We start from the raw sequence: 72,089 nt of genomic DNA, 5'->3' as shown, positions 1-72,089 counted from the left end.
GATGCGCCGTTGTCAGATCGAGGCGCCTCGAGGTGGGGGGGTTGGCTCCTCCCCCCAGCTCGGGTTTGTATTGTGCTTTTTACCCAACTACTTTGTGTGATTCCGTTGGTTTTGATTAGTCTATTTTATTTTTGTAGGATCTAGTTGTGACAACGGCGGTTAAAAATCGATGAGCTGCCCAACTGGCCGAAATGAAGCGTTTGGAGGCTGCTTTGGAGCAGCGGGAAGGCGACTTTTCCCGGCTCAAAGAAGAGAGGGATGATGCTTTAGGGAATATTGCTTCTTGGGAGCGTCGATTTGAGCGCGAGGTCTCCAGTGGGAAGAAATTTTTATCCTCGCCCTCCGGTGTTGCTTTTATTGCTAAGACTCAAGAGGAGGCGGTTTCGAAATTTCAGGAATCGGAGGAGTTCGAGACAATCTTAACTGATCGGGCAGCTCCAATTTATGACGACGCTATTCGAAAGTGCCGTCGAGTCCTTCGTCGGACCCTTCGCGAGAAAGGCCGAATTGTTGAGGAGGACATTGGACTCCTCGATCCCGAGGTGTCGGAGGGTAAAGAGGAGGTGATGGAAGTTGCCGACGGTTGAGCCCCCAAGTCTAGAAGTTTCGTAGTTTTTCATGTGTTTTCTAGGATTTATTATCGGCATGTGAGTGGATTTATTATTTAGTCTTTGACATCCGGCTTGTAATCGACTTTGATTCGTGATTGTAGTAGTTTACGTAATCGGCTTTTATTTTGTTTGCCTTGTACATTTCTTGGACGAGTTTGCCTTCTCTTACGCAAAGTATTTTGATTGGGTGTTGCCTCGAGGGATGGTTTTGCTCGAGTCCCAGAGTTAGATTTCTGCCAACTTCATTTATGGGGGGCAAAATTTTCCGGGGACAACATCGCTGGAGGGTGATCTTTGATGGACTTCTGTTTAGGGGTCCCTGGGCAAGTAATGCCTCAAGGGGGCCTCATGAAGATCCATAGTCCCCTTGTCGAAAAGATTAACTAGGGCAGGAAAATTAACTTTATTACTCGAGCACGAATTACAAGGGTTTCGCAAGGGGTCAGAGAAAAACGTTACACTTCTACTTCGTCCTGTATTACAAATTGTTCAAAAAGTAACTCTATCTACTCAAACAACTTAACAGTAATACTTCTTCAGATTTTTTATGTTCCATGTGCGAGGGATGTTCTTCCCATCGAGCTGTTACAACTTGTAAGCCCCCGCACTCACCACATCTACAACTTTGTAGGGGCCTTCCTATTTGGGGTCCAGTTTCCCAATGGGGCCCAAGGCCTCGGCTTTTCGCATCACCAGGTCTCCTACTTGAAAGTTTCTGGGCTTGACTCTCGCATTGTATACTTTTGCCATTTTAGTTCTGTACACAGCAGCCTGGATTGCGGCTTTCTCTCTGACTTCTTCGACAAAGTCTAAGTTCATTCTCAATCTTTGCTCGTTGCAGTCTGGGTTGTAATATTTCACTCGGCAACTAAGTTCTCCTATCTTTGCAGGGACTACGGCGTCTATCCCATAGGTTAGGTTGAAAGGCGATTCTCCTGTTGGAGTCCTCGGCGTCGTTTGATACCCCATAAGACACTGGGAAGCTCATCCACCCATGGCCCCTTTGCATTTTCCAGACGTGTCTTCAAGTGTTGAAGTATCGTCCGATTGGTGACTTCTGTCTGCCCATTCGCTTGGGCATTACTAACTAAGGTGAAGACTTGTTTTATCGCCAGTCCCTTGCACCAGTCCTTAAGTTTATTTCCCGAAAACTGAGTCCCATTGTCAGAAATTATGGCGCGGGGGATGCCAAAGCGGCATATGATGTTCTTCCATAAAAACTTAATCACTTCCTTCTCTGATATTTTGGCTAACGGCTCGGCCTCAACCCACTTAGTAAAATAGTCCACTGCAATGATTAGGAACTTTCTTTGCCCCGCGGCTTGCGGAAATGGCCCCACTAGGTGCATGCCCCACTAATCAAAAGGGCAGGGGCTTTCCAGGGGATGCATCAACGCTGCCGGCTAGTGACTAATGTTTGCATGTTCTTGGCACGCCCGGCATCGCCTTACCAACCTATGCGCATCGAAGAGCATCGTTGGCCAAAAGAAACCCTGCCTGAGGGCTTTTCCCGCTAAGGCTTTTCCTCCGAGGTGGTTTCCGCAAATTCCCTCGTGTGTCTCTCGTAAGACATAATTTTCCTCTTCGGGGGTTAGGCATTTTAAGAGAGACAGTGAGAAACCGCGTTTGTACAATTCTCCATCCATTATGACAAAGCGGGACGCTTTTCCTCTCAAGGCCTTCGCCTCTTTTTGGTTCCCTGGTACGGCTCCACTACTTAGGAATTTGACGATCTCTTCCTTCCAGCTCGGAGGTATTGGGTCAGCACACATGATCTCCTCTTTCTCTCTATCGCGGCTCTTTCTGAAAAGAGAAAAGTGATTCTCCTGCTTCGGATGGCTGCCATCGAGCTTGCCAGTTTAGCTAGTTGGTCAGCCACAGCGTTTTCCGTCCTCGACACCTGGATAGCAGAGGCTTCTTCAAACTTTTCAAGTAGATTTTTTTGCTTTCAATGAATACTTAGCCATTTTTTCATCTCCGTTCTCGAATGAGCCTTGGATCTGGTTAACCACCAACTGTGAGTTGCTATAAATGATAATCTTCCTTGCCCCTACGGCTAGAGCTAACTCACCTCCTGCTAAGAATGCCTCGTATTCCGCTTCATTGTTCGACGAAGGGTATTCCAGCTTTATAGCATACTCGAATTGGTCACCTTCAGGGTTCTCTAGAACTATTCCGACCCCATTTCCCGTCATCGTTGACGATCCATCGACGTGTAGAGTCCAGGAAGACGTAGAAATACTTGCTTCATCATGTGCCAGCTCTACGATGAAGTCAGCTAGCACTTGTGCTTTAATGGCTGGCCTGGGGTGAAATTCAACGCCGAATTCACTCAACTCTATAGCCCACTTGACCATTCTTCTGGAGAGCTCTAGACTCGACAATACTTGTTTCAAGGGGTGATTCGTCAACACCACCACTTGGTGTGACTGAAAATACAGCCTCAACTTTCTGGCTGCGGTGATTAAAGAGAGGGCTAGTTTTTCAATTTGGGAGTACCTGGATTCGGCCCCCTGCAGCATCCTACTAATATAGTACACCGGGCGGTGTTCTCTATTTTCCTTTCGTACTAAAACTGAGCTGACAGCATCAACAGAAATCGCCAAGTAAAGGTAGAAGGTTTCTCCCATTTTTGATTTTGTCAATAGAGGCGGTGAAGACAAGTACCTATTCAGCTCGTCGAATGCTTCTTGGCTAGATCTGTTCCATTCAAACTTTGCCGCGCCACGAAGTATCTTGAAGAAATGACGGCCTTTATCCGCGACCGCGAAATGAATCTATTCAGGGAATCCAATTTTCTCGCAAGCTTTTGTACCTCTTTGATCGATTTGGGTGGGGGCATGTGCATGATAGCGCTGATTTTTTCGGGGTTTGCTTCTATCCCTCTTTCGGAGATCATGTAACCGAGAAATTTTCCCCCCCGTACCCCAAAGGTACACTTAGCAGGATTCAACTTCATGCCAAAAGCTTTTAGGATTTGGAGGCATTCGTCTAGATCCTTGACATGATCCTGTTCTTTAACACTTTTAACCCACATGTCGTCTATATATACTTCCATGTTTCGACCAATTTGGTTTTTGAACATGTCGTTGACCAGCCGTTGGTATGTTGCCCCTACATTTTTCAGGCTGAACGACATGACATTGTAACATAAGATCCCCTGGTTTGTGACAAAACTTGGTTTCTCTTGATCTTCAGGGGCAACAGAATTTGATTGTATCCTTGATACGCGTAAAAAAAACTCAACATTTCACATCCGGAGGTGGAGTCAACCAACAGGTCGATACGTGGGAGGGGGAAGGGATCCTTTGGACACACCTTGTTCAAATTTGTGAAGTCGATGCTGAGGCGCCATTTTCCGTTTGGCTTCGGAACCAAGACGACGTTAGCCATCCACTCTGGATATTGCACCGGGCGTATGTGCTTGGCTTCTAGCAGCTTATCCACCTCCATTTTTATTGCCTGATTTCTCTCCGGCTCGAATACCCTTCTCTTTTGTTTCACTGGTTTTGCCTCGGGATTTACGTTGAGTTGGTGAGTGATGACGCCGGGAGGGATCCCATAGAAATCCATCATGCTCCAAGCAAACACTTCCTCATTTTCAGTTAAAAATCGGGTCAAACTCTCTTCGGTGGACTAACACATCGCCGTGCCTATCTTTAATGTCTTTTCGCCATCTACAGAGAGATGGATCACCTTCAGCTCTTCCACGGCTTCAACTCTTTCTTCCCCACTGGGTGCTCCTACGTACTCTTCCGGGGGATCTGTTGCCTCTCGTCTCCCATCAGTTATTTTTCTCTTCATTTTTTCATCGGTCGCTTCATCCATCTTCTCGCGAGATCATTTAAATGTATTTATGTAGCATTCCCTCGCCATTCTCTCATCCCCTATTGCTTCCCCCACACCGTCAGGAGTGGGGAATTTCAGCTTCAAGTGGAAAGTAGATGCTATCGCTCAGAAGAGGTTTAGGCTTGGTCTCCCCAAGATGACATTGTAAGCGGATGGGGCTTTCACCACGAGGAACTTCACTAATTTCGTGGATCTCTTTGGATAAGAACCGAGGGATAACAGCAGCGTCACCTCCCCCACTGGTTGGATCATGTCTCCGCTAAAACCCGTGAGAGGGGTGTTCACCTTCCGAAGTTATGCGTTATCAATCCCTAACTAGACATATGCATCATGGAATATAATATCAACAGAACTTCCACTATCCACCAAAATTTTCTTGACCCAGAAGTTAGATATCGTGGCGGAGATGACCAGGGCGTCATTGTTTTGATTCCTCGTTGGGTCAAAGTCTTGCTAGCCGAATGAAATCTCGTCCTCTTGCTGCGATCTAATGTTATGAACTTGGATAGGGGTTTGCGCATGACTCCCCCTAGCTGCTCGGGTGAGGGCCCTTCTCGCATTGGCCGAGTCACCCCCAGCGGGGCCACCCGAAATCACGGCGATGACCCCTGTCGTGGGGAGGTTGTCGCCGTTCCCAGCTTGTTTGGAGGTTGAGTCCCGGGGTTGGGGCTTCGATCCCTGATTGACATATTCTTTTAAATATCCTCTTTGGATCAACTTTTCTATCTCATTTTTCAAATGGTGGCACTCCTCCATTGTGTGCCCTCTGTCTCGGTGGAAATGACAGTATTTGTCGGATTGAGCCTCTTAGGATTGTCTTTCATTTTTCTCGGCCATTGATTTATCAGTCTCTGCTGCTCAGCTACAACTAGTATCTCCTCTCTGGGAGCATTCAAAGGGGTATAGTGGGCGAAACCAGCTGGAGGTACATGTTTGCATTCTTCCTTCTTCTTTGGCGCTTTCTCTTCTTCCCGACCCTTCCTTTTGTTATTGAAGGAAGGATCCATCGCGTTCGACTCCTCAATGCGGATGTACTTTTGTGAGCACACAGGTAAATCCTCCATAGTGCTAGGGGGTTTGCCGGCTATAGACTCCTTGAATCTTTCCGGTTGTAAATTCTGTTGGACAATACTGGCTAACAACTCTTGATTGACATGGGGAACCTCATGCACTACATCTACGAACCTTTGCATGAAGTCTCTCAGGGTCTCGCCTTCTTTTTGGCGAATAGTTAACAGGTATGCCGCTGTTTTCGAGACCTTTTTGTTCATGAAGAAGTGGTGCAAAAAATGCTGAACCAACTGCTCAAGGCTGGAAATAGTTCCAGTGGGCAGTTGGTTAAACCAGACCAACGCGCGTTTTGAGAGTGTAGTGTGGAAAACTTTACAGTACGCAGCGTCACTCAGATCATACCAATCAATCTTGGCATAGAATTTGTCTAGGTGTTCCTGTGGATCTCCTGTCCCGTCACATTCTGATAGATTCGAAACCTTGAGACCAGCTGGGAGCGCCTCGGCCAGAATATTGGAGGCAAATGAGCTTCGTCTTGGAGGTGCCACAGCCAACGACAATTAGGAGTCCTCGGCTCCCCGAGTTGGTGGGGGGGGGGGGCAGAAGATTCTTGGTTATGGAGATTCCGATCTTGAGTTTGTACAACTTGGGGTCTAGAGATATGACTGTTTACTTCTTCTCGCCTCTGCTCCTCTTCCTCGGGAGCCGACGATAGTTCTCGACTTCTGCGAGGGGAAGGAGGGGGCGGGTTCACTGGTTGTTGCGCCACAAATTGGGCCATGGCTTGAGCTGCAGCTCGAGTAGACGCGTCTCATATCAAGGCTAGCAAGGGCTCCTGTGTCAGCTGAATCATTGGTTCTTGGGGTGGAGCATCCGAGGGGAGTACTCCGGTTAGGGACACGGGCAGAGATTGTTGATGTGACGAGGGACTCCCCCATTGAGGGATGCCTGCTCATGCGTCAGGGGGGTTACCTCCTGAGGAACTGGTTGTTCTCCAGCCGGGCTCTGTTCCATTCCGTTTGCTTGGGCTTCTCGGATTACATCTAGATCGTGTACGTCACGGGCTCGAGACCTGGTCATGCTCAACGTTGATGTAAATTTTTCCCACAGACGACGCCAATGATGTGGTCGAGGTTTTTTTACTAAAGGATAAAATTAGGATTTTTACCACGACGCAATTGCACACCAGGTGAAATGCAATTTTCGAAAAGTGGGTGCTGATTTCAAGAGAATCAATGAATAGTAACTTAGATTAAAAAATTAGTATTTTGGTATTTAAAGTGGTATTGGTAATTATACGGTGTGATGGGTTGTATTTGCTTATGGTGTGTCTCCTACATATCTAATTACTTTATTACCCTTACAATTTTATATGTATTTTTCACTAATGTATATCAGTCTACACACTATTGCAATTGAGTTGGCCAAAATAATTTTTTGGTCTCATGAAATAATTTTTTGGTCTCATAAAATTTATTTTGGTACCACAACTTTGATAGGTATCGCTTTTAGTCCCATAAAATTCATAATTACATACTTTTAATTCCAAAAGGTCACGTACATTATGGTTTTTGGGACAAAAAATGCGTTGTTTAATACTAAAAAGACGTAATTTTAGGACTAGAAAAAGACCCAAAATCACATTTTTTTTTTAACTAAAAAGATATTATTTTGAGTTTTATGTGGCTAAAAGCGTCATCTGCCATAGTTGTGGTACAAAAAAAAGTATGTCCTTATTTTATGGGACTAAAAAGATATTTTGCCCCAATTAAATACAACATTACTTTTAGGTTAATTTATGGACAAAATGCATAAAAACTCCCTGTGTTTTAAAGAATTTACCAAAAAAACGCTACTATTATGAGAATAGGCTAAAAGCTCCCATGTGTTTTGTAAAACTCAACTCAATCGCCCCATCTCCGTTAAATCCAACTAACAGTGTTAATTTTTTAGAAAATGACCGTTGTACCCTTACTTAATATATATTATTTATTATTTTATTGATCGTTGGATCTTTTTTTATTAAATATTGATCGTTAGATCTAATCAATTAGTTTCAACCGTTAGATTTTAAAAAAACAAAAGGTTTAGATTCAACAAATTATTTAACTTATATTATATATAAATAATTTAAAATTTTAAAAATATATTATTATTATATATTTAAGAAAAACAAAAAACTACCCTTATTGAAGAGACAAGTCTGATGGTGGTGGTATGAGATAGAGATTCGACGGGACGGAGACGAATCAACGACAAACATGTTCGACGATCGTGGCTCGAGTCTACTCTCTTTGATTGACGAAAACTCAAATTGAAAATATAAAAATGTTCGTCTTCAAGAGAGGATTCGAATGGTACCATTGGACGTCGGAAATTCATTCGGACGGCCCCGAAAACTTAGAAACAAGTTAAGTTTCCAGCGAAAAAAGGGGCGAAATCGCAGTTTTTCTTTTTTTAATTTTTAATTAATTTTAGTTATATTAATTAAAATGTGTTTTAGTTAATTAAGAATATTTTAAATAATTTTAATAATTAAATATTTTGACTAATTAATAATAATTATTATTGTAATTAAATATATTTAATTAATTAAAATAATTTTAGATTTGATAATTAACATTTATCAAATTATTTGAATTTAAATATAATTTAATTTAATATTTAATATTAAATAAATTAAATATAATTTAAATTTAATATGACAAAATTTAATACTTATTTTTTAGGGTGAGAAATAGCAAAAGGAAGATACAAAATAAGTCAAAAAATCCTTTGTATGTTATATAGACCCATAGAGGGGTATTTTAGTCCAAAGTGTCACTAAATATGAACTGAAACCGCAGAAAATGACTACCAAACGCAGCTGACGCGCGTCTCCTCCACTTCTCGTTAGTTGCTAATAAAATAAGGGTTTTCTGCTGATCAAAACAAAATAGAGGGGGTTTTTAGCTTATTCTGAAAACAGAGGGGTATTTTTTGCATACTTTTTAAAATATAGGGGATTTTATAAAAAAATATAAAATTGATGAAAAAATATATTACAAATGTCAATATATAATTAGCAAAATTTTGACGAATTTCTGACAATGCACTCAATATCCTTAACAATTCATTGGAAACTAAATAACCGTAAAAAGTTACGCGAAATTTTAAGGGAAAATATGCAATTTTAGTCCTATAATTGGGGATAATAATTTTTATCATGTTCAAATTACAATTTACAATTTGATTCTATAACTTTCAGAATTGTAGTAATTTTAGTCATTTTCGGCAAATTTAGTAGAAAAATTCTATGTGATTAGCCATGCCAACACCAAAATTGTGGCTTCCGACGGAATTGATGGCATGACAATTCAAAATATTTTATTTGCATATATATTGAGCTTTTACATATTTTTTTGTATTATATTATAATATCAAAAATTGCACACCCACATTCTGTTGTGAGATATAAAATTTATATTGTCATTAACTTAAAACATAGAATTATTGTGTATTATATAGTTACGAATATAATTGCGTGTTCCTCATGTGCGGATATTTAATTTTTCTTTATTCTTTTCTTTTACCCTTTTCTTTTTGTTATTCGAATTCCACCTCTTTCTTTTGCTTTAATTTTGGTTTCTTTTCCATCTGCTTCCTCTTCTAAACCTTGGCCATCATCATAGTTAGATGGATGGCCCCTCTTACCCTTATCCAATCACCTTTGGTTAAAGGAGGAAATTATTTTGACAAACTTATTAATATAATATTACCAAACAATATTTGATATAATTAATTTCAGAGTGAGAAATGGCGACTTTTAATTCTATTTTCAATGGACAAATCACAAACATTAATCAATTCTATGTCATTTCATATATATGCGCATACCTTGACTATAAAATCTGTCTCTAATTTCATTTAATAAAATTTAGATTTTAAAATTGAAAAGGTATGGTGCCCAATATAGCAAAAACTAAAGTGCAGAAGAAGGAAGACAAATAAAATAAGATTGTGATGATTAGCATGCTTTAACTTTTGGATGATAGATACATAGGTACTTGGCAGACAAGGAAACAATTGGATTCTTGCATGAAGCCATATGGAACACCTATAAATACGTCCATTGTCTTATCATTTTTGTCAACCCAAAATTACAATAACTACTTTCTTGCATTCTATATATAACCAGCTTAGCTAGTACGTACCTACTGTCTGAAATGGAGAAGAACAACAGCCTCTCAGTCCTCCACAGTCCAGCAGCATATGAGGATCAGTTTAACGAATATCTCAACTCCAAAGTCCGCAACCACAACAGCAACATCAGTCGCCATGATTTCCCTTCAAATTTTATCTTTGGATCTGCGACAGCTGCTTATCAGGTTTAATACTCAATATTAATCCAAATTGCTAATGATCATATGTATATATATATAATCACAAGATTTTAATTATCATGGATGATCTTTTTGTGTTTCAAATTTAATATGTTGAATTAATTCAGTTTGAAGGTGGTGCTGCAAAAGGTGGGAGGGGGCCTAGTATCTGGGACACGTTTGCCCTCAAGACTCCTGGTCTCTCTCTCTCTCTCTCTCTCATTCTCTCTGTGTATATACATATATATATATATATACATTTATATATAATGTGACTGCTATGCAAATTAGTTTAATTGCAAAATCAGCTGATAAATACATGGATTGATTCTGAGTGACAGGAAGAGTCATTGATGGATCCAATGGAAATGTGGCTACTGATTTGTATGCCAGATTCGAGGTCATCTTTTTTAACTCTCTTTAGAATTTAATGGGAATGTATAAAATTTTTATATACTTACATTTAATTAATTTATTTGCAGGAAGATATTACATTGATGAAGAAAATGGGGTTTGATGCCTATAGATTTTCAATTTCATGGTCAAGAATTTTGCCCGGTAAGATATACAATAAAATTTAATTACAATTTAATAAATTAATTATTTTTTTATCTTTGAACTTGGAGTCATGAAAAATAAAACTTCCTATATTTTTTCACATATATATATATATTAAGTGTTATTAACTGTGTTCTACTCGTTTCATTATTAGGTGGAAGGTGTTGTGCTGGAATCAACAAAGAAGGAATTGACTACTACAACACCGTTATCAATACTGTTATCAAACATGGTTGGAATCATAATATGCAACAACTCATTTCTTGTGCAGTCTTTTCGTAAATTACATATTAATATGCACACAACACTGCATACACCTTCAAATAAGTAACTGCATATGGTTATGTCATTATAATTAACATGCATATATGTCGTCCCTGTAATGCAGGCCTTGAACCATATGTGACTCTTTTTCATTTTGATTTACCTCAAGCACTACAAGAAGAGTATGGTGGGTTCTTAAGCAAACAAATAGTGTAAGTGGACTTATTAAACTATATATTCATATATGTCTCCAAAATCTGTTGTATTATTCGTACATAGAAAGGATGGATGTAACATTTAATTTTCATTTTTTGGGTTTTGCAACAGGAAAGATTTTCGTGAATATGTTGAGTTATGCTTCTGGGAATTTGGTGATCGGGTGAAATATTGGATCACAGTGAATGAGCCGACAACCTATTGTGTTAATGGATATGCTTCATGCACTTTTCCACCTAGTCAAGCTATTTCTTCAGCTTATGTTTCAGCTTTAGCTCCACAATCAAAAGATTTTGTTTCTGATTCACCTCCAGCGGACGTCGATTTGACTTCTACTCCACCATACGTCCGCTCAGCTTTTACCTCACTTTTACGATCATCATCAACCGCTTTTAGAAATGGAACTAATATTCCTCCTCACAGAGGTCTTCATCATGACCCAAAGCATCTCTTATCCACATTTCAAAGCAGTAATATTAATAACCGTAATCTCTATGGTTCCGGTCCAAACACATATGATCCTAAGAATGTGTATACTGCTGCAAGAAATATGCTCCTTGCTCATTCCGAAGCTGTGCACAGTTACAGAACCAAATTTCAGGTTAATTTAGGCATTTTTAATGCATGTTTTGTTTATATAATTATTTAATTAGTTATGATGCAATTTATAATGCCTCCATGTATAAAGTTTTGGCTTATTGGAAAATCGTATATAATAATTATAGGGACATCAAGGAGGGAAGATCGGTATAACACTTTGTTGCGTCTGGTACGAACCTCTATGTGAACAAGATAAAGATGATATTGCCGCTCAAAAAAGAGCCCTCGATTTTTCATTGGGATGGTAAGCAAACTTGTTGTAATCCTCATAGCATGATACTAATTGCAGTGCATGCATGTATGTTCTGTTTCACTTAATTGTACTTAGGATGAAAAAGGTTTCTTAATATAGATTGATGAATCATGGCAGGTTTTTGGAACCTATAGTTACGGGAAACTATCCTCAAAATATGATTGATTATGTTCCTCCTGAAAATCTGGCTCCATTTTCATCAAGTGAATCCCAAAGGCTTAAAGGATCCTACGATTTTCTGGGATTGAACTACTATACAGCCATCTATGCTGCTAATGATCCTGATCCCCAATGTGAAGATGGCTACTTCAAAGATCAACATGTTAAATATCAGGGTATATATGTTGCAGACAATCTTATGTAGCAAAATCTTAGTTGTTTTTTTTTTTCTTTTTCCTTTTTATTTTAGAATTATAAGTCATATGATAATTTTTTTTTCTACAGACAATCGAGGAGGGATACTAATCGGCCCCGTGGTAAGATCCTCATTTTTAATTTTTCAAATAATGTTTTTTTGACTCTTGTTTTGTTTTTTTCTGGTGAAGTAACTAGTTGGCTAGCTATCACGTGCTAATATATGAAGCACGCACACACACACACACACACACACACATATATATATATAATATAAGTGCACGCATGCATTTTTTTATGTTTGTTTAAATTTATAAAATAATTGATCTATTCGTTAATGAATAAACTTGTTTTTTGCTTGGATTTTAGGCTGGTTCATCATGGTTACACATAGTCCCGTGGGGAATTAAAAAACTTTTGACGTATACAAAAGCGACATATGATAGCATACCGCCTATATACATCACAGAGAATGGTAACGTGCTAATTACTTTTTTATAATGCAAGTTGTTTCTAAATAGTTTTTTTATAAATGACATTTAGCAGTAAATTTTTGCAATTATTTTTTTCAGGTGTGGATGAAAAGAGTGATTGCAAGCTCACTGCTTGTGATGCTTGTGTTGATCCTGTGAGGGTGAAATACCACCAAGACCATCTTGCATATATTCTACAAGCAATGCATGAGTGAGTCTTTTAAGACAAACTACTACATCTAGACTCCAAAATATTACTAAAATTAATTTATGCTCTTATCTAGATTGAAAAGATTATAATTTTAGTCTAATATCTTAAGAAGTGGAATTTTTTGCTGTGTATGAATTAATTTTTATAATAGTTCTTTTAAGTCAAGTTGGATAAAAAAATTAGTTTCCAAAGTTACAGGACTAGATTGCAATTTAATTAGATCATGTGCAAGTTATGTGCAATTTTTCAGCCAAATTGGCCAGGACAGGACTAAATTGACAAAATCTTAAAGGTACAACACTAAACTGCGAAATTCAGTTTGGGTAGGGTTAAAAATGCTATCCCTAAATTACAGAACCAAATTTATATTTTTCCCCAACAATATTGCTATCGAATCTTCATTTCTTCATTGTGGAATCTGATGTTCCAAATCATCCAATATCAATATATATACAATTCATTTTTTAATATTGCTCATAAAATTGATCATATTCCAATTGCAGCGAAGACACCCCCGTGGATGTAAGGGGTTACTTTGTATGGTCATGGTCTGACAACTATGAATGGACAGAAGGATACACAGTCAGATTCGGACTCATATATGTGGACTTCATGAATAATCTTACACGATATCCGAAACAGTCCGCAATTTGGTTCACAAATTTCTTAACAAGGAATGAGCCTTTGGGTGGCCTAAAAAAGAGGGAAATTACTGATACCGCGGAAAGTGAGATTGAGAAGAAGCTGAAAGCTGTGGAAAAAGTAAATGAATGATCTTACTATATACAATTAATGAATCCCAAACTATAAGTTGAACTATGTATCTCGCGTGTACGTGTGCTCTTTTCTTTTATCTTTTTCTTTGGTTTTGGTTTGTGTGGTTTGATCAATACGAATAACTGGTTGTGGTTTACACACTAGTTATTCAAATAATAATTGGAGCCCTATGAGGCCTCCAGCAATGTATGCTTCTTGTTGTAATGTATGGTGTGTTTCTTTTATAACATATATAATAAGTTTATTATGATACAAGATCTTTTTTTATATTTAATTTATATTGAATTATAAGTTCAAATTTTTTAATATGGTCAATATGTGTATATATATATATATGTATGCAAATATATGATGGAGCAATTAAATGAAATTTGAGGATAACTATAAGGTCATATAAGACGTGCGTACCTAATTTTAAATTTATGGGACCAAAATTAGAAACAAGTCTACTTATGAGATCAAAAATTTAATTTACCCTTATTTTTTATTGTATTGACTAACAGAAAGAGCATTATCAATTGAAAGAAAATTTCTCAATGTTTCTCAAATTGAAAAAAAAAAAAACCACATATAGGACTCAATGTGCGAATTGAACTGAGTAAAGGACCAAAATTAAAAATAGGTCCACTTATGATACCAAAAATATAATTTACCCTTCCTTGTAACCGAAATTTGGTTTCAGTGTAAGAAGTACTGATTATTCGTCAAATATATATATACTCCTAAAGCTGCCTGAATTTTTTCTCATTGCAAAATGTGCAGCGGAAAAGTAAAGTTAGAAGGATGGTTTGGGTCGGGTCTTTTCAAAGTTTGATCAATGGAAGGGGTAATGTTATGATGACCAGTTTAATAAATGCCAAAAATTAAGTTGGCCAGAGAATTTGTAATGGTCTGGAAGTGAGATAGTCCTTCTACTCTATCTTTTTCCATTAATATATACGAAATTTGTTAATTGGTCTACACACTATTGCAATTAAGTTACGATGCTATTGTGTAAAACGAATATGCACCTCACCACAGAAAAATAATTTTACAGAAATAGGATTTTCCGATGGATTTTCTGATGGATGTAACGCAAATTTCATGTTTTTAAATTTATTGAAACAAGAAAAATATCATAAATGATTTTTGAATTTAATTATACTTTTGCGGCTACAAAATCTCTATTTGGAACCCTGATTCTTCACTTCATGAATGCGATTTTAATTTTGGCAACTTTGGAGGTGGAGCTTGATGCTTTGATTTCCTACGATGTTGACTTGGGTTTTCGATAACATTAATTCAAGAATCTTTTAACTTATTCCCAAATTAAAAGCTATAAACTTGGAGTGTTTGACTTGAAGTTTGGGTATTTCTTGGTGGACTGGATATTTTCATCTTCCACCAAGATGGATTTGTGTCTTGACAATATTAATTCGCAGGTCTTTTGATTTCTTCAAGAATCAAATGTTGATTTTGGAAGGTTTCTGAGGCGAACACCTTAATTTTGTTTTGAACGTGTAGATCTTTCTTGATTTGCGCTTGAGAGGATTTTTGAGACTTCTTGAACGCTCTCTTGCTTTTTTCTTTGATTCTCTTAATTCTATTTTGAGTGATTTCTTGACTCGTTTTAACTCGTGTCCTGTCTGGTGCCTTGAATTGTATCTGTTGAGTGATGAAACACCCCTATTTATAATTGTAGGGTGGAAGACTTTGCCATATTCACTTGAGATGATATGGCGCAATATGATTGACCTTTTATTATTTGTTTCCTTAATCACAAGATGTGATATAAAATTACCAAATCACGGATATTTGCTTTCTTTATTGGCAAGAAAATAATTAATACAACGGATTCTGACTAAGTTCGCACCATGTACTCAATATCCTTGACAAAATCATTGGAAACTAAATAACCGTAAAAAGTTACATGAAAATTTAAGGGGAAATATGCAATTTTAGCCCTATAAATCAGGGAGTAATAATTTTTATCATGTTTAGATTACAATTTGCAATTTGATCCTATAACTTTAAAAATTATAGTAATTTTCAGCAAATTTAGTAGAAAAATACCACGTCATTAATCATGCCAACATCAAAATTGTGGCTTCCGACGGACTTGATGGCATGACAATTCAAAATATTTTGTTTGCATATATATTGAGCTTTTACATATTTTTTTGTATTATATAATATATATTTTATAAATTAATGCATGTTATTGTCATTAACTTAACACATAGAATTATTGTGTATTAATTATGAGAGCATGCATTCCAATTGAATTATTGTGTATTAATTATTGGGCCATTTGACTTAATTAGCTCTCTTTGATTTTGATCTTCTCTTTTGTTATAATTCTTGTTGCATCAATTTTAGATATATATGTATGTATATTTACGAATATATATAATTGCGTGTTCCCCGTGTACGGATATTTAATTATTCTTTATTCTTTTCTTTTACCCTTTTCTTTTTGTTATTCGAATTCCATCTCTTTCTTTTGCTTTAATTTTGGTTTCTTTTCCATCTCCTTCCTCTTCTAACCTTGGCCATCATCATAATTAGATCCATGGCCCCTCTCAATCTTATCCAATCACCTTTTGTTATTTTGACAAACTTATTAATATATATAATATTACCAAACCATATTTGATATAATTAATCTCAGAGTGAGATATGCCGACTTTTAATTCTATTTTCAATAAATTTTTCTTATTTTGCAGGTATTATTCATTTTTACACTAGTGCATGGACAAAGCACAAACATTAATTAATTCTATTTCATTGCATAAATGCGCAAACCTTGACTATAAAATCTATCTCTAATTTCATTTAATAAAATTTGGATGTTAAATTGGAAGAGGTATGGTGCCCCCTCAATATAGCAAAAACTAAAGTGCAAAAGAAGGAAAACAAATAAACTTAGATTGTAATGATTAGCATGCTTTAACTTTTGGATGATAGATACATAGGTACTTGGCAGACAAGGAAACAATTGGATTCTTGCATGAAGCCATATGGAACACCTATAAATACGTCCATTGTCTTATCATTTTTATCAACCCAAAATTACAATAACTACTTTCTTGAATTCTATATATAACCAGCTTAGCTAGTACGTACCTACTGTCTGAAATGGAGAGGAACAACAGCCTCAAAGTCCTCCACAGTCCAGCAGCATATGACGATCAGTTTGACGAATATCTCCGCAGCGACAACAGCAACATCACTCGCAATGATTTCCCTCCAAATTTTATCTTTGGATCTGCTACTGCTGCTTATCAGGTTTAATATACACTCAATTTTCCAAATTAATTGCTACTCATCATATTAATTATTTGACTTCAATTAATATATATATACATACTCATTATACATTATTAAGATAATATATAATCACAAGATTTTAATTATCATGCATGATCTTTTTGTATTTCAAATTTAATCTGTTGAATCAATTCAGTTTGAAGGGGCTGCTGCAAAAGGTGGTAGGGGACCTAGTATCTGGGACACGTTTGCCCTCAAGACTCCTGGTCTCTCTCTCTCTCTCTCTACATATATATATATATATATATATACACATTTATATATAATGTGACTGCAATGCAAATTAGTTTAATTGCAAAATCAAGCTGATATATACATGGATTGATTCTGAGTGACAGGAAGAATCATTGATGGATCCAATGGAAATGTGGCTACTGATTTGTATGCCAGATTCGAGGTCATTTTTTTATTTCTCTTTAGAATTTAATGGGAATGTATAAAATTTTTATATACTTACATTTAATTAATTTTCTTGCAGGAAGATATTACATTGATGAAGAAAATGGGGTTTGATGCCTATAGATTTTCAATTTCATGGTCAAGAATTTTACCCGGTAGGGTTTACAATAAAATTTAATTACAATTTAATAAATTAATTATTTTTCGATCTTTGAACTTGGTGTAATGAAAAATAAAACTTCCTATATATTTCCAAATATATATATATGTATATATATTAAGTGTTATTAACTGTGTTTTACTCGTCTCATTATTAGGTGGAAGGTGTTGTGCCGGAATCAACAAAGAAGGAATTGACTACTATAACACCGTTATCAACACTGTCATCAAACATGGTCCGGAAAAAAATATACAATAATTCTTTGTTTGTGCATTCTTTTCGTAAATTATACATTAATCTGTGCACATCACTGCATACACCTTCAAATAAGTAACTACATATGGTTATGTCATTATAATTAACATGCATATATGTCATCCCTGTAGTGCAGGCCTTGAACCATATGTGACTCTTTTTCATTTTGATTTACCTCAAGCACTACAAGAAGAGTATGGTGTACCTCAAGCACTACAAGAAGAGTATGGTGGGTTCTTAAGCAAAAAAATAGTGTAAGTGAACTTATTATACCATATATATATATATATGCATGTCTCCAAAATCTTTTATATTATTGGTATATAGAAATCATGGATGTAACCTTCAATTTCCATTAATTGGGTTTTGCAACAGGAAAGATTTTCGTGAATATGTTGAGTTATGCTTCTGGGAATTTGGTGATCGAGTGAAGCATTGGATCACAGTGAATGAGCCGACAACCTATTGTGTTAATGGATATGCTTCATGCACTTTTCCACCTAGTCAAGCTATTTCTTCAGCTTATGTATCAGCTTTAGCTCCACAATCAATAGATTCTGTTTCTGATTCACCTCCAGCGGACGTTAATTTAACTTCTACTCCACCATACGTTCGCTCAGCTTTTACTTCACTTTTACGATCATCATCAACCGCTTTTAGAAATGGAACTAATATTCCTCCTCACAGAGGTCTTCATCATGATCCAAAGCATCTCTTATCCACATTTCAGAGCAGTAATATTAATAATCGTAATCTCTATGGTTCCGGTCCAAACACATATGACCCCAAGAATGTGTATACTGCTGCAAGAAATATGCTCCTTGCTCATTCCGAAGCTGTGCACACTTACAGAACCAAATTTCAGGTTAATTTAGGCATTTTTTATGCACCTTTAATTTGTATAATTATTTAATTAGTTAAGATGCAATTTATAATGCCTCCATGTATAAAGTTTTGGCTTATTGGAAAACCATATATAATAATTATAGGGACATCAAGGAGGGAAGATCGGTATAACACTTTGTTGCGTCTGGTACGAACCTCTAAGGGAACATGATAAAGATGATATTGCCGCTCATAAAAGAGCCCTCGATTTTTCATTGGGATGGTAAGCAATCTTGTTGTGATCCTCATTTCATGATACTAATTGCAGTGCATGCATGCATGTATGTTCTGTTCACTTAATTCTACTTTTCATGAAGTATGTTTCTTAATATAGATTGATGAACCATTGCAGGTTTTTGGAGCCTATAGTTACGGGAAACTATCCTCAAAATATGATTGATTATGTTCCTCCTGAAAATCTGGCTCCATTTTCACAACGTGAATCCCAAAGGCTTAAAGGATCCTACGATTTTCTAGGATTGAACTACTATACAGCCATCTATGCTACTAATGATCCTGATCCCCAATGTGAAGATGGCTACTTTAAAGATCAACATGTTAAATATCAGGGTATATATATTCCAGACAATCTTATGTGGCAAAACCTTAGTTGTTGTTTTTTTCTTTTTCCTTTTTATTTTAGAATTATGTGTCATATAATAATTTTTTTCTCTACAGACCATCGAGGTGGGATACTAATCGGCCCCGTGGTAATGTCCGCATTTTTAATTTTTCAAATATTATTTTTTTTCCTCTTCTTTTGTTTTTCTGGTGAAGTAACTAGTTGGCTATCACGCGCTAATATATGAAGCATAGACACACACACAGACATATATATATATATATATGTGTACACATGTATTTTTTTATATGTGTGTTCAAATTTATAAACTAAGTTATCTATTTGTTGATGAATAAATTTGTTTTTACTTGAATTTTAGGCCGGTTCATCATGGTTGCACATAGTCCCGTGGGGAATTAAAAAACTTCTGACATATACAAAAGCAACATATAATAGCATACCGCCTATATACATCACTGAGAATGGTAACGTACTAATTACTTTTACATAATGCAAGTTGTTTTCAAATATTTTTTATAAATGACATTTAGTGGCAAATTTTTGCAATTATTTTTCCAGGGGTGGATGAAAAGAGTGATTGCAAGCTCACTGCTTGTGATGCTTGTGTTGATCCAGTTAGGGTGAAATATCACCAAGACCATCTTGCAAATATTCTGAAAGCAATGCATGAGTGAGTTTTTTTTAAGACAAACTTCATTTCTTATTGTGAAATCTGATGTTCCAAATAAACCAATATCAATATATATACTATTCGATTTTGAATATTGCTCATAAAATTGATTATTATTGGAATTGCAGCAAACACCATCCCGTGGACGTTAGGGGTTACTTTGTATGGTCATGGTCTGACAACTATGAATGGACAGAAGGATACACAGTCAGATTCGGACTCATATATGTGGACTTCATGAATAATCTTACACGATATCCAAAACATTCAGCAATTTGGTTCACAAAGTTCTTAACTAGGAAGAAAATTTTGGGTGGCGAAAAGAGGCTAATAGCGAATGCTGAGGAAAGCGAGTTTGAGAAGAGGCTGAAATATATGGAAGAGTGAAGTTAATGCACCGATCATACAGTGAATCTTAAGTTATTATAAGTTGATGAACGATGTACCATGTGTGCTCTTTTATGGCTTGATCATGAATAACTGATTGTGGTTTACACACAAGTTATTCAAATAATAATTGGAGCCCTATGAGCCCTCCAACAATGTATGCTTATTATTATTGTAATGTATGGTGTGTTGTTTTAATAATGTATATAAGAAGTTAATTATGAAATAAGATGTTCTTTTAATTATTTATATTGGATTATATGTTCAAATTTCTTAATATGGTTAATATGTGTGTATATGTTGGAGCAATTAAAGGAAATATGAGGATAACTATTTTTTTTGTAATTTTACTAATGAACCCTTTTTCGATTTTTTTTTCATATATTAGAAAATAAATAAGTTAATATTATACTAAAATAATTTTAATATATAACAAATTTAAAAAATCTTATTAGTAAAAATTCGTCAAACTAGAACGAAAATATTTTTTATTAATAAAAATTGTCATCAAGAGTATTGTGCATTTATTCTAAGCGATTGGACTTAAATAAAATAAAAATTAATATCAATAACCATCATGTAATAGTATTTTCAGAAAACATTGATGTCTTTTTTAAAAAAATATATATGTACTGGTATTATTAGTGGGGATGAATAATGAATTGGAGGAAACTTATATATATATATATATATATATATATATGAGTAAAAAATAAATAAAATAAAAATATGTATGTTTTGGGCTTATACTTTTACTTTTTCATCAATTTTGGACGGAAACGAGAAATGTTCATATAAATCTAGTTTTACTTTAACCGAAATTTCTTTTCCGTATAAGAAGTACTGATTATTCGTCAAATGTACACCCTCCTAAAGGTGTGGAGAATATGCTGTGGAAAAGTAAAGGTAGAAAGATGGTTTGGGTAGTTTTGGAAGTCCTTTTGAAGGTATATTTGAACAATCGAAGGAGTAATGTTATAATGACAGTTCAATAAAACGAGATAGCTTAAGTAATTAGCCAGAAAATTTGTAATGGTTTGGAAGTGAGATTGTCCTTCTATTCTTATCTTTTTTCGTTACGGGTAAATTCTCCTCAAATAAAAAATAATTATATTCTCTAGATGATTATGTGGAAATTACTATTTTATTCTTGATAATATTTTTTAAAAGATATTTGGAAAACAAAATTAATAGGATATTTATTTCAACAAGAATTCTTTATGCAGTCAAATAGTCTAACACTACAAAAAATGCCGGGATTTGTAACGGCTTTTTTGTAACGCCAAATACACACGACCTTTTTAACATTTTTATAACGGATTGGATGTGCTGCGTCATTGAAAGAGGTAATAAAAATGCATTTAGTTTGTAATGGCCAAAACCATTACAGTAGCAATTACAAGTTTTTGATATGCCTAAAACTGTTACTATTTATTGACCGTTACTAATGTGCTATGGTTTTTATAACGACTCATTATTTTTGTAACGACTTTTTGGTGAAATAAGGAGCCGATACAATGGCTGGAGAAAAATTGCGAAAAAATATACGAAAAGACAATGTTACAGAAATCGTGACATTAGAGACGATATTTTTTGTAATGCTCGTTACAAAATTCGTTGTAAAATAACGGCTACATTTTCTAACGGCTAGTTTTCAATTGATATATTAAGGGTTCCGAAGGCCGTTACAAAAGCCGCTACAAAAAATTTATATATGTGTAAGTTGTTTTAATTTCATTTTATTTGTTGTAGAAATTCTTACTAACGACACACACTATATCTCAAGATTCTGATTTTCGTACATATACATTTGATTAGCTTATAGATTAATACTCGAATTTTAGACCGTCGACTAGTGCTGATCATCACTTAAGTTGGTTGACTAGGTACCAGAGACTAATTTAATACTTTATTGTGTTTAATTAAATTAATTGTAGTTTACTTATTTTAATTTTATGATTTTTTATTAATCTTAAATCATTTTAATTATATATATTCTCTTAAATAGTGTACTGTAATATTTATACATTTGTAGGTCGTTAAATTAGAATATTAATTATATATGTACATGTGAATACAGTGATATATACACACTTACTCCAAATTTGCACATCGTTCTGTTCAAATATCGTTGGATCGATCCAGTAAGAGACATGAAGGTACACCCACGCTATCACTTCGTTGATGTAAACTTAAAAAAGATGTACCAGAAGGATGAGTCATTCATACTTGCACAACAAACAGTGCAAATGTACTACACTAAGTACCCAAGTATAAAAAAGAACAAAGCGGATTGGATGACTGTTTGCAAAATCAAGACTCGGGGAGTTGTTGATGAGTCCAAGTGGATTGAGATTGCATATCAACCGGAGGAAGTAGTACCAGTCCTTGAAGTTGTTATAGACAATCAGACGTACGATGTACGTGATCTCAATGGTTTACAAATTGTGGTCAATCTTTTGATTGCACACCAGCAGGATGCAGGTATTTCACGGACTCAAGCTGGTCAAACTAATAATGAAGATGAAGAGGATGATGAAGACAACTTCGATGACTACGAGACTAACGAGAATGAAGACGAGGCAGCATAATGTATATTTTTTTAATAAAATATTTTTATTTTGCAATATTATAAAATAAAAAAATATATATTTTTTTTTAAAAATTTATTTTTTTGTAACGGCCACATTAAGGCCAAAACCATCACAATTTAAAGTGGCCAACTTTTGGCGACAGACGAAAAATGAAATTTTGTAACGGAGACAACTCAAAGAGCCATTTGTCGCCGTTACAAAGCAGTTACAACTTAAAATTTTTGAAATCAAAATATAAAAAAAAAGGTGAGAATTTTAATTTCGATTGAATGTTACAAAGGGTGCTACAGAGGTTGTTACAATAGTAAATTATACCAACTGTTACAAAAGCAGCTACTGAAAACGAGCCATCTCTAAAATTCATATTGGAAAATGTCACATCTTTACATTTGGGCACCTGATTCATACCAAATTTAAATATGTACAAATATATGTCCATAAAATCATACTGTCATTATGATTTTAAATCATATAGCCTACTTTAGAAGTCTTGAATGATTACTATTACCGTTATAGGAACAATATGGCGAGATCCATATGCCCAATAAGGCTACAACTTGGCCGGATGGATTCTTTTATAAGTGTGATCGTACTTGACAGTTTGATATTAATTTTGACGGTCCGATTAATTCATGCAGTTCAATCCTTTAAGATGACCGTTATATCAATGTAATACTAACATTTATGAATAAATAAATTTATTGCATACTGCATACATGTATCAATGTCAAATAATTTTTTTTGTGTTTTTTAATGTATTTCAATTATATTGTTCCACTACAATGATACGTTTCACAATATTAAGTTGTCGAAAACGACAATTTTTTCTAAAACAATTTAAGTAAAAATAACTAATTATTTGGAACACTCTTTGTAACGTTAGGCACATCACTGAACAAAACGACGTCGTACCAATATCTTGTATTACCTTTTGTAACGGATTTTACACGACTATGTTTCCATAATTTCTTTTGTAACTCACTTTGCACCTATTTTTTCGGTAAAGGTATTTTTCATTAAGTAAAAAAAAAGTACAATAGTACAATACAATTTACTTAATCTAAGCGGTTTCCTCGACAGGCCAAGGAATCCACCATAAGCGGTAAAACGCACAAGTGCTAATAGCAGTAGGTAATTCTATACTAAGAATCCTCTGTTGCACATCTCGATCCATCAACGCAACGACAATGTGTGTATCTTTATGTACTCCATCAAATCGCCTAATGTTGCGCTCACACCAGATATGGTACACACACTTTGTACCTGTAACGGTCATGGCCGTTCCAAAAAAAAAAGTTATATAACCGACGCTTAGCAGTTTTTTCCCCCTTCTCCTCACTCACTCTCTTCTCTCGCTCTGTGTTCCTCTTCCTCTCCCTTCCCCCACCTGTTTACCGCCCTCATCTCTCTCTCTCTCCCCCACCCCCACACCACCACCCTGCCACCACCAGCCCAACATCGCAGCGCTCCCGACCTTGATGATCGTGTATTGGCCCTCGAGTGGTACGTTAGAAACACCTATCCCAACAGTCCGAGCATCTAGTTTCCAAGCCTCTAGCTGATCCTGGCATCCGACGACGAGGACGACGATGATGACAAACGCGCTGCTGCAGGGAATATTTAGATTATGATTTTTTTTGTATTTTGTAAAAATATAATTCTAAAATAATATTTTATTTTTGTAATTAATTTATTGTTGTTGGTTATATTATGTATTTTATATATAAATTTATTTATTTAATTTTACAAAAATAAATATTGAAAATGTATTAAATAAAATTAAATAAAATAAATATTAAAATATATTAGATGAATATTAAACTTTTGTAACTGCATTTATAACGACTTTTGTAATACACCAAAAATAGATAAAATTGTAAGGCCGTTACAAAAGACTGCCAAAAATAATTACTAATTTCGAAACTAACCGTTCCAAAATTTGTTATAAAAGCAGTGTGTAAAGCAGTGGCAAAAATAGATACAATATAATACAAAATCGTTACTAAGAGTATTACAAAAATTGATCTAAATATCTAGCACAATAAAACCTAAATGTATTACAAAAACCGTTACAATAGCAATTAAATCAAATTCTACTTAGCCGTTACAGAAGCAGTTCCAAATCTATTTTTTTATCATGTGACTAGTTTTGTAACAGCTTATAGAAGTCAGAACAATGACCGTTACAAATTGTAACGACTTTCAGTCAAGTCGTTACAAATAATTATAAGCCCGATTTAGCCGCAGTAAGGAGTCTCCGTTACAAAAGCCATTACAATTTAAAAAACCCATTTGAAATAAATAAATAACGGTTATAAAAACCGTTTCAATAATATATATATATATATATATATATTGTATTGTATAGATCGCATATATGCCATCTATACACTAATATAGTCTTCATTTCCTTTCCTTGCTTTTGATATAAGTATAAAAGCTTCCGTGTTAAATAGATCTGATAACACTATTTAATATTATACAGATGATATAAATTAAAGATGTCAAGAGTATGATAGTGTAACTTTCTTTTACCTCCTAAAGATATATATAACGTCACTTGGAAGCTTAATTATAACTTTCACAAGTTATTACCAAAGATATAAACTATTTTTTTTTTTTCGTGACGAGTAATCTGTATTATTCAAATATTTCTCATTTTGAATATCTATTGTCACATCAATTTTTGAAAATTCAAATTTACCCTTTAAGTCATTTCTTTTCTTTAATAAAATTTTATCATAATAGTAATTTTAATATTTTTTTAATACATATACTAAAATATCGCTCAAACTTGCGCAACTTTTGATATTTTTATGTTTTTTTGAAGTCATTATCCCTTGACTGATAACCCTCATATATATAAATGTCACGAACACAAATGCGTTCTTCATGTACATTTCCCTGGATTTATTTATTTTTTCTTTTTCTCTTTTCCTTTTCTTTACTTATTCTTATTCTTTCTCTCCTTTTATTTTTTCCCCCTTTATCCTCTTCCTATGGCCCTCTCCATCTAATCCATGTTAATTACGACTCTCTCTCTTTTACAAGTTTTGGTGTTAGATGGTGGCGACCTCTCATTCTCTTGTCTTATTAAAGCTGGAAAAAGTTACAAATCGAAATCTTTCTTTCATGATATGATTATTTTTTATAATTTAATAGTTGGATGACCTATAGATTTTTTGTTCAATAATCAACAAAAAATAGATAAAAATATAAGTGAGATTGCTAACCACTCCGTCAATTACCTTAAAATACCTTATCAGATCAAAACGTTCAATCAATATTAGTGGAGCTGAGCAAAAGAAAAAAGATATATACATACATATATTAAGTGTTATTACACCAAACTTCAGGTATGCAATTATCCCTATATTTTAACTCAAACCTACCCAATATAGCAAAAAATTAAAGTATGCCATAAGTGCAAAAGAAGGAAAACTAAATTAAATTCTCATCCTTTAACTTTACCTGGAGAGGGTGGACAAGAAAATAATTGGATTCTTGCAGCTACCACCAATTAAGCCTTAGAGCAGTGACAGTGAGCACCTATAAATAGCTCCTGTCCCTCTTCATTTTTGTCAACCCAAAAAAATATATATCCACAAAACTTAGAGTACCTTTCTAGTGTTAATTTGTCTGAAATGGAGAGCAACAAAAGCCTCGAAGTCCTCAACAGTCCAGCGGACTATGAGGATCAGTTTACTGATGCACTCAACTCCAAAGTCCGCAACCACAACAGCCACATTACTCGCCACGATTTCCCTCCACATTTTATCTTTGGATCTGCTACTGCTGCTTATCAGGTTTAATACTCAATACTAATCAAAATTGCTAATGATCATATATATATATATATAATATATTTTATTAAGAAAATAATGACAAGATTTTAATTATCATGCATGATCTTTTTTTGTTTCAAATTTCATATGTTGAATTCATTCAGTTTGAGGGTGCTGCTGCAAAAGGTGGTAGGGGACCTAGTATCTGGGATACTTTTGCCCTCAAGACTCCTGGTCTCTCTCTCTCTCTCTCTCTCTCTCTCTCTCTATATATATATATATATATATATATATATACATTTATATATAATGTGACTGCTATGTAAATTAGTTTAATTGCAAAATCCAACTGATAAATACATGGATTGATTCTGAGTGACAGGAAGAATCATTGATGGATCCAATGGAAATGTGGCTACTGATTTGTATGCCAGATTCGAGGTCATTCTTTTTAACTCTCTTATACAATTTAATGGGAATATATAAAATTTATATATACACCTATGTAGGTGTATATATATACTTACATTTAATTAATTTACTTGCAGGAAGATATTACATTGATGAAGAAAATGGGGTTTGATGCCTATAGATTTTCAATTTCATGGTCAAGAATTTTGCCTGGTAGGATTTACAATAAAATTTAATAACAATTTAATAAATTAATTATTTTTTTATCTTTAAACTTGGTGTCATGAAAAATAAAACTTCCAACATATTTCCATATATATATATATATATATATATTAAGTGTTACTAACTGTGATTTACTCGTCTCATTATTAGGTGGAAGGTGTTGTGCCGGAATCAACAAAGAAGGAATTGACTACTATAACACCGTTATCAACACTGTCATCAAACATGGTTCGAATCAAAATATACAACAATTCTATTCTTGTGCAATCTTTTTGTAAATTATACATTAATCTGTGCACGTCACTGCATACACCTTCAAAAAAGTAACTACATATGGTTATGTCATTATAATTAACATGCATATATGTCGTCCCTGTAATGCAGGCCTTGAACCATATGTGACTCTTTTTCATTTTGATTTACCTCAAGCACTACAAGAAGAGTATGGTGGGTTCTTAAGCAAAAAAATAGTGTAAGTGAACTTATTATACTATATATATTTGCATGTCTCCAAAATCTATTGTATTATTGGTATATAGAAATGATGGATGTAACCTTCAGTTTCCATTAATTGGGTTTTGCAACAGGAAAGATTTTCGTGAATATGTTGAGTTATGCTTCTGGGAATTTGGTGATCGAGTGAAGCATTGGATCACAGTGAATGAGCCGACAACCTATTGTGTTAATGGATATGCTTCATGCACTTTTCCACCTAGTCAAGCTATTTCTTCAGCTTATGTTTCAGCTTTAGCTCCACAATCAAAAGATTCTGTTTCTGATCAAGCTCCAGCAGACGTCGATTTGAGTTCTACTCCACCATACGTCCGCTCAGCTTTTACTTCACTTTTACGATCATCATCAACCGCTTTTAGAAATGGAACTAATATTCCTCCTCACAGAGGTCTTCATCATGATCCAAAGCATCTCTTATCCACATTTCAGAGCAGTAATATTAATAACCGTAATCTCTATGGTTCCGATCCAAATACATATGATCCCAAGAATGTGTACACTGCTGCAAGAAATATGCTCCTTGCTCATTCCGAAGCTGTGCACACTTACAGAACCAAATTTCAGGTTAATTTGGGCATTATTGATGCACCTTTATTTTATATAATTATTTAATTAGTTAAGATGCAATTTATAATGCCTCCATGTATAAAGTTTTGGCTTATTGGAAAACCGTATATAATAATTATAGGGACATCAAGGAGGGAAGATCGGTATAACACTTTGTTGCGTCTGGTACGAACCTCTAAGGGAACATGATAAAGATGATATTGCCGCTCATAAAAGAGCGCTCGATTTTTCATTGGGATGGTAGGCAATCTTGTTGTAATCCTCATTTTATGATACTAATTGCAGTGCATGCATGCATGCATGTATGATTTGTTCACTTAATTCTACTTTTGATGAAAAATGTCTCTTAATATAGATTGATGAATCATTACAGGTTTTTGGAGCCTATAGTTACAGGAAACTATCCTCAAAATATGATTGATTATGTTCCTCCTGAAAATCTGGCTCCATTTTCACCTCGTGAATCCCAAAGGCTTAAAGGATCTTACGATTTTCTGGGATTGAACTACTATACAGCCATTTATGCTGCTAATGATCCTGATCCCCAATGTGAAGATGGCTACTTTAAAGATCAACATGTTAAATATCAGGGTATATATGTTCCAGACAATCTCATGTAGTAAAATCTTAGTTGTTTTTTTTTTTTTCCTTCTTGTTTTAGAATTATAAGTCATATGATAATTTTTTTTTCTACAGACCATCGAGGTGGGATACTAATCGGCCCCGTGGTAAGATCCTCATTTTCAATTCTTCAAATAATATTCTTTTTGCCTCTTTTTTTGTTCTTTTTCTGGTGAAGTAACTAGTTAGCTAGCTATCACGTGCTAATATATGAAGCATATACACACACATATGCACACATGCGTTTTTATATGTGTGTCTAAATTTATAAAATAATTGATCTATTTATTGATGAATAAACTTGTTTTTTCTTGGATTTTAGGCTGGTTCATCATGGTTGCACATAGTTCCGTGGGGAATTAAAAAACTTCTGACATATACAAAAGCAACATATAATAGCATACCGCCTATATACATCACAGAGAATGGTAACGTGCTAATTACTTTTACATAATGCAAGTTGTTTCCAAATATTTTTTATAAATGACATTTAGTGGCAAATTTTTGCAATTATTTTTTCAGGGGTGGATGAAAAGAGTGATTGCAAGCTCACTGCTTGTGATGCTTGTGTTGATCCAGTGAGGGTGAAATATCACCAAGACCATCTTGCAAATATTCTGAAAGCAATGCATGAGTGAGTTTTTTTAAGACAAACTTGATTTCTTCATTGTGAAATCTGATGTTACAAATAAACCAATATCAATATATATATTATTCGATTTTGAATATTGCTCATAAAATTGATCATTATTTGAATTGCAGCAAAGACCACCCCGTGGACGTAAGGGGTTACTTTGTATGGTCATGGTCTGACAACTATGAATGGACAGAAGGATACACAGTCAGATTCGGACTCATATATGTGGACTTCATGAATAATCTTACACGATATCCGAAACATTCAGCAATTTGGTTCACAAAGTTCTTAACTAGGAAGAAAGTTTTGGGTAGCGAAAAGAGGCTAATAGCTAATACTGAGGAAAGCGAGTTTGAGAAGAGGTTGAAATATATGGAAGAGTGAAGTCAATGCACCGATCATACGGTGAATCTTAAGTTATTATAAAATGATGAACTATGTACTGTGTACGCTCTTTTATGACTTGATCATGAATAACTGGTTGCGATTTACACACTAGTTATTCAAATAATAATTGGAGCCCTATGAGGCCTCCAACAGTGTATGCTTATTATTGTAATGTATGGTGTGTTGTTTTAATAATATATATAAGAAGTTAATTATGATATAAGAAGTTCTTTTAATTATTTATATTGGATTATAGTCAAATTTCTTAATATGGTCAATATGTGCGTATATGTCGGAGCAATTAAAGCAAATATGAGGATAACTAATTTTTTGGTAATTTTGCTGATGAAACCTTTTTCGATTTTTTTTTCTTCATATAATAGCAAATAAATAAGTTAATATAATACTAAAATAATTTTAAATCATAACAAATTTAGAAATTCTTATTAGTAAAAATTCGTCAAACTAGAACGAATATATTTTTTATTAATAAAAATAGTCATCAAAGTGACCACGATGTAGTAGTTTTTTCAGAAAATATGGATGTCTTTTCTAAAAAAATATATATATACCGGTATTATTAGGGGGGATGAATAATGAATTGGAGGAAACTTATATATATATATATATATATATGAGTTCAAAAATAAATAAAATAAAAATATATATGTTTTGGGCTTATACTTTTACTTTTCCATCAATTTTGGACGGAAACGAGAAATGTTCATATAAATCTGGTTTTACTTTAACCGGAATTACTAATGCATCTTTATTATTTGGAGAAATTATAAATTCTTTTTAAATGAAAAATAATTATGTAACCTCTAGACGGTGAGGAAGAAATTACTATTTTATTCTTGATAATATTTTTAAAAAGATATTTGGAAAAAAAATTAATAGGATATTTATTTCAACAAGAATTCTTTATGCAGTCAAACAGTCTAACAGTACAAAAAATGTCGGGATTTGTAACGGCTTTTTGGTAATGGTTACACACGGCCTTTTTAACATTTTTGTAATGGATTGGACGTACTGACGTCATTGAAGAGGTAACAAAATGTATTTATTTTGTAACCACCAGAACCGTTACAATAGCCATTACATATTTTCAGTGTGCCTAAAACCGTTATAATTTATTGACCGTTACTAATTTATTATGATTTTTATAACGACTTTTTGGTGAAATATGGAGCCGTTATAATGGCATGGAAAAAGACCGTGGAAAAATATACAGAAGACAATGTTACAAAAATCGTGACATTAGAGACGAATTTTTTGTAATGGTTGTAACAAAATCCGTTACGAAATAACGGCTATATTTTCTAACGGCTAGTTATTCAACAACTATATTAAGAGTTTCAGAGACCATTACAAAAGCCGCTACAAAAAAACTTATATATGTGCAAGTTGTTTTAATTTCATTTCATTTTTTGTAGAAATTCTTACTAACTACACACTCTCAACACTCTGATTTTCGTGCATATACATTTGATTAGCTTATAGATTATTACTAGAATTTTAGACCGTCGACTAGTGCTGATCATCACTTAAGCTGGTTGATAAGGTAACATAGACTAATTTAATACTTTATTGTGTTTAATTAATTAATTATAGTTTACTTATTTTAAGTTTATAATTTTTTAGTAATCGTATATCATATTAATTATATATATTCTTCTAAATAGTATAGTGTAATATTTATAAATTTGTAGGTCGTCAAATTAGAAAATTAATATATATATATATATACACGTACGTGCGAATATAATGATATGAACACACTTATTTCGAATTTTCACATCATCCTGTTCAAGTGTCGTTGGGTCGATCTAGTAAGATGCATGAAGGTACACCTACGCTATCACCTCGTTCTTGTAAACTTAAAAAACATGTACCAAAAGGATGAGTTATTCATACTTGCACAACAAGTAGTGTAAATGTACTACACTAAGTACCCCAGTATGAAAAAGGATAAAGCGATTGGATGGCTGTTTGCAAAATCAAGGCTCAGCGAGTTGTTGATGAGTCCAAGTGGACTGAGGTCACATATCAGCCGGAGGAAGTAGTACCAGTCCCTAAAGTTGCTGCAGACAATCTATCGTATAATCTACGTGATCCCATAGTTTACAAATTGTGGTTGATCTTTCGATTGTACACCAGTAGGGTGTAGATACTTCACGAACTCAAGCTGGTCAAACTAATAATGAAGATGAAGAGGATGATGAAGACAATTTCGAGGACTACGAGACTGACAAGGATGAATACGAGGTTACATAATGTATATTTTTTTAATGATATCTTTTTATTTTGCAATGTTGTCAAATAAGAAAAATTATAATTTTTTTAATTGTTCTAAATTTTTTTTAGTGACCACATTAAGGACAAAATTGTTACAATTTAAGGCAATCAACTTTTGGCGACAGGCGAAAAATAAAATTTTGTAACGGCGACAACGCAAATAGCCGTTACAAACCCAGTTACAACTTAAAACTTTTGAAATCAAAATAAAAAAAAATAGGAATTTTAATTTCAATTGGCCGTTACAAATTACAAAAGCCGTTATAATGGTAAATTATACTTGCTGTTACAAAAGCAGTAACAAAAAATGAGTCATCTCTAAATTCAGATTGAAAAGTAGGATATCTTTACATTCGGGCACCCGATTCATATCAAATTTAAATATATACAAGTACATGTCCATTAAATCATATCGACGGTATGATTTTAAATCATATGGTCTGATTTAGAAATACAACATTTTGAATGATTATTATTACGTTCTAGGAACAAATGTCGAAATCTGTGTACCGAATAAGGCTACAACTTGGCCTAATGGATTCTTTTATAAGTGTGATCATATATAATGGTTTGACCTTAATTTTGACAGCCCGATTAACCCATGCAGTTTAACACTATAAGATGATAGTTACATCAATGTAATTCTAACATCTAGAGTATACAAATTTATTGCATATTGCATACATGTACCAATGTCAAACAAAAAAATTTGGTTTTTTTCTTTTTTAATGTATTTCAATTATATTGTTCCACTACATACAATGATATGTTTCCACAATTTAAATAAAAATAATTAATTATTTGGAACACTCTTTGTAACGGCTTTAGGCACACCACTGAACAAAACGACGTCGTACTCATATTTTGTATTACCTTTAGGCAGATTTTCCCCCCTTCTCCTCCCTTACTCTCTTCTCCCACTCCCTCTTCCTATTCCTCTTCCTCTCCCCTCCCCCCCCCCCCCCCCTGCCGCCCCCGTCGTCCACCCCCCCCCCCCCCCCCCCCCCCCCCCCCCCCCCCCCCCCCCCATCCCCCACCCCCGCCACCACCAGTTCACTGCCCCTATGTAGTTTTTTTTTTCTAATTTATTTTTACTTGTATAATTATTTTTGGCATTGTTATTTTTTGAATCTTTATTTTTGTTATAAATTTTGAAAAATGTTTATATAATTATTGTGTTATTTTTATAATATTTATATAATTTTTATGGTTTTTAAAGTTTTTCTATTTTTTTTGGTAATTTTAGGAATTTTTAATACATTTATGAAATTTAAAAAAAAATTCTGAAACATTAAAAATTTTCATAATTTCTAACATTTATTTAAATTTCTGTAATTTTAAAAAAATCAGAATTTTTTCATAATTTTCTGAAATTTTTTATTCTCTATAATTTTAAAAAATTTTCAGAAAATTTTCATAATTTTTTAAATTTTTTATTTTTTGTAATTTTAAAAAAATTTCAAATTTTTTTCATAAATTTCTATTATTTAATTTCTGTAATTTTTAAAAAATTTCAGAAATTTTCTAATTTTTTATTTTTTTTATTTTTTATAATTTTAATAAAAAATTGGAAATTTTTCATAATTTCTGAAATGTTTTTGGAATTTTTGTAATTTGTGTAATTATTTAACATGTTTGCAAGAGATGTTCTTGAGGATGATGGAGGAATGCCAAAGACAACACAACAATAATGAAAAACCTCCATTATGGTCTCAAGGCTCCGTGGCCCCGACAAGCAGCAGGTCTGGCTGTAGCAGCTTGCCATCAGAAGAGGGGTCGAGTATTCAGTCTCGGCTCCAAGGCCCACCATTCAATTGCTGGACTATCACATCTCAGCCATTCCTCTGCTCCATTGCTCTTGCCACCCCAACGTAGATGATCGGGTGTTGGCACTCGAGCGCTACATCAGAAGTATCGATCCCAACTAACCCGATTGTCTAGCGCCCAAGCCTCCAACTGATCCGCCAGCACCTAGCGGCCACCAAGACGACGACGAACACGCTGCCGCAGCGGATAATAATTTAGATTAGAATTTTTTTTAATTCTGTAAAAATATTATTTTAAAATAATATTTTTATTTTTGTAATTAATATAATATTTTTTGTTATATTATGTGTTTTTTATATAAATTTTACAAAATAAATATTAAAAAATATTTAATAAAATTAAACAAACTAAATATTAAAATATATTAAATAAAATTAAATCAAATAGATATTAAAATAAATTAAAAAAATAATAAGTTCTGTAACTGCATTTGTATCGACTTTTGTAATACACAAAAAACAAATAAAATCGTAAGACCGTTACAAAGACTAGGCCAAAAACAGTTATCAATTTCGAAACTGACTTTCCAAAAACTGTTACAAAATCAGTGTAAAAAGCAGTAATAAATGCAGTGGCAAAAATAGATACAATATAATTCAAAACTGTTACAAATAGCATTACAAATCGATCCAAATAACGAGCACAATAATAACGAAATATGTTACAAAGGTCATTACAATAACAATTAAATTAAATTCTACTGAGCCATTACAGAAGCAATTCCAAATTTATTTTTTTTCATGTCACTACTTTGTAACGGCCTATAGCAGTCAGAACAATAACCGTTACAAATCGTAACGGCTTTCAGTCAAGCCATTACAAATAATTTGTAATGCCCGATTTAGTCGCAGTAAGGCTCTTCGTTACAAAATCCGTTATAATTTAAAAAAGTCGTTTGAATAAAATGATTTTTTTTTGTATTGTATAGATCGCATATATGCCATCTATACAATAATATAGTCTTCATTTTCTTTCCTTGCTTTTGATATAAGTACAAAAGCTTCCGTGTTAAATAAATAGCTCCTGTCCTTCTTCATTTTTGTCAACCCAAAAAAATATATATCCTCAAAACTTAGATTACCTTTCTAGTGTTAATTTGTCTGAAATGGAGAGCAACAAAAGCCTCCAAGTCCACAACAGTCCAGCAGACTATGAGGATCAGTTTACTGATGCACTCAACTCCAAAGTCCGCAACCACAACAGCCACATTACTCGCCACGATTTCCCTCCACATTTTATCTTTGGATCTGCTACTGCTGCTTATCAGGTTTAATACTCAATATATGTTAGGAAATGGATCGGGTTAAGATGGACAACAGCTGGAATATGAAGGCGATAAAAGACACACGAATTTGTTAACCCAGTTCGGATATAAATCCTACGTCTGGGGGCGATACCAAGCCAGGAGAAAACACTCAAAGAGGAGGAAAATTGAGGAGTACAACACACACACACCTGTATGCAAGTTTTCATCACACGTGAAAGACAACACTCACTCTCGTCTCAGCTCTTTCTTTTCTCTCTCGATTACACAGAGAACTTATATGTTTTTCTCTCTACTCTACTCTACAAAACAATGCTAATAAGAGTAGTATTTATAGCCATGACTTATCCTTTTCCAACTCAACTTGGGATTTCTAAGTTGAATCGGGTTATCCTTCTCCAACTCAACTTGAGATTTCTAAGTTGAATCGGGTTATCCTTCTCCAACTCAACTTTGAATCGGGTTATCCTTCTCCAACTCAACTTTGAATCGGGTTATCCTTCTCCAACTCAACTTTGAATCGGGTTATCCTTCTCCAACTCAACTTTGAATCGGGTTATCCTTCTCCAACTCAACTTTGAATCGGGTTATCCTTCTCCAACTCAACTTGGGAATTCTAAGTTGAATCAGGTTATCCTTTTCTTCTTCAAATCAATCTTCACAACTTAACAATCTCCCACTTGAAGATTGATTAGCTTTTCTCCACTTCTTTCTTGGTACCGCCGGGTTTGTCCACTCTAGCCATCAAGGCCAGTCGAAGCCGTACACAGCTTCAACTTCTCCATCGCAACCGCCTTGGTCAGCATGTCCCCAGGGTTCTTTTCTCCTTGGATCTTCTCCAGCTGCAGTGCCTTCTTCTCCAAAAGTTGTCGGATGAAATGGTACTTTATCTCGATGTGCTTTGTCCGCGAATGGAACGCGGGATTCTTTGCCAGATGGATCGCACTCTGGCTATCGCTATGAAGGATCACATCTGCCTGAGGTTTCCCTAATTCACCTAAGAAGTGTTGCAACCAAATGAGCTCCTTAGCCGCCTCAGTAACTGCCACGTACTCAGCTTCCGTCGTGGACAGTGTGACAACCTTCTGCAGCTTTGAGACCCAGGATACGGCTGTACCGCCATATGTGAACACGTACCCTGTAGTGCTCCTCCTTTTGTCATAGTCACTCCCTGCAAAATCAGCATCAACAAACCCAAACAAGGTAAGCTTGCCCTTACCAAACACCAATGCTCGGTCCTTAGTACCCCTCAGGTACCTAAGAATCCATTTCACAGCTTCCCAGTGCATCACTCCTGGATTGCTCATAAAACGGCTAACTACTCCCACTGCATGTGCTATATCCGGTCGAGTACAGATCATAGCATACATCAGGCTCCCAATTGCTGAGGCATACGGTGTGACTCTCATCTTTGCACGTTCGGAGTCAGTTTGGGGCGAATCACTGTTGGATAGTTTGAACTGATTTCCTAATGGCGTTCCAACCGGTTTTGCATTTTCCATCTTCAATCTGCATAATACCTTCTCAATATAATCAGATTGAAATAACCACAATTTACCAGTACCTTTGTCCCTTGTGATTTTCATGCCCAATATCTGTCTTGCTTCGCCAAGATCTTTCATGTCAAACTTCGTTGACAACTGATCCTTGAGCCTATTGATCTCCTTGACATTTGATCCTGCTATCAATATGTCATCAACATACAGGAGTAAAATGATAAAAAACTCATTGAACCTCTTCACGTAGCAGCAATGATCAGCATTGCATCTAGAGAAACCTATCTCTAGCATGAAGTTGTCAAACTTTCTGTACCACTGTCGCGGAGCCTGTTTCAATCCATACAGGCTTTTCTTCAGGTGACACACCTGCTGATCATCTCCATTATACCCCTCTGGTTGTACCATGTATATCTCCTCCTCAAGATCCCCGTGTAGGAAGGCTGTCTTTACATCCATCTGTTGTAACTCCAAGTTCTCTGCCGCTACCATGCTCAACACAAGACGAATAGTAGTTAACTTGACAACAGGTGTAAAAACATCAGTAAAGTCAATACCGTATCTTTGTTGGAATCCCTTTACTACGAGTCTTGCCTTGTACCGCTTCTTCCCGTCTGATTCTTCCTTAACCCGATAGACCCATCTGTTCTGTAGGGCCTTCTTTCCTTTTGGGAGCTGACACAATTCCCATGTGTTGTTTTTCTTCAACGAGTTCATCTCGTCGTTCATCGCAAGTTCCCACTTGCTCTTGTAGGCATCCTTGATTGCCTCTGCATAACATTCGGGTTCTCCACAATCAGACAAAAGCAAATAATAAAGAGAGGGGGAGTACCTATCTGGGGCCCTTCTCAGCCTCGATTCTCGACCCAGTGCCAAGGGTGTGCTGCTTTCAGCAATCGGTTCCTCCGATGCTGGTTCTGGCTCTATCTCTGTCTGTTCGGTTTCGTCCGTCTGAACTCCCACTGAATCTGTATCTGCTGGTCTCATGATCCCAAAATTTGAAATGTAGAGATCAACAAATTCCCTTTCCTTCTTGTCATCGTCCGGGCTTACCTTCCTGTCGTTGTACATTACATCCTCATTGAATATAACATTCCTCCTACGAATTATTTTCCGGTTTTGATCATCCCAGAATCTATACCCAAATTCGTCAGTCCCATACCCAATGAATGTACATTTAATCGACTTAGCATCCAGCTTAGTCCGATCATCGTTCAAAATATAGGCTGAACAACCAAACGTACGTAAGAAAGAAAGATCCACTTTCTTACCACTCCATACCTCTTCTGGTATCCTGTTGTTCAATGGGACAGAAGGCCCTCGATTGATCAAGAAAGCAGCCGTGTTGACTGCATCTGCCCAAAACATCTTTGGCAGTCCGCTCTTCAATCGCATGCATCTCGCACGCTCATTCAGTGTTCTGTTCATCCTCTCAGCAACGCCATTTTGCTGAGCTGTCCTCGAGATTGTTTTCTGCATTCGGATTCCATGGTCGGCACAATAATTCTTGATACCTTCACTGTTGTACTCGCCACCGTTATCCAATTTGAGACATTTCACTTGTAGACCTGTCTCATTTTCCACTAGTGCCCTCCATCTCCTGAATGTATCAAAGGCATCAGATTTTCTTTTTAAGAAATACACCCATACCTTTCTAGTGGAGTCATCGACGAATGTCATGTAGTACGTTGATCCACCAAGAGATGACACTGGTGCTGGCCCCCACAAATCGGTGTGAACAAGCTCCAACTTTTCTTTCCTCGGAGTTCTTTCTGTGGTCAAGAAGCTCACCCGCTTTTGCTTTCGGAACACGCAGTGTTCACAATGACCCACCTCCATCGATTTTAACTTGGGCAACCGTCCTTTCGACTTCAGCACGTTCATTCCTTTCTCGCTCATGTGGCCCAAGCGATTGTGCCACAGGTTAGCCTGCGATACAGTTCCTGCAAAGGGGATGTTTGAACTGGATCCTCCCACCATGTAGAGCGTTCCCGACTTTAGTCCTCGAGCCAAAGTCATTGCTCCCCGTTAGCCTGCGATACAGTTGCTGCAAAGGGGATGTTTGAACTGGATCCTCCCGCCATGTAGAGCGTTCCCGACTTTAGTCCTCGTGCCAAAGTCATTGCTCCCCGACTGATCTTCCACTTCGCGTCTCCAAACTTCGTGTGGAATCCATCACTGTCCAGTTGTCCGACTAAAATCAAGTTCCTCTTCAGTCCTGGTATGTGTCTCACATCATGTAAGGTCCAGCATGACCCATTCGTTGATTTAATCCGCACATCTCCCTTTCCTACAATCTTGAGGGGTTTGTTATCTCCAAGATAAACTAAGCCAAAATCACCTGAGGTGTATGGCTCCATGATGTCTTTGTTGCTGCATGAGTGGAATGAGGCCCCTGAATCCACAATCCAATCATCGGAAGAACTGCTCACACTCAACAAGAGTGCATCCGTGATCTCTTCCGTCGCGGCATTCGCTGTTCGGCCCTCCTTTTCCTTCTTTGGCGCCCGACATTCGCTTTTCATGTGTCCGGTCCGGGCTTAGTTCCAACACACCATCTCCTTCTTGCCCTTGTTTTTCCCCCTGGACTTTGACCTTCCACGGTATTTACCCCGTGTGTCCGGTCTCCCTCTGGACTCTGTATGTAGTGCAGAGCCAGATGGTCCACCCGTTTGCCTTCTACGGGTTTCCTCGTTCAACATCATGTCCTTGATGTTGTCGAACTTCATCTTCTCCTTCCCTTACGAAGTGCTTACCGAAGTAACAACCACATCCCAACTGTCAAGTAAAGATGAGAGCAAAATTAACGCTTTTACCTCATCATCAAACACGATATCCACAGACGCCAGCTGTGTCGTGAGTTGGTTGAAGTCATTGAGGTGATCGGCCACCGACTTCCTCTCCTCCATCTGCAACCTGAATAGTTTCTTCATCAGCATGACCTTATTCATTGCTGAGGGTTTCTCGTACATATCGGCAAGAGTCTGTAGGACTTCCTTCGTGCTCTTCGCTCCCTTCACATGATAGGCGACATTCTAAGAGAGTGACAGGATTATTGCGCTCATCGCCTTTCGATCGAGCACCTTCCATTCTTCATCACTCGTCTTCTCGGGCTTCTCTGCAAGTGGTTCGTACACGTCCTTCCCGTATAGGTAGGCCTCCATCTGCATACGCCAAAACCCAAAGTCGGAACCATTGAACCGTTCGACTGGAACCTTTCCCTCCATCTTAACTCCTTGAACCAGGCTCTTGATACCAGTTGTTAAGAAATGGATCGAGTTAAGATGGACAACAGTTGGAATATGAAGGCGATAAAAGACACACGAATTTGTTAACCCAGTTCGGATATAAAAGATGGACAACAGTTGGAATATGAAGGCGATAAAAGACACACGAATTTGTTAACCCAGTTCGGATATAAATTCTACGACTGGGGGCGATACCAAGCCAGGAGAAAACACTCAAAGAGGAGGAAAATTGAGGAGTACAACACACACACACCTGTATGCAAGTCTTCACCACACGTGAAAGACAACACTCACTCTCGTCTCAACTCTTTCTTTTCTCTCTCGATTACACAGAGAACTTATATGTTTTTCTCTCTACTTTACTCTACAAAACAATGCTAATAAGAGTAGTATTTATAGCCATGACTTATCCTTTTCCAACTTAACTTGGAATTTCTAAGTTGAATCGAGTTATCATTCTTCTTCAAATTATTCTTCACAACTTAACAATATAATCCAAATTGCTAATGATCATATATATACATATGTATATTATTAAGAAAATAATGACAAGATTTTAATTATCATGCATGATCTTTTTTTGTTTCAAATTTAATATGTTGAATTCATTCAGTTTGAGGGTGCTGCTGCAAAAGGTGGTAGGGGACCTAGTATCTGGGATACTTTTGCCCTCAAGGCTCCTGGTCTCTCTCTCTCTCTCTCTCTCTCTCTCTATATATATATATATATATACATTTATATATAATGTGACTGCTATGCAAATTAGTTTAATTGCAAAATCAGCTGATAAATACATGGATTGATTCTGAGTGACAGGAAGAATCATTGATGGATCCAATGGAAATGTGGCTACTGATTTGTATGCCAGATTCGAGGTCATTCTTTTTAACTCTCTTTACAATTTAATGGGAATGTATAAAATTTATATATACACCTATGTAGGTGTATATATATACTTATATTTAATTAATTTACTTGCAGGAAGATATTACATAGGGTTTGATGCCTATAGATTTTCAATTTCATGGTCAAGAATTTTGCCCGATAAGATATACAATAAAATTTAATTACAATTTAATAAATTAATTATTTTTTTATCTTTGAACTTGGAGTCATGAAAAATAAAACTTCCTATATATTTTCACATATATATATATATATATATATTAAGTGTTATTAACTGTGTTCTACTCGTTTCATTATTAGGTGGAAGGTGTTGTGCTGGAATCAATAAAGAAGGAATTGACTACTATAACACCGTTATCAATACTGTTATCAAACATGGTTGGAATCAAAATATGCAACAACTCATTTCTTGTGCAGTCTTTTCGTAAATTACATATTAATATGCACACAACACTGCATACACCTTCAAATAAGTAACTGCATATGGTTATGTCATTATAATTAACATGCATATATGTCGTCCCTGTAATGCAGGCCTTGAACCATATGTGACTCTTTTTCATTTTGATTTACCTCAAGCACTACAAGAAGAGTATGGTGGGTTCTTAAGCAAACAAATAGTGTAAGTGGACTTATTAAACTATATATTCATGTCTCCAAAATTTGTTGTATTATTCGTACATAGAAATGATGGATGTAACATTTAATTTCCATTAATTGGGTTTTGCAACAGGAAAGATTTTCGTGAATATGTTGAGTTATGCTTCTGGGACGGGTGAAATATTGGATCACAGTGAATGAGCCGACAACCTATTGTGTTAATGGATATGCTTCATGCACTTTTCCACCTAGTCAAGCTATTTCTTTAGCTTATGTTTCAGCTTTAGCTCCACAATCAAAAGATTCTGTTTCTGATAAAGCTCCAGCAGACGTCGATTTGACTTCTATTCCACCATACGTCCGCTCAGCTTTTACTTCACTTTTACGAACATCATCAACCGCTTTTAGAAATGGAACTAATATTCCTCCTCACAGAGGTCTTCATCATAACCCAAAGCATCTCTTATCCACATTTCAAAGCAGTAATATTAATAACCGTAATCTCTATGGTTCCGATCCAAACATATATGATCCCAAGAATGTGTATACTGCTGCAAGAAATATGCTCCTTGCTCATTCCGAAGCTGTGCACAGTTACAGAACCAAATTTCATGTTAATTTAGGCATTTTTAATGCATGTTTAGTTTATATTATTATTTAATTAGTTAGGATGCAATTTATAATGCCTCCATGTATAAAGTTTTGGCTTATTGGAAAATCGTATATAATAATTATAGGGACATCAAGGACGGAAGATCGGTATAGCACTTTGTTGTGTCTGGTACGAACCTCTATGTGAACAAGATAAAGATGATATTGCCGCTCATAAAAGAGCCCTCGATTTTTCATTGGGATGGTAAGCAATCTTGTTGTAATCCTCATTTCATGATACTAATTGCAGTGTATGCATGTATGTTCTGTTCACTTAATTGTACTTAGGATGAAAAAGGTTTCTTAGTATAGATTGATGAATCATGGCAGGTTTTTGGAGCCTATAGTTACGGAAAACTATCCTCAAAATATGATTGATTATGTTCCTCCTGAAAATCTGGCTCCATTTTCACAACATGAATCCCAAAGGCTTAAAGGATCCTACAATTTTTTGGGATTGAACTACTATACAGCCATCTATGATGCTAATGATCCTGATCCCCAATGTGAAGATGGTTACTTCAAAGATCAACATGTTAAATATCAAGGTATATATGTTGCAGACAATCTTATGTAGCAAAATCTTAGTTGTTTTTTTTTCTTTTTCCTTTTTATTTTAGAATTATAAGTCATATGATAATTTTTTTGTCTATAGACAATCGAGGAGGGATACTAATCGGCCCCGTGGTAAGATCCTCATTTTCAATTTTTCAAATAATATTTTTTTGCCTCTTGTTTTGTTTTTTTTTGAAGTAACTAGTTGGCTAGCTATCACGTACTAATATATGAAGCACGCACACACACACACACACACATATATATATATATATATATATATATAATATATGTGCACGCATGCATTTTTTTATGTTTGTTTAAATTTATAAAATAATTGATCTATTCGTTAATGAATAAACTTATTTTTTGCTTGGATTTTAGGCTAGTTCATCATGGTTACACATAGTCCCATGGGGAATTAAAAAATTTCTGACATATACAAAAGCGACATATAATAGCATACCACCTATATACATCACAGAAAATGATAATGTGCTAATTACTTTTTTATAATGCAAGTAGTTTCTAAATATTTTTTATAAATGACATTTAGTAGCAATTTTTTGTAATTATTCTTTTCAGGGGTGGATAAAAAGAGTGATTGCAAGCTCACTGCTTGTGATGCTTGTGTTGATCCAGTGAGGGTGAAATATCACCAAGACCATCTTGCAAATATTCTCAAAGCAATGCATGAGTGAGTCTTTTAAGACAAACTATTATATCTAGACTCCAAAATATTATTAAAATCAATTTATGCTCTTAATTAGATTGAAAAAATTATAATTTTAGTCTGATATCTTAAGAAGTGGTATTTTCTGTATAAACTAATTTTTATAATATTTCTTTTAAGCCAATTCGGTTAAAAAATTATTTTTCAAAGTTACAGGACTAGAATTGCAATTTAATTAGATCATTTGCAAGTTATGTGTATTTTTTTGGCCAAATTGGCCAGGAAAGGACTAAATTAACAAAATTTTAAAGATACAACACTAAACTGCGAAATTCAGTTTGGGTAGGGTAAAAAATGCTACCCCTAAATTACAGGACCAAAATTATATTCTTCCCCAACAATATTGATATACGAATCTTCATTTCTTGATTGTGGAATCTGATGTTCCAAATCAACCAATAACAATATATGTACAATTCGTTTTTTTAATATTGCTCATAAAATTGATCATTATGGCAATTGCAGCGAAGACCACCCCGTGGACGTAAGGGGTTACTTTGTATAGTCATGGTCTGACAACTATGAATGGACTGAAGGATACACAGTCAGATTCGGACTTATATATGTGGACTTCATGAATAATCTTACACGATATCTGAAACAATCAGCAATTTGGTTCACAAATTTCTTAACAAGGAATAAGCCTTTGGGTGGCCTAAAAACGAGGGAAATTATTGATGTTGCGGAAAGTGAGGTTGAGAAGAGGCTGAAAGCTGTGGAAAAAGTAAAGTGAATGATCTTACTATATACAATTAATAAATCCCAAGGTACTATATAAGTTGAAATATGTATCTCTCGCGTACGTGTGTTCTTTGTTTTTGGTTTGTGTGGTTTGATCAAATATGAATAACTGGTTGTGGTTTACACACTAGTTCTTCAAATAATAAATGGAGCACTATGAGGCCTCCAGCAATGTATCTTTATTGTTGTAATGTATGGTGTGTTTTTTAATAATTTATATAAGAAGTTAATTATGATAAGGATGGATTTGATTTATCATTTATATATTGGATCTGACATGCAGATTTTTCATAGGTAAAATTATAATTTTTTTTCGTTATTAGAGATCGCTAGTATTTTTTGTCATGTAATTTTCTCTATTTACACATTTAATTCTTTATTTTATGAATTTAATTGTAAACATCTTCCATTTGATCCAATTTTGACAAATTTAATAACGTATTTATAATTTAGTCTCCTTCAAATTCAAGTATATATTATTTTTTGTCCTGTTAGCACCAAAACTATCAACACGGGACTAATTTTATCAGAAAATGATCAAATATGAGATATTCATGTCTAAATTTATAAGGTGAGTCTTAGTGCTACTTACAACTCTCCACCTTTTTAAACTTTTTTAGGTTTTTTTGAAAAATGTGGCCAAGTCATTAGTAGCACTAATGACTTGGGCACAACTTGTTTTTTTAATCTATATTTGTGTTATACTTAATAGTGATAATTATATACTAATTAATTAATAGTTATCATTATTTTAATTTTATAATGTAAAATATTAATAAAAATATTAATTTTAAATTAACTTTAACAACTAATAAAATTAAAAATTACATATAAATAAAAAAATTATTCAAGTATTGGCTTTATTATTTTAACATTTACAATTCTGCCTTAACATATTATTTTGATGTGATGGAGCTTCATTTTGTTTGTGATTGGACACGATTTGTTTTTTTATCTATGTTTGGGGTCAGTCCATCTCATTAGAATAGTGTCGTACATCAATTGAAATGTCCCAAAATTTCAATTGATCCACAACACTACTCTACACATATTTATAATATATATACTAATTATAATTCTATTTATGTATTTACTAATTATAATTTTTAACTGAATTACATTATAATTTTTTTATATAATATTTAATAATAAAAAATATATTAATTATTTTATTAATTTTTAACAATTATTAAAATTAAAAATTACATATAAATAAAAATATAAGAACTATAACGTGGCTCAGGGTTTAATTTAGTCCTTAGTTCTTGTTTGGTTTATTATCACATCTTATTTAAATATTTTTAATCTGTTTAGCATGTAGTAAACCAAAAATAGTATAATTATGTAATTATTAAAATGAAGAGAAAAATATTTAAAACAAAGTATGTTTATTTGTTAGTGTAGCACAATATTTAATAAAATTTAATATAAACAATACTTAACAAAAAAATTAAAAGAAATAAAAATGCCCAAGTCGTTAAAAAAATAAAAATAAAGGGGAGTGTTAGTAGCAGAAACGACTCCCCTTAGGATTGCAACTCTACCCATTTTGCGGTAGAGTTGCAATTTTATCTTTTTTTAATAATATATGAATAAATAACTCAATTATTTACTAAATTTAGATAAGAAAAAAAAAAAGGACTCTGGCTTGCATATAAAACAAAAATTAAGAGTATGATATATATCACTAGAAAAAAATTATTATTAAAAACAATATTAATGGTTATGATTAATTTTTTTAGTAAATAATTATAATTAATCACGGTTAAATAAGATTAATGTAAAAAATTAATTTTTTCATTATGACAAAATTATTTCGTTAAGAGCCATGTCAAAATATTTGTCATGGCTTTTAATCGTGGTAAATATTTTAGCTCCACTGGCAAAAATTACAACTAATAATCATTACAAGATCATGATCAATAACTATTAATTCGGTACTACTATTTATTATTAATCATGACAATGAATCATAATTAAATGAATTTTTTTGTAGTATATGGCTCTATTTGCAGCTACTGCATGGAGGTACGCCAACATTTCTATTACTGAAATACATGTAATGAGTACGTATTAATCGTGTTCCTCGTGTACGCTAATTTTATCGTCAATTGTTTTTTTTCTTTTCATCATTCCTTTCTTTTTATCTTCTCCTTTTCCTTTAATTATTCTTTCTCTTCTTTTGTTTTTTCTTCCTTTATCCTCTTCCTATATATTTCCTGTACTTGCTGTGTTTTCTAAGAGGATTAAAGGCAGTTTTAGTTTCCTAACTTCAAGATATTCTCATTTTAGTTCCGTAATTTACTAGGGTTCTATTTTAGTCCTTTATAACTTAAAAAAACTCAATTTTGATACACATTTAGTAGAAAATTCGCCTCAATCACCGGAAAAAGTCACATGGTCTTCACGTGACTTTTTAAATTGGAGGTTTCGTTTTTATTGGCTTAAAAAGCTCACGTGGCGACGACTTGGTGATGGCGTGGAAATAAAAACGTGTACAAAAATTGAGTTTTTTTAAGTTATAGAGGACTAAAATGGAACCCTAGTATGTTACGGGATTAAAATGAGAATTGCCTGAAGATAGGAGATTAAAATTGCCTTTAATCCCTAGGCCATGTGACTTTTTAAGCCAATAAAAATGAAACCCCCCATTTAAAAAGTCACGTGAAGGTCATGTGACCTTTTTTTCGGTAACTGAGGCAAATTTTCGACCAAATGAAAATTGAATTTTTTTAAGTTATAGAGGGCTAAAATGGAACTCTAGTAAGTTACGGGACTAAAATGAGAATTGGCTGAAATTAAGGGACTAAAATTGCCTTTAATCGTTTCCTAAAATCTAGGACGTCCAGCCATCGGGACACAAACGTCATTTTCTATGGACCTCTCCATCCCAGTAAAAATCATTTTCGGACTAGGTTTAATCAAACAAATCACAGAGTAAAGATATCACGCTTGCTATATGATTGGTCATTTTCTCTAAATTGTACACCAATTACACGGCAAGTGTAATGATTTAGGTCTGGTCGAGTTAAGTTTGGACTAGAATTTTCCCAATCGAGCTGAATTTGAACGAGCGTAGATATATTGGCTACAAATTTATAGTCCGTTGCCGTTAACTGCTCGGGCATCGACCCAAGAAGAATCAATTTTAGGCTTATTGGTAATCCATGATCAACTTCCTTTCGTTCCATTCAATCCTCCTCTTCTTTTTTTACAAGTTTTGCTGTTAGATGGTGACCTTGCAATCGTCTTGTCTTAAAGGTGGAAAAGTGCTAAATTGAATTGCTGTAGTAAAATCTTGTTATGTATATTAGTTTTTGATACTTTAATAGCACGGTTATAGAATGTGTGGTGTGTGCAGCAAGTTAGATAAGTTTCCAGAAAAGGAAAAAATAGAATCTAATGTTTTGGCTTTAATAAGCTTGGATGAGAAGCAAGAAATTGGATTCTTGCAAAATAGATGCAATGGAGCAGCTATAAATATGTGAAGTGGTTCTTCATTTTCTATATATAAGCATTAGAGAAAAAAACAATAGTAGGTACGTAGTTGTTGTGCAGGTGGTGAAATGGACAACGGTTCAACTGGATTATGGCCAGCAATTCTTGATAAGGTTTATGAGCTGATGAACCCGCCTTCCGCCGATGGCGACCTCAAAATCACTCGTAATGATTTCCCTCCTAATTTTGTGTTTGGAACTGGCACTTCTGCGTACCAGGTAATTTTTCATCAACACCACCACTAATTAATTCCAAATACCTACTTCTTCATTATTAATTAATTATGTACTGTACGATTGACTATTATAAAGGCCATCACAAGATTTTTTTTATTAATTCAAGATATTGATGTTTAATCCTGCAGAATGAAGGTGCTGCTGCACAAGGTGGTAAAGGCCCTAGTATCTGGGATACTTTTACCCTCAACACTCCTGGTCTCCCTCTCTCTCTCTCTCTCTTTGTGTTTATGTGTGCATGTATATGCATGCATGCAAGTTAATTATATATGCTCTCTCTCTCTCTCTCTCTCTCTCTCTCTCTCTCTCTCTCTCTCTCTCTCTCTCTCTCTCTCTCTCTCTTTGCGTGTATGTGTGCATGTATATGCATGCATGCAAGTTAATTTTATATGTTGATAAAATGGATGGATTCTGAGTGACAGGGAGGGTTGTTGATGGATCTAATGGAAATATGGCTACTGATATGTATACCAGATTCAAGGTAATTTTAACTCTCCTTGGAGTTTAATGGACTGTATATAATTTATAAATAGGGTGCATATACTTACATTTAATTTATTTTCTTGCAGGAAGATATTAAAATTATGAAGAAAATGGGGTTTGATGCCTATAGATTTTCCATTTCATGGCCAAGAATTTTGCCCCGTAAGGTTTACAACGACGATTAGAGTGTAATAAAAGAGCTCCCTATATGAGGTGTTATTACTACTTGTTGAACTGATTTATGTTGTAAATGTCTTATTAGGTGGAAGGTGTTGTGCTGGAATCAATCAAGAAGGAATTGACTACTACAACAACGTGATCGACACTCTCATTGAACATGGTTAGACAAAAAATCATCAACAATTCTTTTATTGCAACGTACAATTCCATCATTTGAGATACGTTGCTTTCACATATATATATAGGTTTCTGAAGAGAAATATCTAGATCTTTTAACCACTGAGATGGTACTTTCAGAATGCTAATGTTTATTTGTGCATGTGTCCCTGTCATGCAGGAATTGAGCCTTATGTGACTCTTTTTCACTGGGATCTTCCTCAGTGTTTACAAGATGAGTACGAGGGCTTCTTAAGCAAAAGAGTGGTGTAAGTTATTTCTGATGTCTCAAAAGTCGACTTGATGCATAAACAATAACAAGATTGGTCAAAATAGGTTGTCCTCATTAGGAGGGGAGATGGAGGTTATATATAACTTTGATGGTTTTTGGTGATCATACAACAACAGGGATGATTTTCGCGAGTATGCGGAGTTGTGCTTTTGGGAATTCGGTGATAGGGTGAAGCACTGGATTACGCTGAATGAGCCGACAACCTATAGTATTCAAGGATATGCGGCATGCACTTTTCCCCCCAGTCAAACCCCTTCTCCAACGTTCCTTTCAGCTCTAATTTCATCAGTGAGAGATTTCTTTCATGATCATCCAGCTATGCAAGGCTTTGATATCACTTCTATTCCATCAACTATTCGCTCACTTTTGGCTTCACTTCTCCACTCATATTCTTCAGACACTTACACAGATGGAACCAACGTTGTTGCTTACAGAGGCGTTTTTGAACCAACGCAACTCTTATCCACATTTCTCTATGATGATACTTGTACTAATTATAACAATTATAGTTCAAAGCCAAAGACAGATCAAACCAAAGATGTCTATATTGTTGGAAGAAATTTGCTCCTTGCTCATGCCGCCGCAGTGGACTCGTACAGGAAAAAATTCCAGGCTAACTAATATATGTCCATCGGCTTTGTTTGCTCATTGTATTTAATTTATATTATTAAGAATACAATTAATTTACTATATATATTTACTGATGCCTCCATGCATAATAATTTCTGATTTAAATTTTCCCCCTGTCTATTAATTATGGACTTAATTTGATTGAAAAATCTTGATTAGGAACATCAAGAAGGAAAGATAGGAATAACACTTGTCACCCACTGGCTTGAGCCTCTAAATGAACGTGACCCTGATGACATAAAGGCTGCTAAAAGAGGCGTCGATTTTATGTTGGGATGGTAATTAATTGAGTCAATTCGCCTGATCGAAATTAATTAATTTTTTTGATACAAATGATCGAGTTTTGTTGGTTGATTAATAATTTCAGGTTCCTGGAACCTATAGTATCAGGCAAGTATCCGCAAAGTATGATAGATAATGTTCCAACAGAAAACCTGGCTCCGTTTACAAAGTCTGAATCTGAAATGGTGAAAGGATCATATGACTTTCTGGGTTTGAACTACTATACAGCAAATTATGCTTCCAATGATCCTGAACCCGACTGTGCAGATGGCTACTTTAAAGATCAACATATTAAGCTTCACAGTATGCTCCGAACAACCTTCTATATATAAGACAAATATAATTGCTTTTGTTTCCTTTGAAAACTATATATTTAATCAGATTAAATGAAACTTTTTAATCAACAATTAATTCTATATGTCCTTCTTTTGCCCCCTCTATATATAGCTCGTCGAGATTGGACGCCAATCGGCAAAATGGTAATGATCGATCTCCCATTCCATTATTCAAATTTTTATTTATTTATTTTAGTCAAATTAACAGGTACACACATGCATGAATCCTATATATATGTATTTGTACATAGATGAAATAAACTAGTTTGAAAGAACTGATTTATGCGTCCATTCATAATATATTTGTTTGTCATGCATTTGTGAAATTAGGCTGGTTCATCTTGGTTGTTCATAGTTCCATGGGGAATTTACAAGCTCCTCAAACACACAAACGAAACGTACAAGAACTTGCCACCAATATACATAACAGAGAACGGTACTATATACTCTTTTTTAATTACTTGCAATTGTTTGTATTTAAACCATAATTTATAGATATATGCGGTGATCAATATTGGCAAACGAATCACTTTGATAGGGGTGGATGAAAGGAGTAATCACAAACTTACTGCTCATCAAGCCTGTGACGACACAATGAGAGTGAACTATTACCAGGAACATCTTACATATGTTCGGAAGGCGATGGAGTGAGTTTTTTATTTATAAATTCGGATTTGCATCAGATATATTGCATGTCAACTCTAATATTCAAGTTATATATATATAAATATATTAAAGTTTTGATCATTATGATTATAATTGCAGTGAGCACGTGGACATAAGGGGTTATTTTGCATGGTCGTGGTGTGATAATTTTGAATGGACTGAAGGGTATTCAGTTAGATTCGGGATCATGTATGTGGACTTTATGAATGATCTCAAAAGATACCCCAAAAAGTCAGCTATATGGTTCAGTAAGTTTTTGAAAAGGAAGAAGAAGGTAATTGTGAATGCTAAGAAGAGGCAAAACACAAAAACTACTGATTATGATGATCTGGATGCGCTGGATTAAAGCTGCTGCTGCTTCAAGACTACTAAAACCAGTGCTTTTATGCACTGTGTCTGTGTGTCCTTTTACTATATGTATGTTTTTAAGTGTGTGGTTTGATGAATAACTGTTTGTGTTGGTTATTCTACGTACAATAAATGGAGCCCTACAGCTATGAGGCCTCCAGCAGGGTCTGCTTCTTGTTGCAATGTGTGATGTGCTTTATAAACAATATATATAACAACTTAATTATGAGTACATGGTTTCATTTATTTTCCTTATTATATTTAGATATATAGATACCAAATCAAATTATTGGCTTATTCTGGTTTATGGTCTGATGTAAGAGTACATCCGGGTTCATAGATTTGAACTCATACCTTTCAAAATTTTCAACTATAAACTTGAATTATATTTTGTTGAACAGTTACCAATAGATTTTAAATTCTTTTAACTTCGAGTAATTCAAAATTATTTCTTCAAATACTTCTCACAAATTTAAATTTACGAATCCAAATAGGTTTAATTGCATTTCTAGTTTTGTAGTTATAGTCATTTGGTATTTTGGCCATGATTTACTAGGTTAGCAATTTAGTCATGTACGCTTTTAAGTTTTTACAATTTTAAAATAAAATTGATCGAGATTTTTAAAATTGAACAGAAAAAGACAAAAATCGAACTTTGAAAAATTCTAACCAATTTGTCCTAAAATCCCAAAAGTTTAAAATGTATAAAACTAAATTATTATCCTAATAAATTACAAGATTAAAAATACATCTACATCGTCCAAATATAACAGCAGACCAACTTGGAATGCTAATTTCCAATAGCCTTATCCCCATACAGACAAATAAAAACTGGGTACATGACGTATAGGTGGGCAGCTGCACCCTTAATGACCGTGTGAGATATGATAAATAGTGTGAAAGAGAGTTTCATTAGTCAACTTTATTTGTTCAATCTTCCAGAAGGAAATTTTGTTGATAACTACAATTACTAAAAGTAAATGCAACTCTACTAAATTTATATTTCAGGACAGTACTATTTGAACAAATAAAATATTCCATGTCCCATAAATAACATTGCAACTTAGACTTTTTCGTCCTGACAGAATATATTACTTATGACCTAAGTTCTTATGAGATTGGATAATTAATTAAGGAACGTGACACTGATGCATGCACGTTTCGTTCCCCCGGTTTTTTTTTTTTTTTCTTCATTGTTTTTTAATTTTCAGATATATAGAAATCAATGGCTTTCAGAGAATAAATTAAATACCATTATCAAAAAATAAATTATTTTCTATATAATATAGATCGATGACTGTGACTTAAAAATCATAACAAATCAATATTATTTACAACAGCCAAACTAAAAATCAATGCGAAACTTAAGGTGTCTCAATCAAAATGTTAGGTGCCCAATCCCATCTCGACTAAATCATTATATACTAGAAAAAACAAAAGTTAAGTCAAGATCCAAAATAGAGCATTCCCAAGGCATAATTAATTAGATATTAGTCATAATTGTACAATGATTTGTAACTACAATGTATCAAGTGTTGGAATCGTTGCTAACAAAAATACTCGAGAAATCAATTAAGAAACATATTCATGGGAGTTAATTCAATCAAGTAATAATATCATATCATAATGTTGAAAGAAAACTAATAATATTAAATAACCAACTTCCAACTACTATTTTATAACTATATCCAAAAATTAACCAATTAGGCGACAGATGTTTTGGCAAAAGAAGCAGTAGCTTCTAATTTTGAATCACTATAATTCAAATTCTTGCCCCATATTTCTGACCTTAATTTTGTGTTAAGATATATATATATATATATGATAGTTATGTACCAAAGGTTATCCAATTTAAGCATCTAAAGCGTATATGTAATTATACTCTTGTGAGAAAACCTATTATATTTAATACTAATTATAATGTTATTGTTAAAAAAAGAAAATATATACATTAATATAAGCCAGTCAGTCAACTATATTAATTTTTGCAGTAAATTTTCTTACCCAATTTACAGGAAAGGGGCCTGCAGGTTGACATCGTACTACAAATATTTAATATGATATTGATTGAAGCTTACCAACATACAATTTGTCATATGCGACTGCCAACGTTAAATTCGTCGCATTTTATTAGTTCAACACTTCAACTAACGCCACAAAATTAGGATATATTTGAAACCATGAATCATTTATAAAAATATTTATATATTATTTATTAACTCAATTTTTATATGAATCAAAAATCAAACCCCTAATCATATGAATGAATAAGCAATTAACAAACGTAGGACATATATAGTTAATTATATATCAATTATCTTTTCATTGTTAGAAAAGAAGAGAAATAATAATAATAAAAAGAAAAAGAAGATGAAGAAAGGCAAGTGTGGAACCCGACAAGTTCGCTATTTATAATTATTAAAAAAAAAAAAAAAGGCAAGTGGGAACCACTCAAATTGGGAACAGAAAATTAATTTGTTAATTGACTTAATCATGTAGGTCAAGCATCGAGGAATGATCATGTTCATACACTAGAATGATGAGGCAATTAATTATAAGGTGGTTGATAGTCCAAAATAAAATTGCATTTTTCATTCTGTATTAAGAAAAGTGTCGCTACCGAATTATCTTATCAATATATTTAGAGTGAATAGGGGGTTGAACTCCCTAATGAGCAAGATATGTTTAAATTTCTCACCTATGAGACCTACGAAGCAAACCACTGTCAGAACTTCATTAGAAAGTTGTTGGTAATAGACCTCTTCAATGCTTAAGTCAGATAAGTCGTAGGTATAATGTATAAAGTTGTAAGCATATTAGGATAGTAAAAATTATACTTAGAATATGTGAGTGTAATTATTTATAAGTTTCCCCTAATTGTACAATTTTCAAGTTAAGTTATGAACCACAAATGATAAAAAGAAAATCGCATACATATTAGAACATTGGAGGTATCATGAGTATATCGGAAAAACCCGAAATAATTACAATTGACATACAGTAGGAAAATATATATGAAGCAGTATGTGATGTTACTACAATTGAATTTCCGGGAAAATGGGTTTAGCAACAGGGGGCAGTGGGCTTAGTTATGTGATTATTTAAGGCAAGTTGCAATAATATACTAAAATTAATATAAATTGAGATGAGGTGAAGAAGCCGGTGTTGAGCAGCTATAAATAAACGGAAGTGCATTGGGTGCTCATGTCTCATCAATTAACCCCAAAATCCCTTAGCAAGTAAAAGAAGGAGAGTGCATCCAGAATTAAGTTTTGAGGAGTTATGGAGAAGCAATTTAGCAGTATGAGCATCAGCGCAACAGAAATAACTAAGGCAGACAGCACATGTAACATCAGCTGTAATCAGTTCCCTAATGATTTTGTCTTCGGAGTTGGTACATCTGCTTACCAGGTAAATATAACTAGTACCACGTATTCTCTCATCCATCTCATTTCTAAACAAATATACTTAAGAAATCTGTGTACATACATAACTTATACGGTTTTTTGGGTCAATACGCTCATTTATTTTGTTTGTCATTTATAAATATATAAATTTAAAGCATGAAGGAGGTGCTGTAAAAGGCGGTAGAGGCCCTAGCATCTGGGATGTTTTCGCCTTGAACGCTCCAGGTCTCTCTCTCTCTCTCTCTCTCTCTCTCTCTCTCTCTCTCTCCCCATTTGTGTACATGTATGTATGTGTATGTAGACTGCATGAACAACGTATATATGTGCATGTGCAAGGCTGTATATAATTAGCGCAAGTTACTAGCTAGCTTCATTGATGCGAGTGACAGGCAGAATTGATGATGGATCCAATGGAAACGTAGCTGCTGATATGTATACCAAATATAAGGTAACTTAATTGACTCTCCATTTTTATTGAAGTTATAGATATGTATATATATATATATATATATATATACACACTTTACATGTTGACTTTGATTAAGGATAGATTTGTTACTTAATTTATATAGGATGATATTAAGATGATGAAGAGCATGGGTTTTGACGCCTATAGATTTTCGATTTCATGGTCAAGAATTTTGCCCGGTAAGATTTATACATGTTGATAAATAGTTATTGGTTATTACATGTTAATAAATAATTATTGGTGATAAAAACAAATATTAATCAATAAATTTATGTGGTTCACATGTGATTAGTCATTAACAAATTTTTAAACCCAAGACGTGCAAGTCTTGATACATATGTCTGAGCTAATTTGTTTATTTGGGTTTATGTATATTGTTAGGTGGAAGACTTTCCCTTGGTGTCAACAAAGATGGAATTGACTATTATAATGATCTTATCAATACTATCATTGCGAATGGTTAGACTCATCACAGCTTCATAACTTACCCGCACTTATGCTGCATTTTAGGCTAGCAATTATTTGTACATATATACTACGATCATCATCTGGATATATAGTTCTATACTATATATGAAATTATATAATATATATATAATTAATTTTTAAAGTATTATATATTTATGAAGTATACATGATGCATTAAGTACTTGTGATGATGCAGACATGACACCTTTTGTTACTCTGTTTCACTTCGATCTTCCTCATTCTTTGCAACAAGAGTACGATGGCTTCTTAAGCAGAGACGTAGTGTAAGTAGTTCATTATCTCATTCATGTCCAATATCTTCCCAAACCACATAAATATATATACATTAATGTTCCAAGATTGTACTAATTACAACAACATTAATATATAGGGAGTTTTTCCGTGAGTTTGCCGAGCTGTGCTTTTGGGAATTTGGTGACCGAGTGAAATATTGGATCACATTGAACGAGCCATGGAGTTATGCTCATAATGGATATGTGACACGCCAATTTCCACCTCTGGGCCGTGATTTAACTGCAGCTCGACGTTCAGCAGCTCTAACTTCAACTCCGCCAGCTCTAACAAAAAGCACTACACCCAAAATGATGAACTACATCCCCTGCAGATGTAGGCCACATGATGAGCAACATCAATATCTCAAGGCAGCTGCAGCCTCCAATCAATTTAGTAGCAGTGGGTCCAGACTAAGATGGGATCCTGCCAAAGATGCATACACTGTTGCAAGAAACTTGCTGCTTGCTCATGCAGAAGCTTTTCACGCTTATAGAACCAAATTTGAGGTTGGTTTTGACCACTTAATTCATTTCTTCTTCACAAATTTAGAGAATAAATTGATGTCTATGAATTGATCGAAACTTTAAACTGTCATCAGGAACATCAAAAGGGCAAGATAGGAATTGCACTTAACTCAGTCTGGTGTGAGCCTTACAAGAAAGATGATGCTGATGATATAGAAGCCGCCAAAAGAGCTATGGATTTTATGTTTGGATGGTAATTAATCCACTTTAATTAATTATAACATCATTTGTCTCTTTTTTAATTATGTGACCGTATATGCATGATTAAAAGTGTAATTATGAATTGAAACATGGGCAAACGTTAACATATCTACAAGAGATGATATCCAGGTTGTTCAGTACTTGGATGTGATGGGTTCTTCCTCATTTTTAAAGTTTAACGATGCACACCTCCTCCCATGCATCTTAATTTAATTTTAATGTCATTTTTAATTTTGTTGTCCCAATTTACTATTAATTTCAGGTTCTTGGAGCCTGTATTAACTGGTCAATATCCAAAACGTATGAGAGATTACGTTCCTTCTGAAAATCTGGCACCTTTCTCAGATCGTGAAGCCGAGATGCTCAAGGGCTCCATTGATTTTCTTGGCATAAACTATTACACAGCCATTTATGCAGCCAATAATCCCAATCCCAGAGACGTCCAAGAAGGCCACTCTAGAGATCAGCACGTCAAATTTAGTTACAGTAAGTTTTTCAGAAAAATCTCCTTTTTCTTTATGAACCAAATGTAGTGCATCCTTTTCTTCTAAATTAATTAATAGGATTATTTTCATCCCCTAACTTCAGGACATTCTCGTTTTAGTTCCTAAGTTACTAGAGTTTCATTTTGGTCCCGTAAAACTGAAAAAATCTCAATTTTGGTACAAATTTGATCGAAAAGTTGAGTCACTCGCCGTAAAAAGTGACTTTTTAAATTAGGGCTTGCATTGTAATTGGCCATCCTAAAAGGCTTAAAGGTAATTTTCGTCCTCTAATTTCTGGCCTTTCTCGTTTTAGTCCCCTAACTTCAGGCCATGTCTTCACCACATCATTTTTTTCAGCCAATCACAATGCAAGCCCCAATTTAAAAAGTCATTCCGGCGAGTGACTCAAAACTTTCCAATCAAATTTGTACCAAAATTAGGATTTTTTTAGTTTTATGGGACCAAAATGGAACCCTAATAACTTAGAGGACTAAAACGAGAATGACCTGAAATTAGTGGATGAAAATTGCCTTTAAGCCTTAATTAATATATATATATACGTGCAACTGATTGTATCCTTTTACTATTGTTTTCTGCAGCTGATCCTCTTGGGACGCTAATAGGTCCACAGGTGAGATGGAGAGATTCTACAATATTAATATTGAAATTTATATTCCTAAATTTTCTCTCAACTTGCTAATTATTGTTAAATAGAAATAACTACGTTTATTGGACTGGAATATTTATTCGTATTACACATTAATAACAAACTAACTTATATAATCATATTTCCATTGATGGATGTATATTATAGGCTGGTTCGGAGTGGTTGCACATATATCCTGACGGACTTTACAATTTGCTGACAAAATATGTCAAAGACCAATATAAAGACAAGGTCCCGGTTATATACATTACAGAAAATGGTACCATTTTACGCACTACGTACCATACTCATTTGCTATGTTATACATATATATATATATATATATGTATATATATAGTTTAAGTGAATATTTATTAATCATAACTACGAAGTTTGCAATCTATATATGTACTTAATTAATTAGGGGTGGACGAAAAGAACGACTACACACTCACAGCTAAAGATGCTTGTGCCGACAGCATGAGAGAGGACTATCATAAACGCCATCTTCTAAAGCTTCTAGATGCAATGAATAAGTAAGTTCTGACATCGATCCCGTATATATTAATTAACTCTAAAATAGTACATATGATTGATTGAATTTTGACTTGTTTAATATTAGAGAGCAAGCTGTTCATAGTTGAGTGTGATTATTGTAAATATTGCAGAGATAAGGTGAATGTAAAAGGTTACTTTGCATGGTCGTGGTGTGATAATTTTGAATGGACTGAAGGATACACTGTCAGATTTGGACTTATTTATGTCGACTACATGAATTATCTCACAAGATATCCGAAAGCCTCAGCAATATGGTTCGCTAAGTTTTTGGCCACTAAGAAATTTGTGCGTGAACAGAAGAAACAAGAACCTGGGCAGAAATAAGCTGATGGAGGCCATGGCAGTGATGGATCTGTCTTATGTTGGATTAATGCGTATTTATTGTATTCTCTTTTGATTAATTTCCTCGGATGTTTGTCGTTACTGCATACCGCGAGCTCAGCTACTAATTAATACTCATCGTCGACAATGTTAATTTGTGGCGTTGAGCAGCATCAATAAACTGCTCCACCTTTGTGTTGTTTCCTAATTACTAAATGGTTTGTTTCTTTTGTTTATCGTCATTTATGTTTTTTGCTTGCTAATTTCCTCTCCTTGCTTTTAATATAAGTATAAAAGCTTCCGTGTTAAATAAATCTGATAACACTGTTTAATATTATATAGATGATATAAATTAAAGATGTTAAGAGTAGTGAATAATTTTCTTTAACCTCGTAAAGATATAATGCTACTTGGAGGCTTATTTATAACTTTACAAGGTATCACCAAGGATATAAACTGTTTTTTCTTTTTTTTTTTGATGATGAGTAATTTGTATTAACATATCTTTGCAAACGTTTGTCATTTTTTTTGTGATGAGCTTAGTGATATTTTTGTGCACATTCTGATTATCTGTCGCAAAATTCCATAGCAAATAAACTTCCTTTTGTTTTTGTTTTTTAGTGTAACTCTTGTAGTATAAAATTATAAGAATAGAAGTACATAGAAAATAAATTATCCTATTGATCAATATGATCAGATCAGAACTAAGTGTTTAAGTTACATTGTTTCTTATTTCAAACTATTCTTATGACGTTGAAGCTGGTTTTGACATATATATTACTCATCTATACTATTATAAAAGAGAACTCCATCGTATCAATTTTTGAATATTCAAATTTATCATTCAACTCATTTTTTTTCTATAATAAAATTTGATCATAATAATAATTTTAATATTTTTTAACAAATTTACTAAAATAGTCCTCAAACTTCCGCAACTTTTGACATTTTTATGTTTTTTTGAAGTCATTATCCCTAAATTGATAATCCTCAAACTTCCGCAACTTATTAAATATTTATAATTTTTAAATATTTTTGCACACACAATAAGCATGCCTTATATCGCTAGTTATTTATATACCTAGGTCTAGTTCCCAATTGTTTAATAATTTAATTGACATTATAAGATTAAAATCAAAGAAAAAAAAATTTTGGGAATTCACTGCAAGAGAACAGGGTATCAGAGACGGAAATTTCTGTCTCTGATACGCTGTTTTCCGTCTTTAAAATGAATCAGCGATGGAAAAATCCATCGCCACACTCTGTGGCTGAAAGCCCTGTGGATAAATATTATGACGAAAATATTCCATCTCTAATTTTGAGACCGAACATTTCCATCGCTAAACCGAGAACAAAGTTTTAGAGTAATCTGTCTCTAATTTTGGTAGGCAATCCGTCTCTGATTCCGTTGATAAAAAAAAGTAATATATGTCTTTGAAGGTAAAGTTTTTATTTGTTAGTTTTGTCTCTAATTCCGTCTCTGAAACGCACAAAATGTTCCGTCTCTAATCCTTCTATAATTTATTTTTGTTGTTTTTGGCAAATTTTTTAATTTTTGTACCCGAATTAATTTTTGGTCATTAAACCCTCAAATACATTCAACCAATACAAAATCTAAATTTTCCAAATCAAGAACAATAAATATTAAAAAAAAAATACTCATAATACAACCAACAATAATATAATTGATGTCGTTGTATCATCCAAATACTACCAAATTATATAAATCTCTGCACTCCCAAATCAATAAACATAATTCAAAGTGCAACCCAAATCAACATAAGCTAATTCATAAACAACCAACTGAAAAAATAAATTAACGATCTTTTTTGGAATGTTGTTGCTCCTACTATCCAGATCCACCGGCAAATTGATGGTTTGTGTGTCCCACATCTTGAAGTAATTTTCGAACTAATTCTTGTAGGTCTGCCTCCCTCTTTCGTGCTTCTTCAAGAGCAATTTGAAGCAATTTTTTATTTTCTTCTTCCATCTTTCTAGCGTTAGAGCGCGTGTCCTCCACAACTTTTGTTATCTCATTAAGCTTCTCCTCAGATGCTTTAAAAGTAGAACAAACTGAACTTGTACTTGTAAATTAGCCATTATTTTTGAAACCAAGATTTTTGATCTACTGATATAAAAAAAGAGGAACTAACATTTAAGCAAATTTGATGTAGTAACTCAACCTCTAATATATGAACATGCTCAGAATAAAGAACAGAGTTTGGATATTGGAATAAAAGACAAATTAGAAAGGATTTTACAGTTTAATATATAAAACATTTAATCCTTTATGAGTAAGCAATACCAGTTTGTGAATCATTTGTTGTGCATGTATTGAAATATTGATGAACTTCTTCAATGAAAAGTTCAACTGAGAATTGTCGCAAAATGTGTTATGTTCTAATGCCTATTATCTAGCATGAAGTTTCTGATTTTCTTAGTTTCAAGTAGCTGTCGGAAAAAAACAATTAGGAGCAAAGTAGCAGAACACGATTAAAAGAGGCGGTTGTATGGTTCTCAGCTTAACTTAACGAAAGGAAAAGATGGTTTTGAGTAATAGGAACCTTCTCAACTGAAAACGATTATACCTTGTGGACATAAAACTTCACATCCCCAACAGCAATCACCAAGTTAGTTGCCAACTCTGTGGCTACATATCTGAAATAGAAATGCTTCCAACAGTTAAATTGGCAAATTGCAATCACCTTTAATCCGCATCTTTCAATTGAATATAATTTAAATATATAATATATAATATAATATCATATCATATATAATATATATTAATATATAATATAGAATATATATAATTAATAAAATTCAAATTAATTAATTAAAATTAAATAATGCATTATAATTATACAAATATATATATTATCATGTCATATAAAATTTTACAACTTAATTATTATTTTCATTAATAAAAAAAATTCTTATTCTTGTGTTTTAATATTTTCATAAATAAAAAATTCCTAATTACAACATCAGAGATGGAAATTTCCGTGGCTAAATTAAAGAAAAAATTAGCTACAGAAATACAGATGGAAATAAGCAAAAAAATTTAAGTGCTAGTCATCCCGATTTTTTAGGCAATCATTTAATAGTATCAGAGACGGATTATAACATACTTTAGCAAAATTATATATCCGTCTCTAAATAAAAATTATTAAAAGTTTATCATAAAAAAAAAATTGGTCTCTAAATTCATCTTTAATAAAGACGGATTTCATTCCGTCAATAAATTTTCGTCTTTAATACCCTGTTTTCTTGTAGTGATTATTTATTATAGAGAGAAAAAGAAGTTGCATGTAAAAATGCCATTAAGAGGACTCAGGTTCTATTTATCGCTACGTGTGTCGAGCACCAACATTTTTATCGATATTATATATATATAATCAAAAAGGGGTGATGCTTGATATATAAATTTTTTTTCTTTTTATTTTTCTCATACATCTTTTTCTCTCTCTTGCATAAATTATATATATCATTATTATCTTCTTTTATCAACAATTTCTTATACTTAATATATATGGTAACTTATTATTTTTGATATACATGCTTGAATAATAAAAGATAGATAAATAATTTAAATAAATGATGCTCATATATATATGAATGTTACGAACGCAAATGTGTTCCTCGTGTGCATTTCCCTCGATTTATTTATTTTTTCTTTTTCTCTTTTCCTTTTCTTGTACTTATTCTTATTCTTTCTCTCCTTTTATTTTTTCCCCCTTTATCCTCTTCCTATGGCCCTCTCCATCTAATCCATGTTAATTACGACTCTCTCTCCTTTACAAGTTTTGGTGTGAGATGGTGGCGACCTCTCATTATCTTGTCTAGTTAAAGCTGGAAAAGCCACAAATTGAAACCTTTCTTTCATGACATGATTATTTTTGATAATTTAATAGTTAGATTTTTAAAAATATATATAAAAATATAAGTGAGATTGCTAACCAATCCGTCAATTACCTTAAAATACCTTCTCAGGTCAAAACGTTCAATCAATATTACTGGAGTTGAGCAAAAGAAAAAGATATATACGTGTGTGTGTGTGTATATATACATATATATTAAGTGTTATTATACCAAACTTTAGGTTAAAAAAAAGTATAATTATCCTTATATTTTAACTCAAACCTACCCAATATAGCAAAAAATAAAGTATGCCATAAGTGCAAAAGAAGGAAAACTAAATTAAATTCTCATCCTTTAACTTTACCTGGAGAGGTACGTGCGTACTTGGTGGACAAGAAAATAATTGGATTCTTGCAGCTACCACCAATTAAGCCTTAGAGCAGTGACAGTGAGCACCTCACCGCAGCTATAAATAGATGGAAGTGCATTGGGTGCTCATGTTTCATCAAATTAACCCCAAAATCCCTTAGCAAGTAAAACAAAGAGAGTGCATCTAGAATTAAGTGTTAAGGAGTTATGGAGAAGCAATGTAGCAGTATGAGCATCAGCGCATCAGAAGTAACTAAGGCTGAACAGAAGTAACATCAGCTGTACTCAGTTCCCTAATGATTTTGTCTTCGGAGTTGGTACATCTGCTTACCAGGTAAATATAACTAGTACCACCTACTCTCTCATCCATCTTATTTCTAAACAAATATACTTAAGAAATCTGTGTACATACATAACTTATACGGTTTTTTGGGTCAATACGCTCATTTATTTTGTTTGTCATTTATAAATATATAAATTTAAAGCATGAAGGAGGTGCTGTAAAAGGCGGTAGAGGCCCTAGCATCTGGGATGTTTTCGCCTTGAACGCTCCTGGTCTCTCTCTCTCTCTCTCTCTCTCTCTCTCCCCATTTGTGTACATGTATGTATGTGTATGTAGACTGCATGAACAACGTATACATGTGCATGTGCAAGGCTGTATATAATTAGCGCAAGTTACTAGCTAGCTTCATTGATGCGAGTGACAGGCAGAATTGATGATGGATCCAATGGAAACGTAGCTGCTGATATGTATACCAAATATAAGGTAACTTAATTAACTCCCCTAAAATTTTTATTGTACCTACTCCAAGTTATGGATATGTGTATATATACACTTTACATGTTGACTATAATTAAGGATATATTTGTTACTTAATTTATATAGGATGATATTAAGATGATGAAGAGCATGGGTTTTAACGCCTATAGATTTTCGCTTTCATGGTCAAGAATTTTGCCTGGTAAGATTAATTATACATTTTCATAAATAATTATTGGTGATAAAAACAAATATTAATCAATAAATTTATTGGTTCACATGTGATTAGTCATTAATAAATTTTTAAGTCCAGGAGGTGCAGGTCTTGATACATATGTTTGAGCTAATTTGTTTATTGGGTTTGTGTAAATTGTTAGGTGGAAAACTTTCGCTTGGCGTCAATAAAGAAGCAATTGACTATTATAATGATCTTGTCAATACTGTCATTGCGAATGGTTAGACTCATCACAGCTTCATAACTTACCCGCACTTATGCTGCATTTTAGGCTAGCAGTTATTTGTACATATATACTACGATCATTATCTGGATATATAGTTCTATACTATATATAAAATTATATAATATATATAATAAATTCTTAAAGTATTATATATTTATGAAGTATACATGATGCATTAAGTACTTGTGATGATGCAGACATGACACCTTTTGTTACTCTATTTCACTTCGATCTTCCTCATTCTCTGTGTTAATAAAAATGATGGTCCAAACCAATATGATTGGGCCTTGCTCACTGGACGGCTGAATCCACTAAACCCATCCGCCCTCTATCCACCGACCCGGCCCATGGAAAGGTTTGACCCGGTGCTCTCACTACTTAAAACCTTTCCCCTCCATTACTAACCCTAATCCCCTATCAGCCGCTCCTTCTCCTCGTCTTCTTCTCCCACACGACCCTTCGGGTCTTCCCCGTTTCCTTTGTATTCTGTGCTCTTCCGTTCTCCGATAATGGCGGATAATGAGCCATTAAGGTCATGCCTCTTTAAATGGCTGATCCTTGTTGGCTCTAGGATAACGAAGTAACTACCTCTTCTCTCTTCCTCCTTACTCCGAAAATCAAAGCCTTTGTGGCCAGACCTTTGTGGTTTCTGTTGACAGCCTTTTGTGGCGGTTCCTTGGTGGATATTGGGTAACCTTTGTGGTTTACGGTCTCGGTAACATCCGTGCAACCGTGAGCAGGGTTGCGGCCTACGGCCTCTCTAGGCCCTGGGTCTTAGGCCTCTGAGCCGAAAATTGCTAAGGTGTTTATGTTCCCCATTCTGTAATTCCCCGACTTATTTTTGTATGTTTATTTCTGTTCTATAGGGTCCTTGTAATTTGTATTAGAAAAAGCCTGTAATAATTTAGTTTCTGTAATCGCTTATATTGAATTGGTGCCGGAGACCGATCCACTTATAACAGTGGTATCAGAGCGGGGTTAAGTCTCTGGCCTGAGGCCACTCACGGTAACATCGTTCTAACCCTTTCCTCTTTATTTTCGATTCCAGTTTCCCGACCCCTTATTGCTAACCTCCCTTGGCCGGGCTTGTGAAGCCGTCGGGTATCTAGTGGAGGCGTAGTCAAGGCCCTAGCACTATTAACTGTGATTTATTTTCTGTTGTTTGGAATTTTCTGTGATTGGGAATTTGCTGTTGTTTAATATTTGCTTCTATTACTTGAACTGTGAATTTCTGTGATATTACTGAAACTTGCTAAAATGTCTGGTTATAATTTACAACCATTTGACGGAAAAACTGATTTTTCTATATGGCAACAAAAAATGAAAGGTATCTTAATACAACAGAAAGTTTTTAAAGCCATTGAAGGAAAATATTCTGAAACTGTTTCTGAAGAAAAACGGCTTGAAAATGATGAATATGCGTACAGTTCTATTATTTTAAACCTATCTGATTCTGTAATTAGGAAAGTAGGTAAACAAAACACTGCTAAAGAACTGTGGAATAGGTTAGAAGAACTTTACACAGAAACTTCTCTTCCTAGTAAATTATTTCTTTTGGAAAAAAATTTCAGATATAAACTGGATCTTTCAAAAAATATTGAGGAAAATATTGATGATTTTACTAAATTAATCCAAGACATAAAATTGACAGGGGATAAAAATATTGACGATTATACTCCTATAGTTTTATTAAATGCTATTCCTGAGTCTTATGGTGATGTTAAAGCTGCAATAAAATATGGACGTGATAATGTAACTTTAGAAACTGTAATTAGTGGCTTAAAATCAAAAGAAATGGATTTAAAAACTAATACTTCTAGTAATAACAATAATGAAGTGAACTTGGTAAGAGGAAGACCTAAAAATAGGAATAATAACCATAACTCGAAATTCAGAAAATACAGTAAAAGTCGTAGTAGAAGTAGGGGAAGAAGTCCGTCTAGAAATAGATATAATAACAATAATAATAAAAGAGATGAAGATAAAAACAAAAAGGATTTTAGGTGTTACAACTGTGGGGGTAGAGGTCATTTCATTAAAGACTATAAAAAACCTAAAAGAACCAACAAAATGAATCTGCTAATGTCTCAGAAGAAACAACTGATGAAGTTTATATGGTGTCTGATGTAAATTTTGTTGAAAGTTCTTTAAATAAATCTGAATGGCTTGTGGATTCTGGATGCACCTTTCATATGACACCTTATAAAGACATTTTGACAAATTTTAAAACTGAAAGACTAGGTTCTGTGTCAATGGCAAACCAAAAATTATGTGATGTGCTTGGTTTTGGTGATACTTGTCTTATTTTTGAAAATGGTTCGAAAATAACCCTTAAGAATGTTAGGTATGTCCCTGATCTTGCCCACAATTTAATGTCATGCTCTGCCCTAGAGGAAGAAGGGTTAGAGGGAAAATGGGGAAAAGGGATCATGAAAATTTCTAAGGGCTCCATGACTGTTTTCAAAGCAATCAAAAAGAGAAATCTGTATTTATGCACCGTTAAGTATGATTCTTTTTCTGGAAATGTTTCCACAGAAAATAAATCTGAAATTTGGCATAAGAGGTTGGGTCATATCAGCTTTAGGGGGCTTGAGTTGTTACACAAAAATGGTTTTTTGCATGAAAAACCTTCTGTTTTAAATTTCTGCGATGATTGCATATTAGGAAAACAACACAAAGTAAAGTTTCCTATCTCCTCATACCCGTCTCCCACTTCTTCAAATTGCATTTTAGAGTATGTGCATGCAGACGTGTGGGGTCCTGCTAATATTAGTACGAGTATGTGCATGCAGACGTGTGGGGTCCTGCTAATATTAGTACTCATGGGGGTAATAAGTATTTCCTATCTATTATTGATAATTATTCTAGGAAAGTATTTGTTTTTCTAATAAAGCAAAAATCTGATGCTTTTGAAAAATTTCAGAATTGGAAAAATCTGGTTGAAAACCAAACAGGTCATAGGCTTAAAGCATTAAGGACTGACAATAGTTTGGAGTTTTGTAACAAACAGTTTTCTGAATTATGCGATAAGTATGGTATTAAAAGACACAAAACCACACCATATACTCCTCAACAAAACGGGGTAGCTGAGAGGATGAATAGAACTTTGTTAAACAAAGTAAGATGTCTTTTAATAAGTTCTGGTCTATCTAAAACCTTTTGGGGAGAAGCTTTATTAACTGCAGCATATTTGATAAATAGGTCACCCTCTGTGCCTTTACTTGGAAATATTCCTGAAAAAGTTTGGTCAAATTCTGATGTTGATTTTTCTTCTCTGCGCATTTTTGGCTGTGCTGCTTTCTGTCATAATAATGGTGATAAATTAGATCCTAGGTCTCAAAAATGCGTATTTATTGGTTATCCACCCGGAGTGAAAGGATATAGGCTATGGCTTAAGAATCAACCTGGCTTTAAGGTGATAGTAAGTAGAGATGTGATCTTTAATGAATCAGAAATGCCATGCTTAAACACTTCCTCTAAAAATTCTGAAGATTTTAATATTGAAAATACCTTTAATAAGGTGGAACCTAGTAATGAGGATAACCAACAAGGGGAAGAAATAGTAAATAGAGAAGAAAATCAAGAAAATCAGGAAGAACACAATGATGAAGAAACTGAAAATGAAAATCCGAATACCTATCAGCTAGTTAGAGATCGAGTACCTAGGGAACGTAGGATTCCTTCTAGGCTTAAAGATTATCATTTAGCCCTAAATATTGGAAATTTAGAACCAAGTACTTATGAAGAAGCTTTAGAAAGTGCAAATTCAAAAGAATGGATAATTGCTATGAATGAAGAAATAAAAGCCTTAAAAGAAAATAACACTTGGGTTCTAGTTTTAAAGCCTAAAAATGCTTCTATAGTTGATTGTAAATGGGTTTTCAAAATAAAAGAAGAAAACAATGTTAAAAGATTTAAAGCAAGACTTGTAGCAAAAGGTTTTACACAAAAAGAAGGCATTGATTTTACTGAAATCTTCTCTCCTGTGGTTAAATTTACTACTGTTCGAATCTTGCTTGCTTTGGTTGCTCATTTTGACTGGGAATTAAAACAGATGGACGTTAAGACTGCATTCTTGCATGGAAATCTAGATGAACAAATTTACATGTCTCAGCCTCACGGTTTTGTTGATAAGCAAAATCCAAATCATGTATGCTTACTCAAAAGATCCTTATATGGTCTGAAACAATCCCCTAGGCAGTGGAATAAAAAGTTTGATCAGTTCATGCATTCTTTGGATTTTAAAAATAGTGCTTATGATCCATGTTTATATTTCAAGCATGAAAACAATGTGTCACTATTTCTTGTCTTATATGTGGATGACATGTTAATAGCTAGTCCTAGTCTTAATATGATTAAAAGCTTACAGCATCATTTATGCAAGAACTTTGAAATGAAAGATTTAGGAAATGCAAAGAAAATACTTGGTATGAACATAGAAAGAAACAGAACCAAGTCAACTATTTTCTTAAATCAAACCTCTCACATTCAAAGCATTCTTGAAAAATTTTCAATGGAAAAATCCAAACCATCCTCTGTACCACTTGCAGCACATTTTCAGCTAAGCAAAGATCTATGTCCTAAAACAGAATTTGAAAAAGACAAAATGAAAAATGTGCCCTACTCAAATGCTATAGGTTCCGTCATGTATCTAATGGTAAGTACTAGGCCAGACATTGCATATGCAGTTAGCTGCTTAAGTAGGTATATGTCCAATCCAGGTGCTTCCCATTGGGAAGCAGTGAAATATCTCTTTAGATACTTGAATGGTACTAAGAATGTTGGAATAACCTTCTCTAAAAATTCTGATGGTGTGAAACTTAAAGGATTTGTGGACTCTAACTATGCTAATGACAAAGACAGTAGAAAATCAACTACCTCCTACATCTTTACTCTTTGTAATGCCTGCATAAGTTGGAAATCACAACTTCAAAGTATAGTCGCTCTTTCCACTACAGAAGCTGAGTATATAGCAACCACTGAAGCAATAAAAGAAGCAATATGGTTAAAAGGCTTGATTTCTGAAATTGGGTTTCTGAAAGATAAACCTGTTGTTTACTCTGATAGTCAGTCTAGTATCCAACTATGTAAAAACCCAATCTTTCACTACAGAACCAAACACATAGATGTTAGGTATCACTTTATTAGAGATGTTATAAACAATGGAATTATCAACCTTGAAAAAATAAAGTCAGAAGAGAATCCTGCAGATATGGGAACAAAATGCTTAGCAATAGAGAAATTTAAAAACTGTCTTGATATGCTACATTTATAAACTGTTATTCCTTAACTTCTCTCTTTTGCAGGAAAAGGAAGCTATGGCAATGATGACAGCCTTTTGACCCACCATCTTGGTTTGGACCAAGGTGGAAAATGTTAATAAAAATGATGGCCCAAACCAATATGATTGGGCCTTGCTCACTGGACGGCTGAATCCACTAAACCCATCCGCCCTCTATCCACCGACCCGGCCCATGGAAAGGTTTGACCCGGTGCTCTCACTACTTAAAACCTTTCCCCTCCATTACTAACCCTAATCCCCTATCAGCCGCTCCTTCTCCTCGTCTTCTTCTCCCACACGACCCTTCGGGTCTTCCCCGTTCCCTTTGTATTCTGTGCTCCTCCTTTCTCCGATAATGGCGATTAATGAGCCATTAAGGTCATGCCTCTTTAAATGGCTGATCCTTGTTGGCTCTAGGATAACGAAGTAACTACCTCTTCTCTCTTCCTCCTTACTCCGAAAATCAAAGCCTTTGTGGCCAGACCTTTGTGGTTTCTGTTGACAGCCTTTTGTGGCGGTTCCTTGGTGGATATTGGGTAACCTTTGTGGTTTACTAGCCTTTGTGGCTATTGTGAGATTCAAGCAACCGTGAGTAAGGTTGCGGCCTTCGGCCTTGCTAGGCCCTGGGTCTTAGGCCTCTGAGCCGAAAATTGCTAAGGTGTTTATGTTCCCCATTCTGTAATTCCCCGACTTATTTTTGTATGTTTATTTCTGTTCTATAGGGTCCTTGTAATTTGTATTAGAAAAAGCCTGTAATAATTTAGTTTCTGTAATCGCTTATATTGAATTGGTGCCGAAGACCGATCCACTTATAACACTCTGCAACAAGAGTACGATGGCTTCTTAAGCAGAGACGTAGTGTAAGTAGTTCATTATCTCATTCATGTCCAATATCCTTCCAAACCACATAAATATATACACATTAATGTTTCAAGATTGTACTAATTACAAGAAAAATAAATTGGGTGCTACATGCATTAATTAATATATAGGGAGGATTTCCGTGAGTTTGCAGAGCTGTGCTTTTGGGAATTTGGTGACCGAGTGAAATATTGGATCACATTGAACGAGCCATGCAGTTATGCTCATAATGGATATGTGACACGCCACTTTCCACCTCTGGGCCATGATTTAACTGCAGCTCTAACTTCAACTCCGCCAGCTCTAACAAAACGCAGAACACCCAAACGGATGAACTACATCCCCTACAGAGGTAGGCCATATGATGAGCAACATCAATATCTCAAGACAGCTGCAGCCTCCAATCAATTTAGTAGCAGTGGCTCCAGACTAAGATGGGATCCTGCCAAAGATGCATACACTGTTGCAAGAAACTTGCTGCTTGCTCATGCAGAAGCTTTTCACGCTTATAGAACCAAATTTGAGGTTGGTTTTGACCACTTAATTCATTTCTTCTTCACAAATTTAGAGAACAAATTGATGTCCATGAATTGATCGAAACTTTAAACTGTCATCAGGAACATCAAAAGGGCAAGATAGGAATTGCACTTAACTCATTCTGGTGCGAGCCTTACAAGAAATTTAATGATGATGATATAGAAGCGGCCAAAAGAGCTATGGATTTTATGTTGGGATGGTAATTAATCCACTTTAATTAATTATAACATCATTTGTCTCTTTTTTAATTATGTGACCGTATATGCATGATTAAACGTGTAATTATGAGTTGAAACATGGGCAAACGTTAACATATCTACAAGAGAAGATATCCAGGTTGTTCACTACGTCGATGTGATGAGTTCTTCCTCATTTTTAAAGTTTAACGATGCACACCTCCTCCCATGCATCTTAATTTAATTTTAATATCATTTTTGTTGTCCCAATTTACTATTAATTTCAGGTTCTTGGAGCCTGTATTAACTGGTCAATATCCAAAACGTATGAGAGATTACGTTCCTTCTGAAATCTGGAACCATTCTCAGATCATGAAGCCGAGATGCTCGAGGGCTCCATTGATTTTCTTGGCATAAACTATTACACAGCCATTTATGCAGCCAATAATCGCAATCCCAGAGACGTCGAAGAAGGCTACTCTAGAGATCAGCACGTCAAATTTAGTTACAGTAAGTTTTTCAGAAAATTCTCCTTTTTCTTTATGAACCAAATGTAGTGCATCCTTTTTTTGTAAATTAATTAATATATACATGCAACTGATTGTATCTTTTTACTATTTTTTTCTGCAGCTGATCCTTTTGGGACGCTAATAGGTCCACAAGTGAGATCAAGAGATCTACAATATTAATATTGAAGTTTATATTCCTAAATTTTCTCTCAACTTGCTAATTATTGTTAAATAGAAATAACTACGTTTATTGGACTGGAATATTCATTCTTATTACATATTAATGACAAACTGACTTATATAATCATATTTCCATTGATGGATATATATTATAGGCTGGTTCGGAGTGGTTGCACATATATCCTGACGGACTTTACAATTTGCTGACAAAATACGTCAAAGACCAATATAAAGACAAGGTCCCGGTTATATACATTACAGAAAATGGTACCATTTTACGCACTACGTACCATACTCATTTGCTATGTTATACATATATATATATATATATATGTATATATATATAGTTTAAGTGAATATTTATTAATGATCA

The 72,089-nt window shown here is 34.3% G+C and overlaps 4 protein-coding genes and 1 pseudogene across 5 annotated transcripts; all 5 read left to right on the top strand.

The window, feature by feature from the left end:
* On the top strand, positions 9,591 to 13,788 carry LOC105164625 (beta-glucosidase 24-like). The gene is made up of 13 exons (XM_011083318.2): positions 9,591 to 9,838; positions 9,961 to 10,030; positions 10,174 to 10,232; positions 10,315 to 10,390; positions 10,545 to 10,622; positions 10,779 to 10,866; positions 10,982 to 11,471; positions 11,596 to 11,714; positions 11,841 to 12,058; positions 12,168 to 12,199; positions 12,447 to 12,552; positions 12,650 to 12,761; positions 13,265 to 13,788. Exons 1-13 carry the CDS (start codon positions 9,677 to 9,679, stop codon positions 13,533 to 13,535), a joined length of 1,881 nt encoding a protein of 626 aa, XP_011081620.1. The 5' UTR covers positions 9,591 to 9,676; the 3' UTR covers positions 13,536 to 13,788.
* On the top strand, positions 16,584 to 20,431 carry LOC105164626 (beta-glucosidase 24-like). 2 transcript variants are annotated; one of them, XM_020694652.1, is made up of 14 exons: positions 16,584 to 16,805; positions 16,984 to 17,053; positions 17,186 to 17,244; positions 17,326 to 17,401; positions 17,564 to 17,641; positions 17,798 to 17,860; positions 17,891 to 17,915; positions 18,037 to 18,526; positions 18,651 to 18,769; positions 18,899 to 19,116; positions 19,225 to 19,256; positions 19,488 to 19,593; positions 19,688 to 19,799; positions 19,928 to 20,431. In XM_020694652.1, the coding sequence occupies exons 1-14, from the start codon at positions 16,656 to 16,658 to the stop codon at positions 20,184 to 20,186; spliced, it is 1,857 nt and encodes a 618-aa protein (XP_020550311.1). In that variant the 5' UTR covers positions 16,584 to 16,655; the 3' UTR covers positions 20,187 to 20,431. The 2 variants fall into 2 exon arrangements, with proteins under 2 accessions (XP_020550311.1, XP_011081621.1); XM_011083319.2 differs by having other exon boundaries at positions 17,798 to 17,915.
* LOC105164627 (beta-glucosidase 24-like) lies at positions 26,366 to 30,141 on the top strand. The gene is made up of 13 exons (XM_011083321.2): positions 26,366 to 26,586; positions 26,730 to 26,799; positions 26,948 to 27,006; positions 27,114 to 27,189; positions 27,352 to 27,429; positions 27,586 to 27,673; positions 27,789 to 28,278; positions 28,403 to 28,521; positions 28,655 to 28,872; positions 28,978 to 29,009; positions 29,225 to 29,330; positions 29,425 to 29,536; positions 29,665 to 30,141. The coding sequence occupies exons 1-13, from the start codon at positions 26,425 to 26,427 to the stop codon at positions 29,921 to 29,923; spliced, it is 1,869 nt and encodes a 622-aa protein (XP_011081623.1). The 5' UTR covers positions 26,366 to 26,424; the 3' UTR covers positions 29,924 to 30,141.
* On the top strand, positions 35,157 to 43,472 carry LOC105164628 (annotated as a pseudogene).
* On the top strand, positions 47,761 to 58,966 carry LOC105164621. Its single transcript, XM_011083315.2, has 26 exons — positions 47,761 to 47,961; positions 48,108 to 48,177; positions 48,402 to 48,460; positions 48,549 to 48,624; positions 48,725 to 48,802; positions 48,980 to 49,067; positions 49,207 to 49,702; positions 49,880 to 49,998; positions 50,088 to 50,305; positions 50,450 to 50,481; positions 50,668 to 50,773; positions 50,876 to 50,984; positions 51,103 to 51,347; positions 54,632 to 54,762; positions 54,914 to 54,983; positions 55,148 to 55,206; positions 55,331 to 55,406; positions 55,609 to 55,686; positions 55,892 to 55,979; positions 56,087 to 56,495; positions 56,588 to 56,706; positions 56,977 to 57,200; positions 57,799 to 57,830; positions 58,014 to 58,125; positions 58,270 to 58,381; positions 58,514 to 58,966. The coding sequence occupies exons 1-26, from the start codon at positions 47,812 to 47,814 to the stop codon at positions 58,725 to 58,727; spliced, it is 3,570 nt and encodes a 1,189-aa protein (XP_011081617.2). The 5' UTR covers positions 47,761 to 47,811; the 3' UTR covers positions 58,728 to 58,966.

The sequence above is a fragment of the Sesamum indicum genome, linkage group LG6 (assembly GCF_000512975.1).
Source record: "Sesamum indicum cultivar Zhongzhi No. 13 linkage group LG6, S_indicum_v1.0, whole genome shotgun sequence".
Taxonomy (NCBI): domain Eukaryota; kingdom Viridiplantae; phylum Streptophyta; class Magnoliopsida; order Lamiales; family Pedaliaceae; genus Sesamum; species Sesamum indicum.
Note: the sequence above shows the minus strand (reverse complement) of the source record. Positions and strands in the feature narration are given on the sequence as shown.

Excerpts from the sequence above, each read along its gene's own strand:
- LOC105164625 (XM_011083318.2), top strand. The coding sequence starts at position 9,677 with ATGGAGAAGAACAACAGCCTCTCAGTCCTCCACAGTCCAGCAGCATAT. Across the intron at positions 10,623-10,778 it reads CAATACTGTTATCAAACATG|GCCTTGAACCATATGTGACT; the intron begins GTTGGAATCATA and ends CCTGTAATGCAG. Across the intron at positions 12,200-12,446 it reads GGATACTAATCGGCCCCGTG|GCTGGTTCATCATGGTTACA; the intron begins GTAAGATCCTCA and ends CTTGGATTTTAG.
- LOC105164626 (XM_011083319.2), top strand. The coding sequence starts at position 16,656 with ATGGAGAGGAACAACAGCCTCAAAGTCCTCCACAGTCCAGCAGCATAT. Across the intron at positions 17,916-18,036 it reads TTCTTAAGCAAAAAAATAGT|GAAAGATTTTCGTGAATATG; the intron begins GTAAGTGAACTT and ends GTTTTGCAACAG. Across the intron at positions 19,257-19,487 it reads GGATACTAATCGGCCCCGTG|GCCGGTTCATCATGGTTGCA; the intron begins GTAATGTCCGCA and ends CTTGAATTTTAG.
- LOC105164627 (XM_011083321.2), top strand. The coding sequence starts at position 26,425 with ATGGAGAGCAACAAAAGCCTCGAAGTCCTCAACAGTCCAGCGGACTAT. Across the intron at positions 27,190-27,351 it reads ATGGTCAAGAATTTTGCCTG|GTGGAAGGTGTTGTGCCGGA; the intron begins GTAGGATTTACA and ends TCTCATTATTAG. Across the intron at positions 29,331-29,424 it reads TATATACATCACAGAGAATG|GGGTGGATGAAAAGAGTGAT; the intron begins GTAACGTGCTAA and ends TTATTTTTTCAG.
- LOC105164621 (XM_011083315.2), top strand. The coding sequence starts at position 47,812 with ATGGACAACGGTTCAACTGGATTATGGCCAGCAATTCTTGATAAGGTT. Across the intron at positions 47,962-48,107 it reads CTGGCACTTCTGCGTACCAG|AATGAAGGTGCTGCTGCACA; the intron begins GTAATTTTTCAT and ends TTAATCCTGCAG. Across the intron at positions 48,625-48,724 it reads ATGGCCAAGAATTTTGCCCC|GTGGAAGGTGTTGTGCTGGA; the intron begins GTAAGGTTTACA and ends ATGTCTTATTAG.